Source organism: Moschus berezovskii, chromosome 2, assembly GCF_049115385.1.
Source record: "Moschus berezovskii isolate FMDL1 chromosome 2, NW_MosBer_1.0, whole genome shotgun sequence".
NCBI classification, from domain to species: domain Eukaryota; kingdom Metazoa; phylum Chordata; class Mammalia; order Artiodactyla; family Moschidae; genus Moschus; species Moschus berezovskii.
The window spans coordinates 67,637,959-67,709,730 of NC_142461.1; the positions used below are offsets into that span (position 1 = coordinate 67,637,959).

Below are 71,772 nucleotides of genomic sequence, written 5' to 3' on the forward strand. Positions count from 1 at the left end.
GCAGTCATGAAATTAAAAGACGCTTACTCCTTGGAAGGAAAGTTATGACCAACCTAGATAGCATGTTAAAAAGCAGAGACATTACTTTGCCAACCAAGGTCCGTCTAGTCAAGGCTATGGTTTTTCCCGTGGTCATGTATGGATGTGAGAGTTGGACTGTGAAGAAAGCTGATTGCCGAAGAATTGATGCTTTTGAACTGTGGTGTTGGAGAAGACTCTTGAGAGTCCCTTGGACTGCAAGGAGATCCAACCAGTCCATTCTAGAGGAGATCAATCCTTGGTGTTCATTGGAAGGACTGATGCTAAAGCTGAAACTCCAATACTTTGGCCACCTCATGCGAAGAGTTGACTCACTGGAAAAGACTCTGATGCTGGGAGGAATTGGGGGCGGGAGGAGACAAGGACGACAGAGAATGAGATGGCTGGATGGCATCACTGACTCGATGGACATGAGTTCGAGTGACCTCCGGGAGTTGGTGATGGACAGGGAGGCCTGGCGTCCGGTGGTTCATGGGGTCGCGGAGAGTCGGACACGACTGAGCGACTGAACTGAACTGAACTGAGGCAAAGGAACTTGTTTCCCTAGGGCTATACTCCTATGGGGAAATGCATACAAACATGTAACACACACATTGTGTCACATGTTGCTTCAATGTGCTGACTTGCTGACTCAGCAAAGACACAGATCAGGACTGTCCAGCATGGTGGTGATGGCAGCAATTTTATAATGAGTAGTCAGAGAATACAACTTTACATTCTTAACTGAAAACTGCCCTGGTTTATCTTCTGAAGATTTTACCAGAGGGCCAGGTGATTTGTCACCTATTAGAGACACTACACTTCTATCCGCCCCATCAGTGATTCTGAGTCTGTTTTCATCTAGGCTAGCAGTAGACATTGCTGTAGCATTCTGCTTTGTACAGTGTCTCCTGTCCCTAACTGCCTTTCACTTTTTAGAAACTGATTGTCTCTGAATTCTGTAAACTGTTTACTTATACTTGCTTTCTTTTTATTTTTGTCACATATAAGCCAGATACGTTTTTACGGTTTAAATGCTACGAGTACTATTTTTTGCATGATTTTAAAATTGCTCTCAAAGTTGATATTTAGGTGTTGTCAGGTTAATTCAGGGCTTCCCTGGTGGCTCAGTTGGTAAAGAAGCAGCCTGCAATGCAGGAGACCCAGGTTCAATCCTTGGGTCAAGTAGATCCCCTGGAGAAGGGAATGGCTACCCACTCCAGTATTCTTGACTGCAGAATTCCATGGACAGATGAGCCTGGTGAGCTGTACAGTCAATGGGGTCTCAAAGAGTCAGACATGACTGAGTAACTAACACTTTCACTTTAGGTTAATTCAGGTAAGAGAGAAAAAGTATTTTGCATTTTTCTAGATTTGTGTGCTTTTCTGTTTTAGAGGTTTGATTCATGAGTGTTTTCATTATGAAAATCCTATTTAGAAAAAATTACTGTTTCTTAATTGTCTGCCCATTCTTTAGGATATCTACGTTCTTAGCACTAAATAAATATTAATAAGCAGAACCTCACTACTAGTGAAGGAATAAGTCACCAGGTAGATACCCGTGCGAGGAGAGCTCTGGGCACAGAGAGGAGCAGGTATCGAGGTGTAGGTAGGAGCATGCACAGCAGGTGAGCCTGGGGAGCGGGAAGGGGACCTGTGTGCGGAACTAGGGGAGGGTTTTGACAACATTTCAGTGAAGATGCCTCTGGTGGTATGCTGACTACAGACTGCAGGGGAGGCAGGGCAGAAGCAGGAGCCCAGCTAAGCAATGACTGATCATCTATATGAAGCACACCTGGGACAGTTTTAAGAGACAATGCATACCCTTTCCATACTACAGTCTAATGTTTTTCCTGTTCTACTTAATTTTTAAAAAATGCTAACCACTGTATTGGATTCTTCACTCCCCAGAGCAGACACCCTTGTCAAGGCGCCCTGGCAGGTGGAATGTGCTTCCTCACCCCTTGACTTCGGGATTGGCCTGGTCTTGGGTTGTTAGCAGCCTTGACAGGAGCAAACGTTTGAGAACATGCTGTGTATTGGACTTGCCCTCTTGCAGCTTCTCTGGAGAAGAACTTACCCTGCTGGCCAGAGGAGGTTCAGACACACATGGAGTAGACAGGGACCAACCTGCAGCTTGAAGCTGAGCCCAGAAGAGCCCAGCCTGAACCAGTGAAATCCCAGCGACTCACAGACACCTCAGCAGAGAAGGAGGCTTGTTGCTATACACCGCTCAGATTCTGCAGTGATTGTGTGCAGATGTTGAGAACACAGAGCTGACTGAGATGATCACCAGCTAATTTCATGGCAACTTGACCTGGAGTTTAAAAGACACTCCTCTGTACCATCCAGCTTCAGTGTGGAGGGAGCAGGTCAGGGGCCAAAGAGAAGACTTCTTGGGTGGTACCCACCCATGGAAGAGATGCTCACAGAGGACAGCAGTTGTGAGCAGAATCCAGAGTCCCCTCAGACATGCCTGAAGAAACACGGAGGCCATGATAAAGGGGAGAAAAAGAGCATACTTTATGCAGGACAAAATTTATAAAATGAAACTGCTAGGTTAGCCACATCCACCCTACAGGCCTGGAACTTCGTGGAACTGGATTTAGACATGAAGACCCTTTAGTGATAACTTAATAAGCAAATAAATCCTGACGAGGTTAATTCTAGTTACAGCCTCCTGGCCTTGTCTCCCTCATGTCCTACAGGCAGAGAGATTTAAGGCAGAACAGAGACTAGGCTTAAGGAAGTTCCTGCAATACTTACTGTAAATCTGATATGTTGTCAATAGATTTCTATTTCTGATACTCTGTATTAAAAGGAATTACATATGGATACATGGAGATGTATGGCTGAGTCCCTTCACTGTTTCAGTTCAGTTCAGTTCAGTTCAGTCGTGTCCAACTCTCCGCGACCCCATGAATCACAGCATGCCAGGCCTTCCTGTCCATCACCAACTCCCAGAGTTCACTCAAACTCATGTCCACAGAGTCGGTGATGCCATCCAGCCATCTCATTCTTGGTCGTCCCCTTCTCCTCCCGCCCCCAACCTTTCCCAGCATCAGAGTCTTTTCCAGTGAGTCAACTCTTCGCATGAGGTGGCCAAAGTATTGGAGTTTCAGCTTTAGCATCAGTCCTTCCAATGAACACCCAGGATTGATCTCCTCTAGAATGGACTGGTTGGATCTCCTTGCAGTCCAAGGGACTCTCAAGAGTCTTCTCCAGCACCACAGTTCAAAAGCATCAATTCTTCGGCAATCAGCTTTCTTCACAGTCCAACTCTCACATCCATACATGACCACGGGAAAAACCACAGCCTTGACTAGACAGACCTTTGTTGGCAAAGTAATGTCTCTGCTTTTTAATATACTATCAAGGTTGGTCATAACTTTCCTTCCAAGGAGCAAGCGTCTTTTAATTTCATGGCTGCAATCAGCATCTGCAGTGATTTTGGAGCCCAAAAAAATAAAGTCTGACACTGTTTCCACTGTTTTTCCATCCATTTCCCATGAAGTGATGGGACCAGATGCCATGATCTTTGTTTTCTGAATGTTGAGCTTCAAGCCAACCTTTTCACTCTCCTCTTTCACTTTCATCAAGAGGCTTTTGAGTTCCTCTTCACTTTCTGCCATAAGGGTAGTGTCATCTGCATATCTGAGGTTATTGATATTTCTCCCAGCAATCTTGATTCCAGCTTGTGCTTCTTCCAGCCCAGCATTCCTCATGATGTACTCTGCGTATAAGTTAAATAAGCAAGGTTAATCTGAGGTTATTGATGTTTCTCCCAGCAGTCTTGATTACAGCTTGTGCTTCTTCCAGCCCAGAGTTCCTCATGATGTACTCTGCGTATAAGTTAAATAAGCAAGGTTCAGTTCAGTTCAGTTCAGTTGCTCAGTCGTGTCCGACTCTCCGCGATCCCATGAATCACAGCACGCCAGGCCTCCCTGTCCATCACCAAATCCCGGAGTTCACTCAAACTCATGTCCACAGAGTCGGTGATGCCATCCAGCCATCTCACTCTCGGTCGTCCCCTTCTCCTCCCGCCCCCAACCTTTCCCAGCATCAGAGTCTTTTCCAGTGAGTCAACTCGTCGCATGAGGTGGCCAAAGTATTGCAGCTTCAGCTTTAGCATCAGTCCCTCCAATGAACACCCAGGATTGATCTCCCTTAGAATGGACTGGTTGGATCTCCTGGCGGTACAAGGGACTCTCAAGAGTCTTCTCCAACACCACAGTTCAAAAGGTTACCTGACGCTAAATCAAAACATTGATCATTTTTGAACTGTTTTTAATTAGGGTCTAGTCGTATACCCCAATACAAAATAAAAAGTTCAAAAATAAAAGGAATTACAAGTACATCCTTACATAAAGTTAATCATCAGCTGATCTGTCTCAATAACCTCAGATATCAGATGACACCACCCTTATGGCAGAAGAACTAAAGAGCCTCTTGATGAAAGTGAAAGAGGAGAGTGAAAAAGTTGGCTTAAAGCTCAACATTCATAAAACTAAGATCATGGCATCTGGTCCCATCACTTCATGGCAAATAGATGGGGCAACAGTGGAAACAGTGGTTGACTCTTTTGGGGGCTCCAAAATCACTGCAGATGGTGACTGCAGCCATGAAATTAAAAGACACTCCTTGGAAGGAAAGTTATGACCCACCTAGACAGCATATTAAAAAGCAGAGACATTTGTCAACAAAGGTCCATCTAGTCAAGGCTATGGTTTTTCTATTAGTCATGTATGGATGTGAGAGTTGGTCTATGAAGAAAGCTGAGCACCGAAGAATTGATGCTTTTGAACTGTGGTGCTAGAGAAGACTCTTGAGAGTCTGTTGGACTGCAGGGAGATTCAACCAGTCCATCCTAAAGGAGATCAGTCTGGGTGTTCATTGGAAGGACTGATGTTGAAGCTGAAACTCCAATACTTTGGCCACCTGATGCAAAGAGCTGACTCATTTGAAAAGACCCTGATGCTGGGAAAGATTGAGGGCAGGAGGAAAAGGGGACGACAGAGGATGAGATGGTTGGATGGCATCACCGACTCAATGGACATGGGTTTGGGTAGACTCCAGCCATTGGTGATGGACAGGGAGGCCTGGTGTGCTGCGGTTCCTGGGGTCGCAAAGAGTTGGACATTACTGAGCGACTGAACTGAACTGATCTGTCTGAGAAATTGAGCATTTTGTAATTATAGTGAGTAGTCAGGGAAGGCCTCAGTAAAGAAAAAGTTCAAGTCTGAAAGGACCAACAGAAGTTGCCATAAAATTAGTCAGCAAACAACTTGCTTTTAAGAAGTACTCAATGTAAATCATTCCCTCTGCCTGGAATGCTTGATCTTACATTAAGTCAAGGCCCAGGCCAAATGAACACAATGATAAAGCATCCTATCCAACAGTGACAGTAAGCCTAAAAATATCACTGCTCCCTCCCCCAAACCATACCTAGACTCTTCCTCTAAGGCCCCTTGATGGAATCCAAGTAGAAAAGTACAAGTGGAACCACTACACCATGTGTGGTTCTCATGGTACAAAACACAAGCCAACATTGAAATATGGAGGCCAGTCAGATTTCGGTTGTGTTCCCTTCATTTTCCCATGTTAAGATTCAGGCAGACTTGAGTCCAGGTACCCGTTCTGCCACCAAACAGGTCGCTGGGCCCTGTGCTCAGAATATGGTAATGAGATAAAGGAAGAGCAAATCAGTTTCCACTCTTGTATGCTGCGTGCTCAGTCGTTGCAGTCATGTCCGTCTCCTTGAAAACCTATGAACTGTAGCCTGCCAGGCTCTTCTGTCCATGGGACTCTCCAGGCAAGAATACCAGAGTGGGTTGTCATGCCTTCCTCCAGGGGATCTTCCCAACGCAGGGATTGAACCCATGTCTATTACATCTCCTGCATTGTCAGGCAGCTTCTTTACCACTAGCGCCACCTGGGATGCCACTCTTGTATGAATTCTGGCCAATTAGCAATAACTGCCGAATGCACTGTCCAGAAAGGATTCTGAGGCTGAGTTCCAGCTCAGTGGGAAGATATGCTGAGATCGATTAGCAATGTCTGCATTACTTGGTGAGAGGGCATAGCTGGACACTTGCCACCTACTTGCTGTCTTTCTGGAGGGCCTTTGGCATCGCTGCTCCTGTAGTCCAGGCCCAAGTGGTATGGTTCCCAAATGTCATTAATACTCAGCGGTGGGATGGCTCTGGCCCAGATCACAAATGAAGGGGAGAAATTCCAGTTCCCTCCCCTCTCCAAGCCCTGGGTTTATCTCTGCTTGGTGAAAAGGTTCTTGAAAGCATTGTTGTAGTTCTTATTAAATGCTGTGTAAATCAGGGGATTGAAGAAAGAGTTGGAGTAGCCAAGCCACAGGAACACGCTTTTCCAGATGGGGGGCAGGCTGCAGGCACAGAGCGGGCCGATGAGCTCAGCCAGGAAGAAGGGGATCCAACACAGCACGAACACGCCGATGAGGATGCCCACCATCACGGCCGCCCGCTTCTCCTTCTGCTCCCGCCACGAGGTTCCGCTCGTCTGAAAGGCCACCGTAGGACGGCGGGCCGTGAACACCATCTCAGTCTCCTGAGGGGCCTCCTTTACCTGGGAACAGAGGAAATACATAATTCAAGGATAAAATGTGTAACGCTGGGCAATACAGTGACATACAATACATCCAACCTTGGCCAGCCTCTCCCCTCCAGCTCCATACAAGATGCACTGATGCCATCATCACATGTGTGTGCTCAGTCGTGCAGTACTCTTTGTGACCCTAAGGACTGTAGACTGCCAAGCTCCTCTGTTCATAGAATTTTCCAGGCAAGAATACTGGAGTGGGTTGCCATTTCTTCCCCCCGAGGATCTTCCTGACCCAGGGATCAAATGGGCATCTTCTGTGTCTCCTGCATTGCAGATATATTCTTAATTCCTGAGCCATCAGGGAAGCCCAACTGATGCCATAATCCACCCCCAAATATTAATGCTAGGTGAAAAAGTTCTTGAAACTGTAGGTTAAAATATGTCCTAAAGGTTCTTCAGGGACTGAGAGTGGTGGTGTCAGATATTAGAACAAATAATTCTTTACCATCTGAGCCACCAGGGAATCCCAATCAAATAATAATATCTAAAAAGTGGGGTAGGAGGAGGCACTTAAGAACACACGTCTTGGTGTCAGACCCTGGCTTGAGCTCCAGCCCCACTGGCCAAGCCATTTCCTATCTATGAAGCTGGCTGACCAAGCCCCCTTCCCACCATAAGGCTATCGTGAATGAACACTGGGAATGTGTGTGGATGCCCAGCACAATCCCCTGCCATAGGCACTCACAACTCAGTAACGTGGAGGGGGTTGGGGCTGGGACCCAGGCCCTGAATGGAACAGACCCAGGCCTGCCCCTCATAAAGTTCACAGCCAGAGAGGCAGGCCGCCTGTAAACATCAATATTGCAAGAAATTATGTGATTACTGTGTTAAGTGAATTCACTTTAAATTAGGAGATAATTTTGTATTGCCTAGCTTAAAGTGTAAGTGACTTTTTGGTGATAATTAGCTACCATTTAAGGAAACTCTGGCTGCTCATCATCCTCTCACCCCCGGCCTTTGGTCACTTCCTATCTGCCTCTTGAGTCTCAGCTTAAAGGCCCCCAGCCTCTCAGAGCAGCCCTGTTGCCCCTTTAAACTCAATCACATCTCTGTGTGATCTGGTACCATGTTCTCCTCCTTTGTAGCCATGTGTGTGACCATGGATGTTACACATGGTGCCCCTCTGGCCCAAACTGAACCACAGCAGGCTGGGTTTTCCTTACAGCACCTGCCTGGCAGCAGCACCTGGCACTCGGTCAGTGCCTAGGAAACAGCTGCCACATTGACTGATCATTTCAACCACATGCTCCTCGCCTGCATGTCTCTTCCTTTCCAGAATGCAGCCAGCCATGATGCTGGAGAAAACACAGAGGCAAGGGGCTCCCAGGCAAGGACTGTAGTTTCTCTGCCAGACATAACGGGCAGCAGCCATCAGGAGAGCCACCCGACCTCAAGACACCAAGGGAAGAGCCCGGGTTCCTCTCACCTGGAGCAGGATGGAGCTTCAAAGGCACCCAGGTGGTCTGATCTGTGCAAACCTGGGGCTCCTAACTCTAAGGTCTACCTTCAAATTCTCTGTCTCTGCTACTTCCTCCCAACACTCATCTCTATTTATTTGGAAAATCACTAAGTCATCCTGAAACAGATCATGGTGATATGGACAAAGCTGAGTCCTTTCCTTTCTGAGTGTAAACCCAGCTTCCTCCCGCCTGCCACTCAGAGAGAGAGAAGGAAAAGGCAGGTGACTCCAGGAGAGTCCAACCAGCGCTTCACTCCTCCCCACCCCTCTGCCCCTTCCAAAGTCCTGGCTCCGCAAACACGCATCCTGTGCAGACCAGCGGGCACCCTCTCTTTCATGAGCCATTCCAAGGTTTCTGGTCCCACCGAGGCAGGTGGGAGCTGAAGCTCATCTCTCCCCTTTAGAAGAGGTTCAGTTCAGTTCAGTCGCTCAGTTGTGTCCGACTCTTTGCAACCCCATGAATCACAGCACGCCAGGCCTCCCTGTCCATCACCAACTCTCAGAGTTCACTCAAACTCATGTCCATCAAGTCAGTGATGCCATCCAGCCATCTCATCCTCTGTCATCCCCTTCGCCTCCTGCCCCCAATCCCTCCCAGTATGAGTCACCTCTTCGCATGAGGTGGCCAAAGTATTGCAGTTTCAGCTTCAGCATCAGTCCTTCCAATGAACACCCAGGATTGATCTCCTTTAGAATGGACTGGTTGGATCTCCCTGTAGTCCAAGGGACTCTCAAGAGTCTTCTCCAACACCACAGTTCAAAAGCATCAATTCTTCGGCGATCAGCTTTCTTCACAGTCCAACTCTCACATCCATACATGACCACGGGAAAAACCATAGCCTTGACTAGACGGACCTTTGTTATCAAAGTAATGTCTCTGCTTTTTAATATGCTGTCTAGGTTGGTCATAACTTTCCTTCCAAGGAGTAAGCGTCTTTTAATTTCATGACTGCAATCACCATCTGCAATGATTTTGGAGCCCCCAAAAATAAAGTCTGACACTGTTTCCACTGTTTCCCCATCTATTTGCCATGAAGTGATGGGACCAGAGGCCATGATCTTAGTTTTCTGAATGTTGAGCGTCAAGCCAAACTTTTCACTCTCCTCTTTCACTTTCATCAAGAGGCTTTGTAGTTCTTCTTCACTTTCTGCCATAAGGGTGGTGACACTGACCAATTCTCACACGATGGATGACCATCATCCACTAATGGAAGTCTGAGGGAGAAAACGTGACATCCTAACATCACCTGTGAATGTTAGCAGTCCATTGTCCACAGGAAACAGTATTATCAGGGCGTGAGAGGCAGTGGCAGGTGGTTGGTTTGTCTTCCTCCCACTCAGCTAATTAATGGGCACTTTTTTTTTTCAAAGCAAAGTAAGGTTTTATTCATCTACTTGGTTGTGGAAAGATTAAAAGCAGAATGTTTATTTGCACAATATATTTTAAATTCACCCACAGTTTTTAATTTATTATTTTTTGCATCAATATCATAATATTTTTAGTAAATTATTTACAATTTACTTTTTTTTTTATTGGAGGCTAATTACTTTACAATATTATATTGGTTGGTTTTGCCATACATTGACATGAATCCGCCCTGGGTGTACATGTGTTCCCCTTCTTGAACACCCCTCCCACCTCCCTCCTCCCCATATCCTCCCTCTGGGTCATCCCCGTGCACCAGCCTCGAGCATCCTGTATCTTGAAAAGATTTCTCTGCTGACCTCAATGACCTGCCAGGCACTTGAATTCCTTCCTCGCTTAACACAATTCCAAATCCTTGTCATGCTACAAAATAAACACATGGGGTCAATTCAGTTCAAAGGGATCCTGAGGGAAGAGAAACAGAAAAGGCAAATCCACTAATTAACTAGGTTCAAAACACCTCAGCCTCCACCACTGCAACATTTAGCAGAGTCCCCCTTTGTTCTACCAAAGTGGAGCCTGTGTTCACAGCTTGTCACCTGAGGCTACTGCACCCTGTGCAGAGGGACAGGACAGACAATGGAATCTTTCCAGAACAGCCTCAAAGTCAACAAGTCAATGAGGTCAGACCCTGGTTTGCTAGAAGACTGACAAGCATGGCTTTTTTCATCTGAAGAAATAGAAAACCAAAAGACACAAAGAACAATCCCAGAAAAGCCACTGTAAAACAGACACTTGTAATGAATAACTCTGATTTGCCCTCATGCCAAACCTTCAGGTGATTATCTCCATTTGACAGTTGAGAAAACACAGAACCTATTTTAGGATCACGTTTATGCTTGTGATGCCTTCAGAATGAATGTCTCTGGCTTCCTGGCAAATGTCTAGGGGCTCCAGCAGTCAGCTCTGGGGCCAGCCCTGAGCTTCTCCATCTTTCCTCTTTGGTTGGATGTCCCCTCAGCCTCTTTGCCCTGACAATGCTCTCTAGCAGTGGTAGTCACTCAGTCATGTCTGACTCTATATGATCCTATGAACTGTAGCCCTGCCAGGCTCCTCTGTCCATGGAATTCTCCAGGCAAGAGTACTGGAGTGGGTTGCGATTTCCTTCTCCAGGGGATCTTCCTGACCTGAGGATTGAACCCCAGATCTCCCGCATTGCAGGCAGATTCTTTACTGTCTGAGCCACCAGGGAAGCCCTGACAATCCTCTCTACACCTGTTGTAAAACTGACCATTCTGGCTTAAGAGATCTCAGACTCTTAGAATCCATTAATCTGAAGGTAAAAATACTGACTGTTGAAGGCACACAACCAGTAGCACCTGCCACCTTCTGTCCTGCTGTGAAAGGACAGGTGCTTTGAGTACACAGAAGTTTGGAGATATCAGATGCTACGAGCAAGGTCACACGAGCAGGGCAAAGCAGAACCAAGGTGCCTGCCCATCTGTCTGGCTCCAGGCCTCTTTGGCTTCTCTCTGCCACTGTGAGACATGACCTAAAAGATGAGTTCACCTAAACATCTCCATAGAATCTGAGGCTTTTCCATCTAAAATTAATTAAGGACCAAATCAGCCAGACAAGATATGCTGACATTTATTAATCATTTACTGGGGCTTCCTTGATGGCTCAGACAGCAGAGAATCTGCATGCAATGCAGGAGACCTGGGTTCAGTCCCTGAGTCAGGAAGATCTGGAGAACAGAATGGCGACCCACTCCAGTATTCTTGCCTGGAGAATCCCATGGACAGGAAAGCCTGGCGGGTTACAGTCCCTGGGTTCACAAAGAGTTGGATGTGACTGAACAATTAACACTAGACGAGACTAGTGCATGTAGGGACTACATACTGGAATTTTCCATGAAGTCCCAATTTCAAATATCCCGTCCCACTATTCTCATAAGCACTCTGACACCAAGGCATGGATTCTGAATCTTCATTCTGATTGTGAATATTGTGTCAAATCAACACTCCATGAGGGCAGGGATATGAGTGTCCTGTCCACTGAAGCAGCCCCAGCACCTAGTGTAATGTACGGTCTATAGTAAAATCTCAACAAACACTAAATAAATAGTTATTTGGGGAGACAATTCTCTTTTAAGTCTCTTGTGTTTCTACACATTTTACCAGAAAAGGCAATGACAGCTCTTATTTCAGACCAGCCTGTCAAGGATGTTTGTATGACAAACAGCCTTGGAAGAGTGAGAGAGTACCTCCCAGTAGAAAAGAAGACAGACTTACTTGCAACCCATTATTAAAGATTCAGGTTTCTGAAAAGCAAAGGGCAGGTTTATATATTGTTTAGTCCTGGACAACACAGACTTGAGTTCCCTAATCTGGGAGTTTTCCTACTATTTGTGATGCAAATCCAGCTGGCCCACTCCATGTCAGTCACATGGGACTTCGAAGGGAAGAGAACAAATGCACACATGAAGTTCATGTTGCCTGTGTAACACGAGTAATAACGTCCTTTGACTCCGATCCAGAAGTCTCGTATCTTTTGTCAGTATCCAGTAAACTAGGGTAGGCTGACTTGCTAGCTTGCCAGCAGGGAAAAATCTCAGACTTTCAGAGTTCTTGACAGTCATCTACTACTTGGCCATGTGGTTCCACACACCACCTTACTCAGTTATAACAGCAGCCAGTAACTAAGGAATAAGGAAACCAAGGCTCAGAGCAAATTGGTGATTAGACAGGATTCCAATCTGAGCTCCCATTGTTACATTTCCAGCGATGAAGATCTTTATCTAGCATATATGATGGACTTCCTGGAGGATGACAGTAATACATGGCAGGACTCAGAAATGTCAACTTTATGTCCCCTTTAAGTAAAAGGAATGTCCCTTCCCTCCCCTCTAATTAAAAAAAAAAATCCACCTGCTGCAGAAAACACCCACAAACATTTGTAAACCACCAGTGTTGTCAGATGAACATCCTAAGAAGAACTAGAAAAGGAAAGCAGAAAAAAGAAAGATGGTTCCTCATCACTTCTGAAACCAACTAGTCTGGATGGTGACACACAGGTCAGGCATCCAGTACAGTGAGGCTCTTCACAAGGCTGGTGGTGGGGACACACTGATCCTGTTGTTTAATCAAGCCCTGAGACCTCTGGGAGAGGACAGAGGACATTGAGAGGCATCCAGTCTTGGTTGAAGGCAATCCGGATTGTAACTGGAATTCCCCATTTCTATCCAGAGCTCAAAGGGTCAGGAGATGGAGTACCCAGGGCACCATTCTCTCTGCCCATGCTGTACGGAAATAATCAGGCTTCAAGTTGTACTTTTCAAAGGCACCTTGAAGAGAAAACTAACCAAAATAGCACCTCAAAGTAAACAGAAGCTGTCTAAAACTTGTCTAACAAACCACAAGAGGAAATTTTCTCAGCAGTTTCCCTTGTGCAAAAGAAACCAGAAAATAAAGATGTTTTCTTGTTAAAAAAAAAAAAACAGATTAATAAAAGCAGAGAACTGCTGGGCTTGAAAAAAAAATTACCTTTCCCTTGAGAGTAATTACATACACCACAAAGAACAGTTATGCTAAACTCGGGTATGATCATAACGTAAAGGACAATTGCTACTGTTATTACACTGGGAAAATATCAATTTGGTGGTGGGGGGTGCTTGATTACCTTGGCATGGCTAAGGATTCACTGGAGTTAATACTGAGAAAGGGAAACTGTAATCAAGTGTGTTACTTAAAATTACACATTTGTTTCTGTTCTAATATCATCTGATCTAGTCATCCTCTCTTACAGGTGGAGGCCAATGGAAGGTCCTCTGTTAGAGTTCTTACCTTGAGGTCCCCAGACTCTCAGGCCAGAGAGTCTTGGCATAGAAGGAGGGTGTAATGGAGAGAGGGAAAATCTTGCCTTTTGCACAGGCATTCTCCAGCCTCAGTGTCCTGACATGGCTGCATAGGGGGCTATGGCTTCCCTGACAACCACCGCCGTGCTGTGGAGAGTCACAGTTTCTACTATACTGTGGGTTCCATTCTTCCGAAGAGTGGGTGGGAAGCAAGACTGAGGATCACCCTCCAAATAGGCTTCAGGCAGTGCCCTAGGCACACTGGGAAAGCAGGCGCCTATAAGACTTTCTGAGCAGCAAGTCCAAAGCCTTCTTTAATTTTCAAGGAATTCTGTGACCCATGAAAGGGTTAATAACCATGGAATTTGAATCTCATTCTCTGCTGGGAAACTCAATGTTCTCCAAGAACTACACGGATTTAAGAAGTAGCTTGTTGCAAGGTCACTGGGGAAGACACCTGATCCCTGCACCATAATTTGTCTACATCCCCCTTCGTCTCCCCTGCATTTTCCCCAACAATCCAACCAGGGAAAAGAGAAATGGAAGCAGAGGTATAGAGAGGCAGAATTAATGTAATGATGGAAGAGAACAAGGAAGAAGTTTACAGAGAGGGGAAAGCCAGGGATATTTCTAAAAGTCTAGAGAAAATGCTCCTTTGTCCACGCAAGTAGTTCTGGAAGCTCTCAGACAATTAGGTATCAGTCTTAAAAGAATCAAATGATAAGCCAGATGTATTGTTACCATATAATTTGATGAATAAACTTTACTTTTCTAAAGTTAAAATAACCTTACAATTTGATGAATAAAATTTACTTTTCTAAAGTTAAAATAGTCTTGCATGCTGGCATGAGACTGGTTTGAGTCATATTTCTTTTAATAGATGGAATCAGAATGAGGGTGGTGATTTTCCACCATCCTCTTCCCAGAGCTTAGCTCTGACTGAACTCTGGTCCCACATGTGGCTAGGTCCACAAGAACAACAGCCCGTTAGTCTTTGGGGTGAAACAAATGACAACTAAACATTGAAGATGTGACAAAAACATCAAGTGTTCTGTATAGTTTTTAGGTAACTTAGGGTTCATATACTGTATGCTTACAACACAAATCTAATGTGGAGGATTAGTTTGGAGAGGCAAATATTTTATAATATGACATTACCTAAAATTCAGATCCAAGTCGTCACAAACCTGATAGTTCAATACTACACATGTATTTCGACCTTTACAGGTTACAAAGTGCTTTCCCAAATACTATCAGTCTTTCAAGACCATTGTACTCTGGACAGAACACCTGTGAGACATTATTGCAGACTTCCCTGGTGACCCAGTGGTTAAGAATCGGCCTGCCAAAGCAGGGGATACAAGTTCAATCCCTGGTCCAGGGAGATCCTACATGCTGTGGGACAACTAAGCCTGTGTGTCACAGTTACTGAGCCCAAGCTCACAACTGCTGAAGCCTGTGTGCCCAAGAGTCTGTGGAAGACTTTATTACATTTATAATTCTGTAATTGTGGTTTACCAACATGAATCCCTGGAGAGCAGAGACCACATCTATGAAACCTCAGAGGCTACCATGTTGCCTGATGCACAGGTCAGTACAAGTCAGACAACCTTGAATACCATCTGCATGGCCTTTTGTGGTGATTTTAAAATACATTCACAGGTTCATTCACTCATCTCCCAAAAGTGGAGCCTAATTTGCCTTCCGTTGAGGGTGGGGTGGAGTTAGTGACTCACTTCTAATGAATAGATTTTAAGGGAAGTGATGAAATGTAGCTTCTGAGACAGATCATAAAAGGCATTGCAATTTCCCCCTTGCCTCGCTCTCAGACTAGGGGAAGCCAGCTACCATATTGGGGATGACACTCAAGCAGCCCTTTAGAGACCTCCCACTAACAGCCATGTGAGCCATAGCTACAACCACAAAAGACCTTGGACCAGACCACCCAGCTAAGCTGTTCCCAATGCCAGACCCACAGAAACAGTTCATACGTCTTTGCCGTTTTAAGACACTAAAGATAGGGGTAATTGTTAAGAAATAAATAACTAATCCACCTATAATGGTGAGTAACAGCAGTAAGAGGTATAAAATAATAACTTATTATTTATAACTTATAAGTTAAGTTAGTATAACTTATAAGAAACATTGCAAAATATAGTAATGAAAATAGTACAGTGGCCATCATTTAGGGTTTACCATTTTAGTTACTCCATATACACTGTTATCTCATCTACTCTTCACAAGAATGTTAAGAGGCAGATAGCAATATTTCTATTTTACCTACAGGAAATGCAGATGGAGCTGAACTCACTTGATGAGAGAGTTAATCAGTGACACAAAAAGAATTGAAATCTAGGTCTCCTTGCTTCCAAATCCCAAGTTCTTAACCAATGTGCACACTGTCTCCCAGCACATGTTTATTGATTGGGTGAATGAAGGAAGGTATCAACCAAGGCTGCATTATAACCTTCTTAAGCCTGAGGCATCCGTGCCTCTGTGGACCCTTCTTCCATTAAAAAATATTAAAAATTATATTTTATGATTATATATTATAAAGACTAATATAATCAAGGCTGAACTCATTATTACATATTCATTACTATTATATTCACTTTCCCTCTAAAAGAAATTAAACAATTTCCATGGGCCCCTAAAAGCATGGCGACTCTCATTGGTGTACCCACTATGCCTAATAATTAAGCATGCCCTGGTATCAGGCACAGCTATCAGACAAACAAAACAAACAAAATGTCTGATGTTGCATTTTAAAAACCAAACAAACAATCTCTATTGACTTTTCTTTATTCCTTTTCTAAGCAGTAAAGAGTATAGGATAGTAAGAAAGAATTATAACCCATGGTGGATGCATTAGGGACAGCAGAATATACTACATCATGGTGTCCCATCTATGTGGTGGGAAAAAGGATGCAGGTGGGAATTAACCCTCACTCCCGAGAGAAGCTTGGTGGTGCCTCTGTATTCACTTGTGTTCAACTCTCCTACAAAGGAGTTCACAGTTTTGAGATCCTGCTCCCTATGGATGGGCTTCTGCAATGGCTCGGCAGGTATAGAATCCACCTGCCAATTCAGGAGACACAGGCTGGGTCCCTGTGTCAGGAAGATCCCCTGGAGAAGGAAATGGCGACCCACTCCAGTATTCTTGCCTATGAACTGAGAACCCTATGAACAGAGGAGCCTGGTAGGCTACAGCCCATAGGGTTGCAATGAGATGACACAATGAGTACCTCAGAGCTATCTGAGAACCTGTCTTCCAGGATGAAGTCTGCCAAAGAAAACATAATCCTCAACTTTTAGGTTGTGTTTTTTTTAAGCTGACATCCCCATGACCCACCGTGACTGGGATATGACTCTCACTCCCATGAAGTTCTAGACGCTTGTGACAGTGCTCAGAAATTACATTCCAGGAGAGAGCACAGCACAATGAAAATGGGATGAAAAGAACAGTGAGTTTATTGAGAGATTCAGGACAGACTTCAGCTCCTCCACCCAGCAACTGTGAGGCCATGGATGAACTCACTTTACGGCACCTGAATTGGATCATCTAAACTATGGTGCTGGAGAAGACTCTTGAGAGTCACTTGGACTACAAGGAGACCAAACCAGTCAATCCTAAAGGAAATCAACCCTGAATATTCACTGGAAGGACTGGTGCTGAAGCTGAAGCTGCAATACTTCGGCCACCTGATGTGAAGATCACTGGAGAAGATCCTGATGCTGGGAAAGATTGAGGGCAGGAGGAGAAGGGGGTGACAGACCCACCCTCTGTCATGGTTGGATGGCATCACCAACTCTATGGACATGAGTTTGAGCAAGCTCTGAGAGACAGTGAAGGACAGGGAAGCCTGGCATGCTACAGTCCCTGGGGTCACAAAGAGCAGGACACAACTTAAAGACTGAACAACAGCAAAAATGAGAGCCGTGAGGCAAAGATGGTTAACGCTCACCAAAGAGCCATAGGTTCCCCTAGTCTTCACAGCCAGTGTCTGGCCAATGCACTGTGAGCAGAAGGGGCTCTTCTGGGTAAGGCAGGTAGAAGCTGCTGTATCTCCAGGTCTCACTTCCTCTTACACTGCAACCTCAGAAACTACATGTTCAAGACAGCACAACTTATAGACGCCAATGGGCCTGGATCCACAAGTTACCGCCTGGAGAAGAGCTGAGCAGGGGGAGGGCCACCAGACCCATACTGAACTTTGAGTGAGACTGCGTTGTCTTAGCTTATCCTGACAAATAGACACCGTATTGCCAATGTGTCTGGAGCCAGAGGATTAAATAAAAGGAAGAAGGTAAAGGGTCACCGTACCTGAAAGAGGGAACTCAGTCAGCATTTCTTTCCATGTCTACTTTCAAAACTTGAGGCATGATTGCAGATCCCTCCCTGATCCTGTTTTAGTGTTGGGAACCTAGTCACAGTATCCTGAAAAAGGTGAAGGGTGGTGTGCACAACCTCATGACCAGAGGCCTTCTGCCTTCCTAAGTGCTCCCATCACCCACAGAAAGCAATAAAGACATTTTGCAGGACCTAAATTCAAGTCTACTCATTTCCCCAGGAATGCAGAGAAAAGCAGGTTATACAGAGTGAAATTAGACAGGAAGAGAAAAACAAATATCACATGTTAATGCATATATATGGAATCTAGAAAATGGTCCTGATGAAACTATTTGCAGGGCAAGAATAGCAACGCAGATGTAGGGGGTGGTCTTGTGGACACAGCGGTGGAAGGAGAGAGAACCCGAGAGAGTGGCATTGACGTGCATGCACTAGCATGTGTGAAACAGCGAGTGAGAAGCGGCTGTGTAACACAGGGAGCCAGGCCAGCCTCTGTGATGACCTCGAAGGGTGGGCTGGAAGGAGAGGGGTGGAAAGGAGGCTCTAGAGAGAGGGGATGTATATATACTTATGGCCGATTCATGTTGCTGTACAGCAGAAACCAACGCAACGTCGTAAAGCAACTATCCTCCAATTAAATTTTTTTTATAAAGCAGGTGGGGGAAGGCACAGAGAGTATTTCTGGCAAGTTAGTTAAAATTTCTGTTTGAGTGTGGTCAACAAGCTTGCAACTGCTGACTCTGCAACATTACCCAGGAGTTTGAGTGATGGCTTGCTGGAGCCTAAAGAAGCAGGATGTTCTGGAACCCATCTCATCTACAACCTCAGCATCATATGATTCAAGACTCTTAGCCATGACTTAGACCAATGCTGTGTCTTAGAGGAGAAAGCTTGCAGCCCAAAATGTGAAAGAAGCTCATTGCTGGCAGGTGGCTAAATCACCAGGCTTCCCTGCCTCCCAGAGAACTTTCTCCCTACCAGTGACCATCCTGATTGTCCAGGTCCCCATCATCCAGGCACATCTGCTGTGTTATCAACTGCTTGAACAGGGTCTGTCAAAAATGAACACTAAACTCAGGCATGGCAAGCCTTTCTGGCATCCATTTCACCATGATTTCTCTGGGTGCACCCTGGATCGATGCAGCTAGTAAAAGTCTGCCCTGCCTTGGCAATCAGATAGAAAAAGGATAATCAACCCAGGCACTTCCGAGGGACCTTTCAAAGGACATCATTAATTCTGAACAAAGCTCTCCCTGAACAACACTTTCCAATTATAGACTTGACATTCCCCGTTTTATCCTACAAAACTCCTCTGCCATTTCATGAAGGGTGTGGGGGGGCGGGAGATGCCTGCTTTTAAAAATACACACATTTGAATAACCTAAGCCTCTGAGTTAACCAACAAAATTAAAACAAAGCTAACAAAAAAACTTACCCTCTTTATTTCCCTCATGTCCCCTTCCCCTGGTCCATTCATTGTATTAGGAAAGAGGCAATAATTCCTATAATTCTCCAGGACTGAGGGCCTGAAGCCCACACTCACCCAAAAGGAAAGTTCGAGGCTTCCAGGGTGGGGAGGGAGCTAGGGTCTATTAGGGTCTGGCCAAAAGGCAGAGGGGCTTCCCAGGTGGCTCAGCGGTAAATAATCTACCTGCCAAGCAGGAGGTGCAAGTTCGATCCCTGGGTGGGGACGATCCCCTGGAGGAGGAAAAGGCAGTCCACTCCAGTATTCTTGCCTGGAGAATCCCATGGACAGAGGAGCCTGGCGGGCTACAGTCCATGGAGTCTCAAGAGACTGACAGGTAGTTACTGACTAAACAACAAACAAACAAAAAGCAGAAAGTCCCCATTCTAAAGACAGTGGAGAGAAGTTCTGCCAAATGCAGGTTCCTCCCTCTCTTGCGTTCATTCGTTTCCGGCGCCCATTGTAGACTGGCGGCAAGGCCCTGGCCCTGAGGATCCCCTCGCTCCAGGCAGCACTGCGACCCCTCCACCCCCGTTTGCCAGGCACTGTGCCAGGTGTCTGCATTCTTTACCTCACCTAAGCCAAGAGCCCTATTACGTAGGAATTAACCAGTCTACAGAGAAGGAAACAACGCCCACAGAGATTAACGTCCTGAGCTTTCCCTCTTTCCAAAGTCACTAAAGGATAGCACTGAGGTTGAGACAGTGAAAGAAAAAGTGATCCTTGGATTCATTTTTATCCTCACTTTCCCCTTGGCAGGAGGCAGGTCAATAGCGTGAATAGTCTCGGGACTGCAGGGGTGAAGGAGGGTGCAGTGGAGACAAAAATACGGGGCGAATGGTCACAAGAGGTTCAACGGCAGGAGGAATTTCCAGCCCCCTGCCGTCACGCTCGGTCTAGCCGGGCTAGGAAATTGGCGGCTGAGGACTCCCACGGACACAATAACTCCAGGGGAAAAGCAACGGAGGGCACAGTGGATCCGCCGCGAGCTCAGCGCTACCGAGCAACACTGCTCCTGCCGCCCCTCTCAGCCGCGTGGTGCCGCGGTGCCCGCTCCAGCTCCAGTCCTAGCGGGCAGGTGCTGGAACTCCTTCCCCCGCCGCGCACCATCCACGCATGAACCCTGCGTGTGCGCGCCAGGCGCGAGTGCTGAGCTCCTCCGCGTGCGCTGCAGCAGAGCAGATGGCAAACTCCGCGTGCGCTCCGGGTGGCCAACCTGAAAAGCTTGCGCCAAGTTTGCACACTTGCACCTCCAGCTCTCCCTTTCTCCAGGCTTCCCGGTCCCTCAGCGACCCCTTTCCCAAATCCCCATTCCCCAACCCGCGCCTCACCTGCACGGTGGAGGGCAAGGGCAGCACAGCCCTGCAGCGGCGCCCGAAGCGAAACTTGGCCGCCTTATATATCTTCCAGTAGACAAACAGCACCACGCCAAGCGGCAGGTAGAAGGCGCCGCAGGTGGAGAAGACGGCGTAGGAGGGTTCCTGGCTCACCTGGCAGCGCTGGAGTCGAGCGTCGTACGCCTCGCCCCAGCCGAAGAGCAGTGGTGCGAGGGCGATGAGAGCGGAGAGCGCCCAGGTGAGCGCGATCATGAGCACCGAGGCGCGGCGGCGGGTGCGCAGCGTGTACTGCAGGTGGCGCGTGATAGTCCAGTAGCGGTCCAGGGCGATGGCCGCCACGTTCCAGATGCTGGCGGTGCAGCACATCACATCGAAGGAGACCCACACGTGGCATAGACTCCGGCCCAGCAGCCACCGTCGCCCCGCCGACAGCTCGCTCACCAGGCTCAGGGGCATTACCAGCGCTGCCACCAGCACGTCCGACACGGCCGTCGAGGCCACCAAGTTATGCGGCACGCGGTGAAAGGCGCGGACCCGCAGGATGGTGACCAGAACCAGCAGGTTCCACAGGAACGTGGCCGCTATCAGCAGCGCCAGCAGCGTCACTGCCAGCACGGAAAAGACGGAGAAAGGCGGTTCTCGGCCCGGCGGGGCCGCACCGCCTGGGGTCGATCCGACGACCCCGCTTGGGTTTGGGCTACTGCTGAAGATTTCGGGTCCCAGGCGAAGGGAGACGCCGGTGGAGGCCACCGAGAGGTTAGCTGCTTCCATAGCGCGCGGCGCGCGGGATCCCGGCTGCCCGGCGGGGACGCAAGCGCGCCCTGGGCTCGGGGTGGACGCGGCGAGTGAGCGTGTGGAAGGGGGCCTTGCGTGATGGGGAGGGCACAGAGGAGTCCAGTTCGCCCTACTCTGGTCCCTCATTGGGCCGCAGCTCCCCACCCCTCTGGCGCCTCGCCTTTGAGTCCTCGTGGGTCTCTTTTGCAGTGGAGAAAAAAGTGGGCCCCTCAGGAGTACAACTCCTCCACCTTAGTCCCTGCGCCAGTCCCTCCTGCCTTTCCTCGCTGTTCCCGGGGCAGCGGGCTGTCATAGGGCTGGGAATCCGAGGGCGTGGCGAGTGTCCGCGCGCACAATGAATGGGTTTGGAGAGTGGCCCGCGACTCCGAGCCCGGCGGCCCCTGAGCAGAGCTGCACCCGGGGTGGGCGTGGGCGGCGTGGTCTGGAGAACCAGCCGACTGGAGCGGGGCCTTCAGGCTGTCCCGTGGGTCTCCCTCTCCCTCTGCGCGGAGAGAACCCTAACGCGGGAGTCCCAGAAGAAAGTTCACAATCGCCTAGGAATTCTGTAGCCGGACCCCTGGGACTCGCCTGGGGTACAGTTTGACATCTGGAAACAGAGGGACCGGCCCTCTCCGGGACAGAGAGATTCTGCTTTCCTCGATCTTCATCCTAAGTATATGTGAACTAGGAGACTCGGGTGTTAGGTATGCCAAACAGGAGGCTCCTCGACCGGGCTCCATCCTGCCTGCGAATTCCCTTACTAAACTTCTGCCCCTCTGAGGATCCGTGCTGCCTTGAGAAGTTCAAAGAAAGAACTCGGCTTCTAAGCTTTTGGGCCGAGGCCCTGATAAGGGCGTGTCCACCACCTCCTCTCCGTCTCTAACCCAACCTTACTCGCTTTCCACCCCGCCCTCCCTTTGTAGTCGCCGAAGTTCTGATCCTAGTGCACGTCTTCCAGTTCTTCATATCCAGGGTGAAGATGGAGTTATATTTTGTTGACCCCTGGACAAAGGTGGAAACCAATGGGAAATGAAATTCCCCTAACCCGCCCCGCCTCCCCCATTTTCAGTCTCTTACACTTTAAAAAATAGTTCAGTCTTAATGCAATCAACTTATACAGCCTGTTCCTGGGAGTAGAATAGAAATGTAAAGAACACAGAGCCCAGACTGCCCCATCTCTTGTGGGCAGCTTGGTTTCTTATTAACCGTCAGCCACTGGTTTCTTATTAACAGCTAGCCTCAGGCTAAGCAGGGTCCACAGAAGGGGCTGTCTGTGGAAAAATGCCCTAAGCTGCAGTGGGTGATGGGGATTCTTCCCTGGTCCTCTGACCATCCCACCCCTGGCATGTGGAGAAATCTTTGGGGATCAAGGACAACAAGAATGTCCTTGCTCTCCCTTCCTTATCCATTCAAAGACTGGGGACCTTTGCTCTGCATCCTGTGTGGAACTGTTCTTGCTGACACACACACACAGACTCACTCCAGGCTAAGGAGTCAGAGTAAAAATGCTTGGACTTTCAGGCATAATGGTCACGTGGTTGATGATAAGTATTGGAAGTTGATGAACTGTTCAGGGATCACAGAGAGGGGGGAAGCTGTGGTGGGAGAAGCCCTTAGGCTTACTGAACTGTTAGGAAGGCATTTCACTGCTGCACAGAGATAAATGGAGGATGGGACCTGGCCAGAGTGTGAGTAGCTGGGGTCAAGCCGCCAGGAGATGGAAAAGAAGGTGTAAATGCCGAGGAGCAGGGTTTGCATGAAACGTGGAAAAAGCTGGCTTTGGGATGGTGTTGAGAAAATTGACATGACAAACACACCATCCTTTAGAAAGAAATGGTGACTACTCTTTGAAACAGTTTCGCAAGAATTTTCTCGCTCTCTTATTGGGCAAACATTCTAACAAGAGCAAAAAATATCAAAAATGTAAAAGTATTCATCTTGCCCCAGTCAGATGCAGGGCATGCTTTTGTTTTCCGTTCTTTGCATCTATCCACATACATTTTTCATGCCTAAAATCAATTTTTTATTTTGCAGATTTTTCTTACTATTTTTCATGTTGCTATATATACTCTCTTCGTAGTTATGTTTTTTATATTGTTCCATGTATTAGGTCAGAGACTTGAGCAACTTAAGCTTTCTGAGACCGTTTTCTCATTTTAAAAATGAGGATAACTATATCTGTCATGAAAGCTATAGTTTAATAGTTTACTAAAATTTCAATAAATGATGACTGCTGCTACTATTTTAAATTTCTATTTCAAAGCTCAAATTCCATTTTCTTGTGACCTTTTGATGCAGATTGTGTTTTTACAGTGGTACTCTCTCAAGTATTTGTAGCCACAAAATACATTCTCACCTTTTATTTCACTTAATCTTACCTACTTGCAGATGGAGAAACAGCAAGAGGTTTGTTGCCTATTAACCGATGGTGGGGACAAGGCTCAGTTCTTCTGATCCCCTCTTACATCTATCCTTGATACCAATCTCCATACATTGGACTGGGGGTTCAGTTTGATGGTTTTTATTGAACTCTTTTATTTATTTAAAAATTATTTAATTGAAGGATAATTACCATATTGTGTTGGTTTCTGCCATACATCAATATGGATCAACCATAGATATACATATGTTCCATCCCTCTTGGGCCTCTTTCCTACCTCCCACCCTATTGAACTCTGTTTTATAAACTGTCTCATGTGAAAAGTCTGTTTGTCATTTTAAAAAGCTATATTGTCCCCATTACAAAACTGTATTGTCTCTTGGGCTTTCCTACTCTCATCTCTGACTACTTTCCCCTGCTCACCACACTCCAGCCACCCTGGCTCTTGTTCCTTGAAGGTGACAAGCACATCCCATTCCCAGTGCTATGGGGTGTGGGTATGCTGGTCCCTGGGATGCTCTTCCATTAGGTAGTCATGTGGTTCATTTGCTTATTTCCTTCTGGTCTCTGATCCAGTGTTACCTTTTCAGACCATCCCTGATCATCGGATCTACAATCTGTCACTCTATCTAAAGGCAACTCTGTCCCACTCTTCTGCTTTATTTGTCTTCACAACATTTCATGGAAATCAGGTTATTTATTTAATTCCTTTTTGATATCTAACTCCCTACTATGTAAGCTCTTTTTGAAAGAAAAGTGAAAGTATTTGTTAGTTGCTCAGTGGTGTCCAGCTCTTTACCACCCCATTGACAGTACCCTACCAGGCTCCTCTGCCCACGGAATTTCCAGGGGGTCTTCCTGACTCAGGGATAGAACCCCGGTCTCCTGCATTGTAGGCAGATTCTTTACTGTTTGAGCCACCAAGGAAGCCCCAGCTCTTCTTAGGCAGGAAATATATTCACCACTATATCCTGAGCATCTACAGTAGACCCTGGAGCTGGGGATTAAGGGTGGTGTGCTGTGGAAAATCTACCTATAACTTTACAATCAGTCCTCCTATCTGCAATTCTACATTCACTTATTCAAGCAACTGCTTGGTTGAATGGTACTGTAAGAGGTATTTATAGGGAAAAAAAAACCTGTGTATAAGTGTACCTGTGCAGTTCACACCCCTGTTGTTCAAGGGTCAACTGTATTTTAGTGCCAGGTACATAGAAGGTGACAATAAATTTAAATGGATATGTTGAATGAGTAAATTGAGGCACAGTTGAGAGAGGTGACCCAGGGCCCTGAGCCCCCTGCACATCCATATAGGGCAGGACAAGGTTACCAGGTGCTGATTCGTTATTATCCAGGCTATCTCTTAAGTTGTATGTGCAGCAAGCCACCTTACAGAGTGAAAGAATCCCTCCCCCTGGGCCAAGGGCAAGCTTGCTTCCATTACTATGACCCTGAGGAGTCCCCCAAGCTAAGTGTTCGTCTCTGTAACCCAGCCCCCTGCCTATGCAGGGTCCAGCCTGGGGCCCTTTCTAGAGCCTCATGGCCTTGGGAAACGTGGAGAGCCAGTTCACATGAACATGGAGCTCCAGCTGCAGCTTCTGCCCAGAGGAATAAAGTCCTCTGCCTTTGGCCTGGGAGTCTTTTGTCTTGTGACAGCATCCATGAAAAAGTTACATGGTGGCTTGTTAGCCTGCAAACAGCGTAAACTCCTAGGCCCTGCCCAGTTCTTGTCAGGCCTTTGGTTTGCTGATTTTCCAATTACAATTAGCAGGGCTTCCCTGGTGGCTCAGTGGTAAAAGAATTCGCCTGCATATGGAGGAGACCTGGGTTCAATCCTTGGTCCGGGAAGATCCCACATGCTGAAGAGCAACTAAGCCCATACACAACTACTGAGCCGCTGCTCTAGAACCTGTGAGCTGCAACAACTGAGCCCACGTGGCACAACTACAGAAGCCTGTGTGCCCTAGAGCCCGAGCGCTGCAACAATAGAAGCCACCACATTGAGACGCCTACATACTGCAACTAGAGTCCACTCCGCACAGCGAGAGAAAAAGCCTGAGCAGCAGCAAAGACCCAGCACAGCCAAAAGTGAATAAACAAATAAAACTGTTTTAAAAAGTTATAATTAGCATAATTCTTTCACCCTTTTGAGATTATTTCCTTGATATATTCCCCCCCAAATTTAGTGCCTGAGTAGAACTGTAGGAATTGTGTGATTGCTCTTGTTACATATTTTCAAAGTGTACCCTAGAGAGATTTAATGGATTCACTGTTGTGTTAGCTCTGGCATTGGAGAAACAAGAGAGAGACCGAGAGTCCTGCCAAAATCAATTTTTTATTAGAAAAAAAGTGTTTAATTGGGGTGTAATGATTTATTTCAATTGTTTTAGTTTGCTTTTCTTCAATGGTTTAAAAAACCCTGATTTTTCCACGTGGTGATTTTTATTAGGTATATATTATTGTGTAGAAACTATTCATCCCCTTTTAACTACTTTGTATCAGAATCTGGACACCGATCTTCTGGCTATTGATCAATTTCAGTGTAATTAAAGAGCAGATTTTCATCCTTGTCGTATGCTTTTTTCTCTGTCATTCCTCTCTTTGCATTTATAATTTTATTACATTTGTTGAGTAAATATTTTTTCTTTTATATGATAGGACCCATTGTTTTTGTCTCCACCGATGTTCTTGATTTACTTTGTAATGATGTTACTTTCCTGCCCTTTATTTCTGTTACTAAAGTTTATGGATAGATTTAGGAATTTAACTTTTTGATTTCTCTGGACTCGCTGTGTGTGTCCCAGCAGGAAATGGTGATCTGCCTTCTCATCCCTGGGCCATGTGTGATTCTGTGCAGCAAAGCCCAGTCCTGACTGTTGGGGGCAAGATATGGGGAGGTTCAGAGGCAGGTGAGATGTTGTTCTGACCCTGAAGACTTTTCATCCAACACAGAACAAAATCTATCTGTGATGGCACTAGAATGCAGCAGAATGTGCCAACAGCTGATTAGAAGTAGAAACAAAGTTATCTGGTTTTGCTGCGGGAGAGGAGTCACCTCCAATGAGAAGGAGCAGATAGGGCAGCAGCTTTTGACCTGGACACTAAAAGACAGGAGGACTTTCCCTGAGGGAGGTGGAAGAGGAGGACAGAGGCATAGCCATCTGAGGAAGAGAGGTGAGCAGAGGCTTGGAGACAAAAGAACAAAAACAAAACAAAGGGACTGGCAGAGAAGGGTCTGCAAGTGCCTGCGGTTCATTCACTTCTGGTTTGTCAGGTTTTGCTTTTAAAGAAAACAGAGGGAGAACATTTCCATCATCTTTAATCATATGATTCTGTGCTTTAGTGCTTCCAGGCATCTCCCGCAAGGACCTTCTTCTGCTTTTATTTAAAAAGCCTTTGTCCTTTTGTATTATTGCCCTTGTGCTCTCCAGATGGTTTTTAACATTATTTTATCAGGCTCTTTTTCTATCCGTTCAGTTCATCAGTTCATCAACTCTCAGACCTAGTTAAGTGTCACCTCCTTTGAGAAACTGGTCCTGGTCCCCACCTCTGCTCAGCCCCAGCCTCAGCAGTGACCTTGTTCTGGCTGGACCCTGAGGCAGTCCTGGGACAGCACGTGTTTCTGCCTCTCACTGGAAGGCAGCAGGGTTCCTGAGGGTATGGCTGGGTTCTCCTTGCCCTTGTTCCCGTGGCTCAGTGAGCATGTATGCAGGCATGAATGAGTGAGCAAGTGAAGGAACGAGAGAGTCAAGAACTAACTCACTGAAGGTGTGAAAGCTGGAAGGGTTCCTTTTGAATTTATGCTGAATCTGCTTCTGTGACTTTGACCCCCATCCTGCCGCTTTTGTAAGCATACATAATGGCCTGCCTCAGGGAGATAACCTGAGCGGCCCACCTGTGAAGGACTGTAAGGAAGTGAAACTAAAACATTCCTTGCCTGAGCTTCGCCATTCTAGGGGACATTTGCAAGGACTGAACAGATATTTTAACTTTTGTTTTCTTCACCTCTTCCTCTCATGCCTGATCCTTGAAAGAACCTGGCAAGCAGGCCTGGAAAAAAATGGTTATCTTGAGGTTCTAGCCTTCCATCTTCTCCATCCATGGGTCAGCTGATTCCTGGATAAAGTCCTTTCCGGACCCCAACACCTCGCTCAGATTCATTGACTTATCTTGCGGGAGCAGAGTGATCTCAGACTTGGTAACGGGTGGAGAGCGGTTGAGGGTGTGGAAGGGTATCAAGGAAGATACCTGGTCATAGATGGTGAGGAGAAGGGATCGATCAAGAAGAAGCCAAGCAAAAGTGAAGAAACAGCCAAAGAGAAGGGAGGAAATATAGAGTTCCAAAAATCTGGGGGGAAAAAAACCAACATAGTTTGTAGTTGGGGAGGAAGTTAGGACTGGGTGACGAAGCACTCCCGTGCCACAGCCTAAACACCACTGCCCTCAAAAGGGTCTCGTGCATGAGTTCTTGAACTTCAACCTGCATCAGAATTACCCACAGAGCTTGTTGAACCCAGATGCTAGGGCCCAGTCCCAGAGTTAGGCCTGAGCTGGGGGCAAGAGTTTGCAATTTTAAATTAAGAAATCATTTTTTAAAAAGTATTTATTTTGACTGTTCTGAGTCTTCATTGCACAGTCACACTGCACATTGCACAGTCTTCAGGGCACAGACTCCTCAAGTTGTGAGAGGGCTCAATAGTTGCTGTATGCGGGATCTTAGTTCCCAGACCAGGGATCGAACCCTGGCCCCTGGCACCAGGAGCATGGTTATCCCCTGGACTACCAGGAAGTTCCAGGAGCTTGCGTTTCTATAAAGCTCCCAGATGTTCTTGCTGATTTATACCACACTTTGGGGGCCACTGATCTAAAGCAGGTTTTCAGCTCTTCTCCACTTTCCTTACACAACTTATAAACCATCACTATGTGCAAGCACTTTTTATCAATCAACACATTTACTTTACTTAACAACCTTCTGTGATACTTTCATTATCTCCATTCTACACATAAAAGAAGAAGCAAGATAATTTAAGCTTCCAAAATCACATAGCTAGTGAAGCTCTAAAGTCTATTTGATGATAAAAATGATTTTAAAAGCTATAAAGACTGGGACTTACTTCAGCAGTGGGACCCTGGACAAGGTACTTACGTCCATAGACCTCAGTGTCTTAATAAATGGGTTATTATAGGAGCACATATTTCACAAGGTTATAGGGAGAATTCAATGAGTTAATTCACAAGAGCTAATAGCATAATTATGATCTGAAACATATATGATTCTTAGGGGTCTCCTCTCCCAACTATAAATTCCACGAGGACAAGAAGTTTGTCCTGTTGGCTTCTGGAACCCCAAAACACATGACAAAACCTGACACACTCTAGATCCTCAACAGACACATTTAATTGTGTTGTTTTATTGCCAGACAACCTTTTCTTTTGGATTATTACAGATTCAGCTTGCATTATATTTGTGTATGAACATCCAAGTGCATTTAGTACCTCCATCTAAGCCAGAGTTCCTCAATCTGAGCACTGTTGACATTTAGGGTTAGATCATTCTTTGCTGTGGGGGGTGGGGTCAGTTGTTACAGGATATTTAGCAGCATCTTTGACCTCCACCCACTAGATATTAGAAGCATCTCCCCAGGTGTGACAACCACAAATGTCTCCAGACGTTCCCTGGGGATCAAAACCACTGCAGCTGAGAACCACTGACTTGGGTAATTTGGACTTGTCTCTCTGGCCAGCATCTCCCATCTCAAACGTGCTGCTCCACCACAGAAGTCTTAGTCCTACTAGTTTCCCTTCCTACATCTTCCCAGAGAAAATTCCTCAACATTGGCATGGTCCCCTGGCTTAGTTCCCCAGGAATCACACAGAAGACAGCACTGAGCATTGGATATGGCTGTTCCGAATCACCCTATTGTAGGTGATCCCTCCAAGTGGGGGCCCACGAAGAGTTTGCACCAGTCTGGAGTTCCAGCCTCAACCCCTCAATCTTCACAGCCCAGCCCATTTTGGGGGTGTCTGGCCCTTAGAATTTCTGCTTCCATCAGAAACAAACCATCCTCATAAGGCCTTTCCTTAGTTTCTGTCCTCACTTAGGCAATATGAAAATCCAAAGAGATACCTTCCTTGGAAGCAGAGTTATTCAATCACAATGACGCTTTGTGTGAAGCTTTATAATGCAACTGTGAAATGAAGACATCTCACTGCTTCCTTCCTGCTACTGTCCCAGCTCCTTTTTGCTCCTAATACAGCTGTTAAATTCTTGAACAAGAATGCTTCTTCAAGAGCATGCGCTCACACACACACACACCCCTCAAGAATAAACAAAATGTAAGGACAGTTCATTCACTCAGTCGTGTCCGACTCTTTGCGACCCCATGAATCACAGCACGCCAGGCCTCCCTGTCCATCACCAAATACCAGAGTTCACTCAAACTCATGTCCATCTAGTCGGTGATGCCATCCAGCCATCTCATTCTCTGTCGTCCCCGTCTCCTCTCACCCAGTCCCTCCTAGCATCAGAGTCTTTTCCAGTGAGTCAACTCGACACATGAGGTGGCCAAAGTATTGGAGTTTCAGCTTTAGCATCAGTCCTTCCAATGAATACCCAGGATTGATCTCGTCCTTCCAATGAACACCCAGGATTGATCTCCTTTAGAATGGACTGGTTGGATCTCCTTGCAGTCCAAGGGACTCTCAAGAGTCTTCTCCAACACCACAGTTGAAAAGATCAATTCTTCGACGATCAGCTTTCTTCACAGTCCAACTCTCACATCCATACATGACCACTGGAAAAACCATAGCCTTGACTAGACGGACCTTAGTTGGCAAAGTAATGTCTCTGCTTTTTAATATACTATCTAGGTTGGTCATAACTTTCCTTCCAAGGAGTAAGCGTCTTTTAATTTCATGACTGCAATCAGCATCTGCAGTGATTTTGGAGCCCCCAAAAATAAAGTCTGACACTGTTTCCACTGTTTCCCCATCTATTTCCCATGAAGTGATGGGACCAGATGCCATGATCTTTGTTTTCTGAATGTTGAGCTTCAATCCAACCTTTTCACTCTCCTCTTTCACTTTCATCAAGAGGCTTTTTAGTTCCTCTTCACTTTCTGCCATAAGGGTGGTGTCATCTGCATATCTGAGGTTATTGATATTTCTCCCGGCAATCTTGATTCCAGCTTGTGCTTCATTCAGCCCAGCGTTTCTCATGATGTACTCTGTGTATAAGTTAAATAAGCACGTACTCCTTTTCCTATTTGGAACCAGTCTGTTGTTCCATGTCCAGTTCTGACTGTTGCTTCCTGACCTGCATACAGGTTCCTCAAGAGGCAGGTCAGGTGGTCTGGTATTCCCATCTCTTTCAGAATTTTTCACAGTTTATTGTGATCCACACAGTCAAAGGCTTTGGCATAGTCAATAAAGCAGAAGTAGATGTTTTTCTGGAACTCTCTTGCTTTCTCCATGATCCAGTGTCAGACTTTATTAAAATCACTGCAGATGGTGATTGCAGCCAGGAAGTTACAAGATGCTTACTCCTTGGAACGAAAGTTATGACCAACCTAGATATCATATTAAAAAGCAGAGACATTACTTTGCCAACCAAGGTCCGCCTAGTCAAGGCTATGGTTTTTCCCGTGGTCATGTATGGATGTGAGAGTTGGACTGTGAAGAAAGCTGATGGCCGAAGAATTGATGCTTACAGGAACCAAGACCATCCCCATGGAAAAGAAATGCAAAAAAGCAAAATGGCTGTCTGAGGAGACCTTACAAACAGCTGTGAAAAGAAGAGAAGCGAAAAGCAAAGGAGAAAAGGAAAGATATAAGCATCTGAATGCAGAGTTCCAAAGAATAGCAAGGAGAGATAAGAAAGACTTCCTCAGCGATCAATGCAAAGAAATAGAGGAAAACAACAGAATAGGAAAAACAAGAGATCTTTTCAAGAAAATTAGAAATATCAAGGGAACATTTCATGCAAAGATGGGATCGATAAAGGACAGAAACTGTATGGACCTAACAGAATGTAAGGACAGTATAGTCTAAATCCATATTTGGAGAATGTTTTTTCCCCTAAAGGGAATGTGACCAGGAGTTCACACACAGTGAACATGCTCTTTTACGGAGCTATGCAGACCAGTTTCCCTCCTTGTGGTTTCTGAAATTCTCTTTTGAACGGATTGTACCCCTGTCCTGGCATAACCAAAATGCTCAGAGGAACTGCCTGCCAGCAAAGGTGAAATTTAGGCCTGCTCCTCCAGAGAAAGCAATAACTGCCTGCAACCTTAAAATACCCATCTCTCATCCTCACACCCACTGCTGGTCTTTATCAGGGTTTTAAAAAGCATGGGGGCTAGTCTCAGCCAGGTACTCCATTATTTCTGTAGTTAGAAATACATCTAGAAACACATCCTCTGTACATTAACATATGCTATAACACCATCTGCCTTTATAGAACTATTTTAAGGCATATTTCATCAATTATATTTACATTGAAATCTAACAATTAAAAGCATATTCCTCTCCTATGCTGTGGATGACTATCACTGGTCCTCAGCCATCCAGAGGTTTGTGTTCTATCTGGAGTTGAAAAAGGTATTTTTTCTCACCTCACACACATGGAGGAGTTAATCTGGGTTTGAGTTGATCCCACTCTCCCCACTGCTCGTGGCTTTGCCTTAGAATAAAAGTGGGTGAAAATGATTTTTCTTATCTGCAACCCACTATCAAAGTAATATTAACGATCAGATAGAGATAGGGAAGAGAAAGCTTGTTCAAGGAACATCCAGGCATAATTGGCGTTTGTTTTTCCACCATGTGGGTGTTGAAGCTAATTTGTTTGCTGGAAAGTGGGAGAAATAGTGCCTTATGGTAATTGTTCCTCCTACAACTCTGAAGAGTTTTAATTAGCAGGTGGGCTCCATTTTCCCCCTAGCTACCTTCTTTTCCACAATAAAGTAATGTTTTGTCCCCATTCAAACCTCAACCCTTGAAAATCCTTCTTTTCTTACTAAAGCAAGGACTTCTAGCAAAGATTCTTGGCCTACAGCTGAAAGTTCTTCAGTGTCAATCATGATAATAAAGACAACCACCAGGACCTTGCACCAATAGGTCATATCCCAGGTTGGCCCCGCTGAACCGAGAGCTCTGCCCTCTGGCTCATGTTCCCACAGGCTACCTCCCAGCATGGGAAGGAGTTAAAGCAGAATAAGGAAAACAAGGGGGAGCATGGAAGAGAGGGGTTGTCTAGGTGGACTTCTACATTTTAAGCAGAAAGACAAAATTGAGAAGGAGGGCTGCAATGAGATCCGGAATTACTCCCATTCCCCCCTGCAGGCTAATTTTTATCCTTCACCCTATCTGAGCTTTAAGGACCAGTTGATTTAACTCTGGATCTTCCCAGGTGGCTCAGTGGTAAAGAATCATCTTGCCAATATAGAAGACGCTGCTGCTGCTGCTGCTAAGTCACTTCAGTCGTGTCCGACTCTGTGTGACTCCATAAACGGAAGCCCACCAGGCTCCCCCGTCCCTGGGATTCTCCAGGCAAGAACACTGGAGTGGGTTGCCATTTCCTTCTCCAATGTGTGAAAGTGAAAAGTGAAAGTGAAGTCGCTCAGTTGTGTCCGACCCTTAGCGACCCCATGGACTGCCGCCTACCAGGCTCCTCCATCCATGGGATTTTCTAGGCAAGAGTACTGGAGTGGCTTGCCATTGCCTTCTCTGATAGAAGATGCAGGAGACGTGAATTCGATCCCCTGGAGGAGGAAATGGCAACCTGCTCCAGAATTCTTGCCTGGAAAAATCCCACCGACAGAAGAACCTGGTGGGCTACAGTCCGTGGGGTTGCAGAGAGTCGGACACAGCTGAGTGACCTGTACCTGAGCCGTCAATCCTAGAATGACCAATGGTTGACATTTCTAACCCCAGAGGAGCCAAAGAAAACTGTGCTTAGAAAACAAAATAAATCAAAGGTCTCTGAGTCTCTTCATTTGGAAAGATGAACTAGGAAACACCCCATGGAGAGAAAAGTACAGGTTAGAAAAATAGATCAAGATCAGATGATATTTGGTAAATTTAACTTATAGCTTTACAGGATGAATACAGAGAGCCATAAAGAAATATCCTACCAGTCTCTAGCTTGCTGTGAATTTTAACTGCAAGGTGTGAGAGAAAAGCATGAAATATTTTGAAAAAGGCATGGATTTAAGTACAGATTCTAGGAAAAATTCCTCACTCACTGTCCTGCCTCACACTCTCGGATGAAAGCCCCAATTCTGCCCAAGATCCTTGAGGGAAGAAGGTATTATGATTTCTAGAAGCCTTGGACTTTAATTCCTTCCCAGTGTGGGGGGAAGCAGGAGAGAGGAGTAGCGTTCTGAGATAAATTCAGATTCTTGAGCTGCAGGAATGGCCTCCGTGGTCCCTATTCCCCTGGTGTGATAACTGACCACTAAATGAGCTTTGGAAGTTGGAAGTGGGAATAATACTTTCAAGTTGCCCAAATCATGCCAGCTGGGCTCACCTCTGCCTCCCACTTCCTCCTCCCTGCCGCTGTCATTTGGATCTTTCTCTTTACTGTGATTTGATCTTTTGCGGGGGCCATGGACTTTCTTTGATGTTTGTAATTTCAGATTTCCAGCATATTCCAGGCACAGTCTTTATATCTCCAAAAGTTTGAATTCTTTTCTGAGCTTTATCAGAAAGCCTGGAATCTGGATATGCTCATTTTAGGCAACGTTTACCTTTCAAAAATGCCTCTATCGTGCACAGAATTATCTTCCTTCTGTGAACTTTTTCTTTCAGTCTCTAAGGATTACAGAGAAAGCAGAGGATTTGCAAAATTGTCTTTCTTGGTTTTGCGCCCACTTTTCCTTCAGCATCTCCAGATACTTTCCAAATGATGACGTTACTGTTACCGGAGGCTCAGTGTGCCAACCAGGAGGATGGTGAAGGGGGACTCAGGCTGAGCCTGACACTTGTGGGCACAAATCCTGGCTCAGCCAGCGACCAGCAGAGCCCCTTAGACAGGACACGTCACCACCCTGCATAGTGATTCTCTCGTTTCCTTGCAGCTCGTCGCCCTAACAAGGGAGTGACTACCTTATTACATCTGGCGCCAAACAAGACCCAAAGTAACCCAATGGACCCCTCCCCTTTGTCCTCTTTTCCATCTGTCTCCCCTTTTCTTTCCTGACTTACTTTTAGCCCTCAGGGTTGACACCCAGTTCCACTTTTAGAACAGAAGGACCCGGTCCCCTGGCTGCTGGGGAAGCTGCTACCAACAGCCCTCTATACCCCCAAGATCCTCTGGAATTGCCTTCAATGAAGGAAGCTCCTGGCTTAGGTTGCAGCCCCTGCCAGGACCCTTCAGCCAAGATCAACGCGCAGTATAAAGTCTCAGCCCACATTTCCCAACCTGAGACTCAGATGGGTCATCTCAGCTTCAGAACCGAGGGGCTTAACTGTGACTTTTTGGAGACTGCGTCTCAGCACAGCTTCTCCCTCAGCCCCAGAAGGTGATGTTTTCCTCTGAGTCACACCCCAATGAACTTCCTGCACATCAGTCTCCATCCTAGCGTCTGTGTCCTAGGGAACCGCACCTGCAATATCTATGATGAGGTAGAATGGTGAAGACACAATTTGATGGATGAAAAAGTGCACATTAAATAGGTTGAGAGCAATACAAGATGATGTCTAACAAAGAGCCATAAGTTATTATTCGAAACACACAGGAGATAACTTCAGGGGGGTGAGAGCAGTGAGGGGGTGCTTCCTGGAGGAGGTGTTGTAAGTATTGGGACTTGTTGATGGGTAGGCTTTGAAAAGAAGAAAAAAAAAAACACAGGACGCTAGGATGGAAACTGCTTTCCACAGTAACTGCACCATTTTACATTCTACCCAGCAAAGTGTGAGAGCTACAATTTCTCCACATCCTCACCAGCACTTGCTTCTAAAACTATACACATCCTAGCAGGTGTGAAGTGGTAACTCATTGTGGTTCATATTTCATTCTTAATTGTAGAAATATGTGTATATTTCCTTTCCCTTTCTTTGCAACAATTTTAATAAACTAGCTCTCTATTGATTTTTCTTGCAAATCTTTTAAAGAAATAGATAAATTGGACTTAAGCTGCCTTAAAGGAGCTCACATTTTGTGTGATAAAGCTTTCCATGCAAATTGCTTTTCACTTCCCTGATGATCTTGTCATGGAGGATTTTATCTGTTTTTCTTTCTCAAGTCTCTTGTGTTATGCCTGTATGGTCCAGTGGAGATTTTTCTGTTTCCTCAGTAATTTGACAGTTGAATTCATCTAGTCAAAGGAGCTGCTAGTCCTTGTTGTCTCTTTTGAGTAACATATATATTCTGTTGGCAAGATATGAAGCTACCAGCGTCATAGTATTCTTTATTGAGGGTGAAATGATACAGGAATGATGAAGTCACTACAACCAGACCCATCCCTTTCCCTGCCATGATTGATTCCATGACAAATTCTGAAAATCGTCAGACTGTTTAAAAACTTCCCCAGCCAAATACTAGCCGTTAGTTTTCTTACTGACTTTAAGAAAGGCTAATGGCAGTCAATCACAATGGAAAATAAAACTTTATTTTTTCCAACCAGTCCATTCTAAAGGAGATCAGTTCTGGGTGTTCACTGGAAGGACTGATGCTAAGGCTGAAACTCCAATACTTTGGCCACCTCATGCAAAGAGTTGACTCACTAGAAAAGACCCTGATGCTGGGAGGGGTTGGGGGCAGGAGGAGAAGGGGATGACAGAGGATGAGATGGCTGGATGGCATCACTGACTCTGTGGACGTGAGTTTGAGTGAACTCTGGGAGTTGGTGATGGACAGGGAGGCCTGGCACGCTGTGATTCATGGGGTCGCAAAGAGTCAGACATGACTGAGCGACTGAACTGAACTGAAACGTGAAATAGAGAATAAATATAGGGTAATCTTTGGGTGTTGTTTCCAAATCTTTAAAAAAATTATGCATGCAGGGGAAAAAAGGCATTTGAGGAATCTATCACCCTTCCAAGATAAAACAATACATAAACTAGGATTAGAAGAGAACTTTGTTAACATAATAAGGATATATATGAGAAACCCATAGCTAACACCACATTCAATGATGAAGTCTAAAAGCTTTCCCCCTAAGATTAGGGACAAAACAAGGATGTCCACTTTCAATAATTCTGTTCACCATAGTTTAAGCCATAGCAATTAGACAAGAAAATATATAAAAGGCATTCAAACCAGAAAGAACGAACTAAGACATGTCACAGATGACATGATGTTGTACGAAGAAAACACTAAAGAATTTACAAAAAACTATGAGAACCAAAAAGCAAATCCATCAGAGTTGCAGGCAATAAGATCAACATGCAAAAACAAATTATATTTCCATACGCAAACAATGAGTAATCCAAAAAGGAAATTTTAAATTTCATTTACAGTAACATTAAAAAGAATAAAATACTTAGGAATAAAATCAATCAAAAAGGTTCAAGACTTGTAAATTGAAACTACAAAATATTGCTGCAAGAAATTTTAAAAGACTTTAATAAATAGGGAGACATCTTATGCCCATGCATTGGAAGACAATATTGTTAAGACAGAAATACTTCCCAGTGTGATCTACAAATTCAATGTAATCCCTATCAAAATCACAATGGCCTTCTCACAGAATAAAAAACCTGATCCTAAAATTTATACAGAATCTTAAGGGACCCCCCAAATAGCCAAAATAATTTTGTAAAAGAAAAGTAGAGTTGTAAGGCCCATAATTCCCAAGTTCAAAAGTTACTATAAAGTCAGAATAATCAAAATAGTGTGGTACTGGCACAAGAAAAGATAAAACAGACCTCTGGAATAGAGAGTCCAAAAATAACCCCATATATTTATGGCCAATTGGCTTTTGACATCGATACCAAGACTGTCCAATGGGGGAAACTACATCCTCTTCAAATAATGGTGCTGGAACAACTGGATATCTACATGTGAAAGAATGATGTTAGATCCTTACTTCACACCATATACAAAAATTAACTAAAATAGATGAAAGACCAAAAGGTAAGAGCTACAACTCTGCAATTTTTAGAAGATAACATGGAGGAAAATCTTTATGACATCATTAGTTAACAAAGAAATAAAAATCAAAACCACAATGAGATCACTGATGGCTATAATCAACAGTTGGATGATAACCAGTGTCGTCAAGGATGTGAAGAAATCAGAAACTTCGTGCAATGCTGTTAAAAATGTAAATGGTGCAGACACTTTGGAAAACAGTCTGGCAGTTACACACAAAAAAATTAATCATGAGTTGCTATTTGACTCAACAATTCTACTCCAAGAGAGATGAAAATTTGTGTCCACATAACTACTTACACTTGTTCATGACAGCATTCTTTATAACATCCTAACACAGAAACAACCCAAATGTCAATCAATGAACAAATGGATAAGTAAAATTTGGTATATTCATACAGTGGATTATTATTTGGCCTGAAAAGGGAGTGTAGTTCATGTGAGGGTGCTCCGTCACTGTCATGTCCAGCTCTTTTTAACGGCACAGACTGTACCCACCAGGTTCCTCTGTCCATGGAATTTTCCAGGCAAGAATACTGGAGTGGGTTGCTATTTCCTCCCCCAGGGGATCTTCCCAACCCAGGGATCAAACCTGGGTCTCTTGCATCTCATGAACTGGCAAGCAGATTCTTTGCTACTGAGCCACCTGGGAAGCCCTGAAAAGTTCGCATGATAACATGGATAAACCTTGAAAACATGCTCAGTGAAAGAAACCAGGCACAAAAGGACTCATATTGTATGATTCCATAAAGAATAGGTACATGTATATTAGTAATTGTCAGTGACCAGAGGCAGGGGGAATGAGGAAACTGCTAATGGGTACAGGTTTGCTTTCTGAGGTAGTGACAATGTTCTAAAATTGATTGTGGTGATAGTTGCACAACTTCTTGAATACATGAAAAATACTTTCGGGGGTGAAATTGTATGGTACTAGAATTCTATAGTAATATACCCCTATGAGTGTGTGCAAAGTTGCTTCAGTTGTGTCTGACTCTGTGACCCTATGGATTCTGGCCCACCAGGCTCCTCTGTCCATAGGGATTCTCCAGGCAAAAATACTGGAGTGGGTTGCCAAGCCCTCCTCCAGGGGATATTCCTGACCCAGGGATCAAATCCAAGTCTCTTACATCTCCTGCATTAGCAGCCAGGTTCTCTACCACTAGCAACACCTGCTGCTGCTGCTAAGTCACTTCAGTCGTGTCCAACTCTGTGTGACCCCATAGATGGCAGCCCACCAGGCTCCCCTGTCCCTGGGATTCTCCAGGCAAGAACACTGGAGTGGGCTAGAAACACCTAGGAAGCCCAATAAACCTGTATATTATATCTCAATAGAGCTATCAGAAAGAGTTCAAAGGGACTAGACTCCTCCAGTCCTTCTGACTTTGCCCTTACTCACGATAGAATGGGAAAACCTCCAGTTTTAGCAGCTGGACTCAAAGTGTCCCCTTGTCGGTTATTTTGGGGGTGCTCCTGTTCTTAGGTCTGTTGGCTACTGCATGATTTCCCATCATTTCCTCCTGCACTTTGCCAATAACAAACAGGTCTGTGGTTGTTGGCTGCTTTGTCCCACCCACTTGTGCTGTGGGATTCAACAGGATTCTCTGTAACCTACTTTTTGTTGTAATTATTGCCTGTGGCTTTTTCCTTTTATTTTTCTATGGATTTTTTTGCTCTCTGGTTGCTCTCTTTTTAAGTGGGTATGCAGAAAGATCCAAAAATTATCCTGGCATGATGACCACCACCTTCCCAGGATTCCCATAGGAGAGCTTTGTCAAGTACCCTTTGTGGATATGAATTTCTAAGATCCCCCCTCTCCTCATTTGTTTTTAGCATTTGAGCTTCGTGGATAGGTGCTTGAAGATGAGGAGGTGGGGATTTGGGGGGTGATTTATAGTTGCCCACACAGCACTTGATTCGAGCTGGGGGCTACAGCTTTTCTGATTGATCACAAGGGAACCCATTGAGCCCCTTGTTTTAATAGCCTTGAGGCTCTGCAGCTTGGCTGGACTTTCTCAGGTTTTATTTCATATTTTCTCCTGTGAGTCTTCAATAGTGCAATTCAGCCCACCTATTGCTCAGAAAATATTGCTATGGTAACCTATTCTGGCATGTAAAGCAGTTACTTAGAGTTGAAGGAAATGGAGGTGGGCTAAAAAACTGAAGACTTCAACCACTGCGCTACCGTTTATTCCCCAAAGGCACTTGAAAGGATTAAGTGAAACAAACACATTCGGGATGTTGCTGTGCTCTGTCCATCACAGATGAAGAAGGTTCAATCCAGCTGGAATTCTCAGAGGACACTTCCTCTGAAGCAGAGAATGCTGGTGAATTTAATTCCTTGCCACACTGGGGTCTGCAGGAGAGTCTGTAATGAGACTGCCAGATGCCTAATTTGAGGTCAAAATATAGCTTGTTTTAAAGCGTCTTAAATTCCTGTGGAGTTCTATTAAGATTTAAACTCCAGTTTCCACAGCTGTGAAACACGTTCCAAGGTTGAACAGAGAAGTCCAGTGTTTAGATTCTGTCTTCTAAATGGTTGCCAAGAATCTTGTGAAATGTGCACACGTGCAAAGAAATCTTTCAACTGGAGATGGGGGAAAGACGCTATGTTAGTTTCCTATGGCTGCTGCAGTAAATCACCGTACACTTAGTGGTAAAAAACAGCACACATTTATCCTAAAGTAATCAGAAGTCCAAAGTGGGCCTCCCTGAACTAAAATCAAAGTGTCAGCAGAGCATTTTGGAGGCTCCAGGGAGGTTTCCAGCATCTGTCTACACTCCTTGGCTAACAGCCCTTCCTCCATCCTCAAAGTCGGCTGGGCAGTACCTTCAAATCTCTCCCCGACTCTCTGATCTCTGCTTTTGTTGTCACCTTCTCTGACCCTCTTGCCTTCCTCTTATAAACACCCCTGTGATGACAGTGGGCCCATCCTGGATAATTCAATATAACATTGCATCTCAAGATCATCACTTAATCACATCCACAAAACTTCTTTTCTCACATAAGGTAATGTAGTCATGGTTTTTGGGAATTAGGATGTGGGTATTATTGGGGGGCATTATTTTGGCTGCCACAGATCCCAACATATCTTAGGTACTCCTGTCCTAACCAGAACCTGGTCTTTTCACCTGGATTCCTATGGAGCAGAAAACCCTCCTGGCCCTAGTGCCAGGGGAGCCAGAATGCCACCTTACAGCTCAAAGCCAAGTATGCTCTGGGATGCTCTTAGGAAACAAACACTTCTTAACTCAGAGTGAGGAAGAAAGACATCCAACAGCAAAGTGTCCTACTTAAATCGGTTGCTCACCTGCCAGCCTTCTCTGCCAAACTTCTTTGTCAACTACCCTCACTTTCTCTTTTCTATCTTCAATCTCTCTCTCCTTTGCCCAAGGATACAGTTAAGCCTTGTCTATCCTAAAAAAGTAAGCAGCACTACCTTTCCAGGACACGACAGCAGCTCTTGACTTAGACAAGGTGGCGGGTCAAGAACTCTTTGATTTAAAAGGAAATCGGGGCTCATTACACAGGATACCATGTGGCTACTATTCAAAACTCTTCACCACCCTCTTTCTGCCCACCCACAAATGCTTCACCCTTTTCCAAATATCTGCTATTCCCCACCACACACCTCACTCCTCACCATCTTTTCATGTAGCTCAGCCAGGTGTTCGCACCATTCTATCTTGGCAAGAGCAATTCCCATTGCCTGGAATATCCTCCAGTTTCTCTCTTCTTCTTCACCCAGAAGATCTCTCCGGGTCCCTCCTGTCTCTGGTCAATGTTCACATTATCCATGAATTCCCAGGCAACATTAGTGGCCCATCCTCAGGGCTCCCACAAGCTCTGCTCCTACTGGATTTACTTCTCTGTGACTCTACCTCCCATGGACCACGAATTCTTTACAAGTAAGGATGGGGTTGCTCACCTTTGATGCCACAGCATCTAGCACAGCACCTCATACAAAGCAGTTACTCAACACCATTCTCATGGGTGGTGGAATGGCTCCATGTGTCCTGCTCCAAATTCTCTTTTGTCTTCTGGCCCCCCATGCCTCTTCCCCTGTGATCCTGCTAAATTCTCAACATTGACTTGCTCCAAATGAAGTCCCTCTTCTTGCCTGTAAATCATAAATTTCCTGATTTCTTTTCTATTTGATCCCTGTTTATTAAGCCCACATTCTGTGCTAGAACCAAGGGGTACAAAGATAAATAAGATCCAGTCATGCCCTCAAGGAGGGTCTAGATCAGGGATTCCCATTCTTGATGCTTCTGACATTTTGGGCTGGATAATTCTCTGTTGTGGAGGCTTGTCCTGTGCACTCTTGGATGTTTAGTGCCATCTCTGGCTCCTGCCCACCAAGTGTTGGCAGCATCCACCTCCCAATAATGAAGACCAAAAATGTCTGCAGACATTGTCAAATGTCTCCTGTGAGACAAACTCACCTTTGTTGAGAACCACTGGTCTAGACGCAGAGACATCAAGAAACAGAAAGAAGAAAATTTCTATATGAGGTAGGTGTAAGCACAAAGTACAAAAATGATCAGTAAGAAAATTGGAGACTTGGAAAATATTTGTATGAATGCTGATGAACTGGCCTAGAAGATAAAACTTTGCCACATGAAATAATTACAAGGCAACACAAGACAGCATTTTCATAATGGGAGACGAGAGGGTTAAAACATGTTCAATCCTTGCTGTGTAGGAAGCTGCTTTGCATTTGTTGATTTATTTCATTCTTACAACGATCCTGCAAGGCAGGGATTGGTTTTCACTAGTCAGAGGAGGACAGTGAGCTAATGAGTTAGGTTCCAGGCACAGGGTGACACGTCGGTGTCTCTGTCTTTGCTAATGGCTCCACCTTTCTCTCTGCTACCCTGGCTTTGTGGTCAGCACATGGTATTTTTCGAGCCACTCTGGTTTCACCCCCGCCTCCATTGGTGTGTGTCTGGAGGACTACAGCATGACAGCATCTCATATCTGTGCTTCTTTCCCTAATTCCCACATTTCCCCACCTCCCGTTTCACCCTGGTCGTCTCCATGCTAAGCCACCCTGGTGGCTTCATGGTAATGAATCCGTCTGTAGTGCAGGAGAGGTGGGTTTGATCCCTGGGTCAGGAAGATCCCCTGCAGGAGGGAATGGCAACCTGCTCCAGTATTCTTGTCTGGAGAAGCCCATGGACAGAGGAGCCTGGTGGGCTACAGTCCAGTGGGTCGGACATGACTGAGCGACTAAGCCACAAGGCAACATCTCCACCCTAAACACCCATTAGCCAGCATGAATCCTAATACACAATTTGATATAGCGCCTGCTTTCTCTCCATTGCAAACCAAATCCAAATCCAAACTTCACAGCTTGGCTTTCCAGCCTCCTTTCTCTGACTTCTGCCCAGGTTCCCTGCCTGGACTCTCACGGTCTCCTAAAGTACATGTTCTGTTCTTCTAATAGCAGTGAACATTTCTGAAAGGCTTATCATATTGGTTCATAGAATCCTTGTGTGTGTGCATGCTAAATCGCTTTAGTGTATGACTCTTTGTGACCCTATGGATCCCAGCCCACAGGGCTCCTCTGTCCATGGAATTCAGGCAAGAATACTGGAGTGGCTTGCCATGCCCTCCTCAGGAGATCTTCCCGACCCAGGGATCTAACCCTCTTGTCTTCTGTCTCCTGCATTGGCAGCCGGGTTCTTTACCACTAGTAGTACCACCTGGGAAGGTCGTCCTAGAATCCTTACAGATGCCCAATAAAGTGGATGGTGCTGTTCTTGTTTTACAAATACCCTAAACTGCCTCCTTTTTGCCTTTGCTTATGTGTTCATATTACCTGGACACCTGGATTCCCCTTTCCTTCATCCCTTTTGCTCTAGGTAAATCTTCATTCAAGACTCAACTCTGACGTCACACCTTCCCAAAGCTGCCCTGGATCACTTCACCCTTGGAGATGGTTATTTTCTCATGTAGTACATTGTCCTGGTATTTATCTCATATCCCTCTCACAGTAAGCTTCTAGAAGGACATCATCATCACCTCTATACTCCTGGAGTTCTGCCCTTAAAAAAGTGAAGTTGCTCAGTCGTGTCTGACTCTTTGCGACCCCACAGGCTCCACGATCTGTGGGATTCTCCAGGCAAAAATACTGAAGTGGGTTGCCATTTCCTTCTCCAGGAGATCTTCCCGACCCAGGGATTGAACCCAAATTGAACCCAGGTCTCCTGCACTGCATGCAGACTCTTTACAGTCTGAGCCACCAGACAAGTCATAAAGTGAAAGTCACTCAGTCGTGTCCAACTCTTTGCAAACCCATGGACTGTAGTCTATGGAATTCTCCAGGCCAGAATACCAGAGTGGTTAGCCTTTGCCTTCTCCAGGATCTTCCCAACCCAGGGATCCAACCCAGGTCTCCCACACTGCATGTGGATTCTTTACCAGCTGAGCCACCAGAGAAGCCCAAGAATACTGGAGTGAGTGGTATAGCCCTTCTCCAGAGGACCTTCCCAATCCAGAATGGAACCAGGGTCTCCTGCATTGCAGGCAGATTCTTTACCAGCTGAGCTATCTGGTCTAGTTATTGCCTATTAGATGCTCAAATATAGGTTATCTGAACAAAGTTGAGACCTCTGCTCGTGTGGTTTTTGATCTTTAAAATTTTTCCTCTATCACCCTGCGTGCTCAATCGCTAAAGTCGCGTTTGACTCCGACTACATGGACTGCGGCCCGCCAGGCTTCTCGGTTCATGGGGATTTTCCAGGCAAGACGGCCCTGGTTAACAACAGGGCTGCGAGCCACACCTCCTATGCCATCGGCCAGAACAGTCCGCTCTGTCGGGGATCAAGGGCGCAGGCTCGCTCCTGCGTCCCATCTGCATCTAGGGACACTTGCGCCTACCCTGAGCAGGATGGAGCCTGGCGAGGGGCTGCCCCCACTCTCCCGCGGGTAGCGGTAGGGACCTCCCTATCGCCCTCTTCTGCCAACAAATTGAGGACGATCAAAACGGTAACCCACTCCAGTATTCTTGCCTGGAGAATCCCATGGACGAAGAAGCCTGGTAGGCTACAGTCCACGGGGTCGCATAGAGTCGGACACGACTGAGCGACGGAACGGAACGGAATCTCGGGATCCTGCGCAGAGGAGTCGACTGGCTGAAGGCGCTCCCTGCTGGCGAGATGCTGACTCGCAGGAATTGTACGACACCTCCCTGGCTTTACTGGCTTGAAGCATCCGAAACCATGACGCGTGCATCGTGGGGGAGGGAGAGGGTGTACGAAAGCAGGGAAGTCCGAGAAGACATTGTTTTCTTTGTTTCTGACCCATCCGATCCCTTTTCTGTTGTTCTCAGTTCAGGGATTGAACCCACGCTCTGTTTCCTGCATTGGCAGATGGGTTCTTGACCACTAGCTGCACTGGGGAAGCCTTCCCGTTTACAGATAAATCATAGACTTTCTGACTACAGGGGAGGCTTTTCTGCTTTCCAATGGGAAGTGATCCTGACAACCCACCAGGACTTACATGGCATGCTCTCTGAACACAGGCAGGAGATCAGATGATGGTCGGCCCCTCACAAATGAAGACACCGGGTCCTAGAGGGGAGAATGGCTCTATGTGCTGTCTCCTGTGTTAACACCAACCAACTGGATCCCAACTGAATGGAGCACTGTCGGGGGATCTTGAGACTCTGCCTGGCTAGGGGAGACATGCAGGCCAAGGCTATTATGCTGCCGTACACTGTGCTTCCCCACATGAGGCATTCAAACAAAGGCACAGCTGTTTCTTACCAGGAAGTACTAGGTGTCTCCTCTGGCCACCCTGCTTTGTGGATAACTAAATACACTAACACCATTTCCTGTCTTGGGCATTTTTACTTTGCAAGATGATAGCATTACAAGGTTTAACAATATCTTGTATGTGTTTGTATTCTAGACTGGATGTTCCCACACCTGGTGTGCTGAGAATCACCGATTCCTCTGCTCTGCTAAATCTCCTGGGCATGGGGCAAGAAAAATCGGAAAATTCTCAGGGTTTCTTGTTCGGTATATTGTGTTGGCATTTGGGAACTCATGTCCCAGAACAAAAGTCTGTCATCCATAGGTGAAGGTTCCAACACCTCTTTTTCAGCTGAAGTCCACCAGAACCCAAGGATGCAGAATTTCCAGGCTTAGAAATAGTTGGGATATCTCTGTGTATCTGCATCTGTCACATGACTTGGAAAACAATGTTACAGTTGCTCATGACAACTTCTCTAGACCTCCAAGGCTCCTAAGAGCTCAGCCATATGCATCTGTGTCCTCCATGGTTTCTAGCACCTAGCAGGATCTTAATTCATACAGATTTATGGTTTATGAAGTCAATGTTCTACCAGAACACCCAGTCTGAAGAGTAGCCTTGAAAACTGCATGAAATCTACCTGATGTTTGTCTTAAGGTATGACAGGATTGGGGCACTTCCCAAAAGCTAGGTCTGATCAGAATTCCAGGGAACCTGGACTGTCAAAAACCCTTGGTCTATTCTCCAAATGGCCCAAGCTGGTTCAGGCTTTTCAGAGTCCATGTACCTACTGCTGTTGGGCAGCAGGCCTTCCGTGTAGGATTCATGTACTGATAAATCATCGAAAAGGCAAGAGAGTTCCAGAAAAACATTTATTTCTGCTTCATTGACTATGCCAAAGCCTTTGACTGTGTGGATCACAATAAACTGTGGAACATTCTGAAAGAGATGGGAATACCAGATGACCTGACCTGCCTTTTGAGAAACCTGTATGCAGGTCAGGAAGCAACAGTTAGAACTGGACATGGAACAACAGATTGGTTCCAAATAGGAAAAGGAGTACGTCAAGGCTGTATATTGTCACCCTGCTTATTTAACTTATATGCAGAGTACATCATGAGAAACGCTGGACTGGAAGCACAAGCTGGAATCAAGATTGCCGGGAGAAATATCAATAACCTCAGATATGCAGATGACAACACCCTTATGGCAGAAAGTGAAGAGGAACTAAAAAGCCTCTTGATGAAAGAGGAGAGTGAAAAAGTTGGCTTAAAGCTCAACATTCAGAAAACAAAGATCATGGCATCTGGTCCCATCACTTCATGGGAAGTAGATGGGGAAACAATGTCAGACTTTATTTTTTTGGGCTCCAAAATCACTGCAGATGGTGATTGCAGCCATGAAATTAAAAGATGCTTACTCCTTGGAAGGAAAGTTATGACCAACCTAGATCGCATATTAAAAAGCAGAGATATTACTTTGCCAACCAAGATCCGTCTAGTCAAGGCTGTGGTTTTTCCCGTGGTCATGTATGGATGTGAGAGTTGGACTGTGAAGAAAGCTGATCGCTGAAGAATTGATGCTTTTTAACTGCGGTGTTGGAGAAGACTCTTGAGAGTCCCTTGGACTGCAGGGAGATCCCAGTCCATCTTAAAGGAGATCAGTCCTGGGTATTCACTGGAAGGACTGATGCTGAAGCTGAAACTCCAGTACTTTAGCCACCTCATGCAGAGTTGACTCATTGGAAAAGACTCTGATGCCAGGAGGGATTGGGGGCAGGAGAAGGGGACGACAGAGGATGAGATGGTTGGATGGCATCACCGACTCGATGCACATGAGTCTGGGTGAACTCTGGGCGTTGGTGATGGACAGGGAGGCCTGGCGTGCTGTGATTCATGGGGTCACAGAGTTGGACATGACTGAGCGACTGAACTGAAAGACAGCCAACAGGTACTGAGTGCTTTATACAGGACACCATCCTAGCACCTTACATGTTACTGCATTCAATTCATACCACCTTACAAAGTAGGTACTGGTACTTTCTTTGTTCTATTCATTTAATAGGCCCAGGAAAGAGACAGAACTGGAATTGGAATCCAGGCATTCTGCTTCCAGACTTGTTTTTAACCACTACGCATTTTTGAATAAACAAGATCCTTTTTCATTTGAATTCAGCTTGCACCTGGGCAGTTAAGACCAAAAGAAATCCAGAAATTGCGATGACAACATCACCTACAGCCCGGAGGACCCAAAGGTTCCTACTGGATATAGTGATCTGCTTGGCTCCCGGCCTGTGCTGCCTGGTCTTGCTGGCTAAGAAGGCCACTCAATCCTATTTGTCAAATTAATAGCCCCACACATGCCACCTGCAGCTGTGCTCTTAGCACAGGGCTACTTAAGCGGTCTTCTCTGTGTGCAAATGGGCCTTGCAGATTCTGGTGATCGGCTCCCTCCCATGTGAATCCTGGCCAGGCAGGTGAGGTCTGGTTGTCTGGTTGTCCCTAGGCTGGACTGGCCTTGTGAGCATAATCTCATATAGGACTCCCAGCAAGTCCTGAGGTTAGCCATTATCAGTTCAGTTCAGTCGCTTAGTCATGTCCTACTCTTTGCGACCCCATGAACTGCAGCACGCCAGGCCTCCCTGTCCATCACCAACTCCTGGAGTCCACCCAAACCGATGTCCATCGAGAGAAATAAGAATCTTTCCACCTTCTGTTTATATGCTTTTCTCACAAATGGCAAGACCAATGGATACCAGACACAATGTAACAAGGAGAGCCAGTCTGGATGGGATAGCCAGGGATCCAGGACTCAAGTCCAGGCTGACCAAGCAAGGTGAAAGTAGTAATAAATGATACAAAGTTGATGTAATTGTTTAATGACACAGGAAAATAATGTTATGAAACAAGATGGTTACAAATACTGGGTAGAGGATCACTTCACTTTTGATAAAAAAATTAAAAAGTATGTATGCAAAACACTGGAAGATTAAGTATCAAAATATCAACAGCATTTACTTCTGTTCCAGTGATTAAATATTCTTCTCTGCTTTTGTGTACTTTTTAAAACATGATTATTTCTGAAACAAAGAAAAGTCACTGTAAAGAGAAAGTTATTAAATGCCAGAAGTCCAGCAATCAAGGTCTGAAGCCTAGCATGTCCAGCGAGGGGGACGGTGGTCAAGCCCAGATGTGGGGCAGTATCATTCTTTTCCTACTGGAATGCTGTTTACCGGACTGTTTCTTCGACATTTAATATTCTTAGCACATTTAATAGGAATCTATGAATATTAACTGGTACAACAGCAAAATGATGCTAGCAACTTTGGTTTTAAATTACTACAAAATGTAATAACCATTTTGCAGTTATAAAAGACACTAGAAATAAAACATCAAACACACCAGAAATCAAAAATAACTAAAACAAAAAACCCAATCTGACTAAACCACTGACTTTGCTGTTAATTCTGCTGTGTGCTCATTTTCAGTTTTCACCATAAATCTATTTTCGTTTCATGGATCTGGAAGAGGCAGTTTTTCTCAAAAGATGCTTTTGCCTTCTAAATATTGTTGGAAGTATTTCGAGTTGGAAGGACTCACCAAAATTGAAACCACTTCAAAGAAACAAATTTGACTGAGGAGTGCCACCATTCTTTGTGCCTTAGTCTGCTAAGTTACCAAATGGAGAACAGCAGAGACTACACTTGTAAATGAAGCTCAGAAATCTGGGATTTTCCCCAACCTACCCTCAATGTCAGGACTGCTAGGGGCACTTTATTCAAATAACAATGACATCCCATATTTCTTACTCCTGAAAAAGTAAAATGGAGAAAGGCTCACTGTTTTAAAGTCTGGCATATAAAAGCCCAGTGCTCCTTTAACTGAAGGTGCTTATTAGGGATTTCCCAAAGCTCTCTGCCCTTTCACACAGCAACATTTTCAGAAGGGGTCAAAAAACTACTGTTAAGGTCCAAGAAAAAACTAAAACCAAAAAAAAAAAAAAAATTGAGACAATTTTCTGCACCACCACCACCTGTCCAGTGTCTGGTCACCTGCTCTTTCTGGCAGGCTGACACAGCAATCCAAGTCACAAAAGGCCTCAGACACTAGGAAGGCAAGGTACCAAAAGAATTACACTAAAACAGCAATGTAATGGGGGAAAAAAAAGATTTACACTTAGACATATCCTATCATCACAAAGACTAAAAAGATGGCTTGCTTTGCTCTTGGGCAATCAAGACATCGCGACCTGTTTTATATCCCCAAAAAGGAGACTCACTGGAAACCTCAGTGCTGGCGACCCAAGTCAATTCATACTTGTTAGATGAGTCCAAATCCTAAAGTAACACAAATTCCTTTCTTACAGCAAGAAAAAGAAAATCCATTTCAGGACAAATGTATGTCTTCAGTGAGAGAACTGCCTGCTGTCAGATGGTTTCTTGCTTATGTGTTTGAAGATCTTGGACTTCTCGACTTTCTTGGCTTTCTGGTAGCCAAATCCACCGCCACCGCCTCGCTTTCTAACTTTGCCGTCATTGCTGTTCACATCTAAAGGGGGCATTAAGGAAATCCAGCAACACAAAGACAGCCAACTCCAAACCACCACCTAGGGGAGAACCAGCCAGCTGCATACCAGGGGCCCTACCACCCCGCCCTGAGCCACCACAATGTGAACACTCCAATCAGGAGTGGCCACATGACTGGGGGCTAAAACTAGCAGGTAGGACTTTTAAACCCAGTTAATAGTTAACATGGGCTTCCCTGGTGGCTCAGAGGTTAAAGCATCTGCCTTCAATGCGGGAGACCCGGGTTCGATCCCTGGGTCGGGAATATCCCCTGGAGAAGAAAACGGTAACCCACTCCAGTATTCTTGCCTGGAGAATCCCATGGACAGAGAAGCCTGGTAGGCTACAGTCCGGGGTCGCAAAGAGTCGGACACGACTGAGCGACGGAACGGAGGAACAGTTAACATACTACAACTTCCCTGGCTCTCTCTGCCACTCAAATTCCACTGTCCTTTTTTAAAGCCATAAACTGTCTCGTCTCTGTCGTCTCCACCCTGACTACCCCACGTGAGCACTGACGCGAGGTCAGTGACTGAGATGACCACCTGGGCCCCAGGCCTCGGCCAGAGCACAAGTCAACCTGAGTGCTAAGCCCCAAGGCCCCTGGTCAAGCTTCTGCCCATAGTTCCTGGACAAATTCATAACTACAGAGAAAAGGATACTCAAATCAACAAAAGGAGGCACCTTGAAGCCAAATGACAGAGCAACCTGAGGCAAATTTAAGTTATTAACATTGAAGATCTGTTTCAGGGAATGGGAATCATAGGCTCGAATATATGACTTATATGCTTCCTGGGCTGACTTATGAAGGAAGTAGTTCTTTTCAATCAGTTTTTCAAGCTGAAACAGAAAGAAATATTGGCTTTAATACAAGAGGGCATAATTCATCTATAACATTTGTTCCAAAACACTTGCTCCAAGCTTTGTAATATCTGCAAAATAAGGGTGTAGTAAGAATAATGACAAAATTCATGTAAGGTACAGACTGAAACCAGGTAGGCAGTACAGGAATGTGCTCACCAGCACCGCAGGACACAGCAATGATCACTCAAGTCCAGACTTCCCACTTTATGGAAAGGGAGGCTTGGAGGAGAGTGACTGTCAGTGAGACACTACAGAGGCAGGGCTGGGATGACCCCCGCCTCCACCCTTCCCACATACCTGAGACTGAATGTCAGAAATTTTGGACCAGGAAAACTCAAATTCACTTAACGGAACCTAGAAAACAAAAGCATGCAGGTTAGTAAACCGGGTTGGTCTGATGCAGCTCATCAGGCACTGATGAGACGGAAGGGAACAGGCTTGTGGAATTTCAGTTTCACGGGCCGGACGCCTGTTTCCCTGTCTCCCAGCGCCAATGGGAGAGGTGCACCTTCCCTCTCCTAATGCACACTGAATGGAACCCTCCCCAAAGGACAGGTGTGAAACCGACTGGGGCAATGATGCACTGAAGCCCTCTTCTCTAAAGAAACATCTCTGCAGATGCGGTGTGATGAAGCGGCTTTCAGCTTCTAGTTTACAGAACCACTAGCTCTTCTCAGTGTTGGGAAAGCTGCCCTGACACCACACTGCCCTGTGACTGGGGTTTGTGACACCAGGGTTTCTGAAACTGGGCTTTGTGACCACCAACTCCGACGGGAGGGATTTCTTACCAGTCATCTCTTATGAGACAACTGGAAAAGTGCTCAGGCTGGTGCTGGGGATAAAGAACAGCCACCCGAGTCCCAGGCCCTGCAGCCCTGGAGGGAGACAGGTGAGTGGGCAGACAACCCAATAAGCACCTGTGTTGGGGGCACATGAAGGACGGATAAGATCAGCGACGCCCTCCCAGAGGAACCAGGAACCAGGTAGCTAGAGAAAAACTGCAAAGGCCGGATGGCAATTTCTAGGAACTGCTTCTAGTTGGGCGGTGGGGGGAAAATCCACCAGGCAACACTGCCAACGAGGAGGCAAACGTCGGGAAAGACAAAGCCGGACAAGCATTCATAAGACTCGGCAACAGACGGGCCAAAGTCAGATGAGGGCGGACCGAGGACAGAGTCAGAGGAGGTAAAGCAGAACCCACTTCTCTTTTTTTTTTTATTTTTATTTTCATTATTTTATTGATTTAACATTTTAATTGGAGACTAATTACAATATAGTATTGGTTTTGCCATACATTGACATGAACCTGCCCTAGGTGGACATGAGTTCCCCATCTTGAACCCTCCTCCCACCTTCCTCCCCATCAGGCCCCACTTTTCAAAACAGCAGACTGAGGAAAGGTAGTATGCAGCAGCCATGCTGGAGCTCGTGACGGAAGAGTGGATTCAGGGCTGAAGTTATCTTTTTGGTCAGAGATTACAGACAGTAAAGAGCTAACTGCCAGGCAAGGACTGGGGCCCGGAAGAGGAAGGGGTAGGAGGGAATGGGCTCCCTGCAGCTTTGGGTGAGGTGAAGACAGGAGGGGAGCAGGAGCAGAGAAGGATTCCAACAGGGCTGTGGGGAGACTGGGGACGGGGATGCCACCCGAATGACACAGGCCTCAAGCGCAGTGCTTTGTGGGTAGTTTTGGGCTCATATTTCCTGGATGAGACCCACAGAAACCTCATTTGCTAAACTGCTGCACCAACTGTCCTAACAGAATGGTGACAACTCGGAACCCCTTGGACACACCTAGAAATGGTGCTTGAGGCCATGTGCACTGGCCAACAATTCCTCTGGAGAGGAACCTGTCCCCAGTGTAAGGTTTTCCAAGTGAAGATCTTTACCTTGGATTGCTTCAGGTAGCGAAGGAAACCCAATTCTTCAGGGCGCAAAATGAGCAAGGCGTGCCCTCTTCCATTCAGGCCTCTGGCTGTTCTGCCCACACGATGAATGTACTCCTTTAGTGGAAAGAGAAAACCTGAGGTAATACACTGGCTTGCACAGCAACCTTGGTGGTTGCCACATAGCCTATCACCATGCTCCTCAAAGCTAGTGGTCCCCCATCCCTTCTACAGGCACCATCCCCACAGAGACAGTACCGAGGCCAAGGAGAGCTGGACAGGACATTCACATTAATTCTATGATCCAGTCAAATGACTAGTGAGTGTGCTTCAACTTCATAAGGGCTTTTGGAAACATTCAAATGGCCGACAACTTATATAACTACCTTTTGTTGAAAATACCTAAAAAAACTTATTTTACTACATATACTGAAGAATGGCTTCTATTTCCATAAGCACACTTTATTCTTCTGACATCTACTGCACTTATTAGGCTGCCCCAAGCAGGCAACATTCCTGAGTTAAGGCCCACTGATGCCTCTCAAATTTCCTTGCACACACCCTCTCTGGGTTCTGTGAAAGCCTGAAACACTGTGAGCATCACCGAGATACTGCAGAGTTGCTGTACGGCTGTACGCTGAAGTGTGACTGGAACAACTGGAGGAATAATCTGTGGGATGGGGTACTTCTCAGGGAACCTGGGGAGATAACTAGAGGATGCCAGTTACCTTGGGGTCATCTGGAGGGTCATACTGAACAATCCAGTCCACTTCAGGAATATCCAGTCCTCTAGCTGCAACATCTGTACACAACAAAATCCCTGAATCTGCATTGCAGAACTGGAAGAACGTGGTCGTACGCTTATTTTGTTTCTGCCTTCCCTAGAACCAAAACAAAACATCTATTGGAAGAAGAAATTTGAGACCATTTGTGGGAGGTCTTGATGTAGAACCCATAAACTGTGGAACTGTTATACTACTCAGAACTATGTTTGGAGGCAAGAACAATACTTTAATCCCCACAACCTACATAACTTGGTAAATGTAAGCTGTTTTTAACAAACTTATCATAACCACTTACATGAATGGCCAGGACAGGCAAATCGATGTAGTTCAGCAACTCATAGTGGTATTTCACGGACTTACAGGATGAAAAGAACACCATTAGTTTCTTCTTCCGGTTCTTCTTAAGGAATGTAAAGAGCAGGAGGAATCTCTTTTCAGAAGGACAGACAACATATCCCTACAAGAGGTTCAAGTGAACAGACACAAAATAATCGAATGGACACTTTCAACTTCATGAACCAACATAATTTGATGGAGAGAACAGATTAACATGGCATGTACACTGTTAAGCCTCACCTATAACAAAATTACTACCTTATAATAATGCCGTCCTAAAATAAGACTGATTTTAAATCTTTTGATTCCTTTTATTGGCTACAATCACTGGATACTATTTTCCATATTTCTGAGACTATTGGTTATCAACTTCTTGTAATCCTAGTATACCGATACCTCTATTAACTGGAAACTTCAAAATGTATCAATGATTCATTTTTAGAAGGTCCTTAACAGCAAGATCCTAAATAACCACAGCTGAAGTGTACTATCCTAAACAACATCACAAAGCTAGGTGAACTAAACAACCAATGAAAGGTTTTTAAGCTAAATTGTTACAGGAAAGAAAAAAGACTGAATCTTAAAAGTTCTATTTTTAATCAACTGTTTTGGCTCTTTGTCACCTCATTTCCACAGTTATGTGCTTGAAACCAGCCTCTCCACCTTCTAACTCACTTCACATCTTAGCGCAAGTAAAATAAAATTCATTTTACTCATATAAAATTGGTGGTACTATTATTAAGTTCATTAACCCATTTGCTTTTTAGAGGATCTTCCAAACACTTGCAAGGAAACACCAAAGGAGATCCTTAAAATGGAAGGTATTGACAAAAAGTACCTGCTCAAGACCGTCTACAGTTGCATTAGCTTTATCATCATCAACACCAACATACAAAGGCTCCTTTTTCAGAGAAATCCTCGCCAGGTCTTCGACTTTTCGAGTTTGCGTGGCAGAGAAGAGCATGGTTTGTCTGCGGGCTGAAACACATCCATATAAAAATAACCCAAATCTTTCAGGGAATTTTTAGAACTGCTTCACAACTAAAAATGTTCTAAGCAGAACTTTCAGAAATGAGAAACATAGTATAACTATAGACAATAAGAAAGTAACAGCAAGGACAACTTTATGTCTGTAGATTTGATAACTAAGTTGAAATGGACAATTTCCGCTAAAGTTCACTTAAGACAGCTTACTCTCCAACTCATCTTTAACAAAATTTTAGCAAAGTGAATTCAGAAATACAAGCATCTATCAGAATTTAACATTTATTTCTGATTTAAGAAACAGCAGACCAGGAACGAAAGGGATCGTCCTCAGTCTCATACAGGGCATCTGACGCGCAGCATCTACATCACGCTCAGTACTGAGAGACTGAACGCGTTCCCACCTAAGACCAGGAGTGAGACAAAGATGTGTTCTCTCGCCAGTTCCACTCACGAGCACACTGGAGGGGCTGGCCAGTGCAGTCAGGCGTGAGAACAATAAAGGGAAGATTTTACCTCACGTAAGGTATGAAACAACCTGTACAGTGAAAGCTCTGAAACACTTCTGAGAGAAATCAGGAAGCTGATAAATGGAGATCTACCTCACTCATGTGCTGAAGGACCCAACTTTATCTTCCACCAATGATCGATATTCAATACAATCCCAAGATCCCAGAGACTGACAAACATTCTACCATTCATAGAAATGCAAATGATGAGAACAGACAAAACAAATTAACAAAGTTGGAGGATTCAGTTCAGTTCAGTTCAGTCCCTCAGTCGTGTCCGACTCTCCGCGACCCCATTAACACTACCTAATTTCAAGACTAACAGGAGGGACTGGACTTCCACACTCTGCTGATGGGGATGTATAATGATACAAATTAAACATACACCCGTCGCTCCATTCCTAGATAATCAGAGGACAGAAAAGAAGATGCTGCTGCTGCTAAGTCACTTCAGTCGTGTCCGACTCTGTGTGACCCCATAGACAGAAGCCCACCAGGCTCCCCTGTCCCTGGGATTCTCCAGGCAAGAACACTGGAGTGGGTTGCCATTTCCTTCTCCAATGTGTTAAAGTGGAAAGTGAAAAGTGAAAGTGAAGTCGCTCAGTTGTGTCCGACCCTTAGCGACCCCACGGACTGCAGCCTACCAGGCTCCTCCATCCATGGGATTTTCTAGGCAATAGTACTGGAGTGGCTTGCCATTGCCTTCTCCGAGAAAAGAGGATATACACCCATAAAAAGAGTTTTAGGTGGATGTTCATAGCAACACCAGTCATCCATCAACAGTTAAATGGATAAACAAGTTGTGGCATATTTATACAATAGAATGCCAGGGAGGAACAAAGCAAAGAAACTATTGAAAATGTAATGGCACAGACAAATCACAGAACTTGTTGAGCACAAAAACAGACAAAAAGACAGTAATAACATATGATTCCATTCATACAAATCCCTGAAAAATGCAAACTGATCTACACTGACAGAAAGCAGACCAACAGCCACCTGTGAGAAAGGAGACCTGTGAGCAGTTGTTGTAAGTGGGCAGCTACTGAGGGAGAGAGGGAGGGATCACAAAGGTGCATAAAGGAAGCTTTGAGAGTTATGAGAATATTCACTGTACTGATTGTGGTGATGGCTTCAAGGTGTAAACAGGACAAAATGGATCAAATCATATACTGAAAACATAATAATCTTTACATGTTTCTACATGTAAAGATGATTATGTTAATTATACCAGTAAGAAACACATCATATAAGGCACTGAACCACAGTGTTATTAGAGATAGAAGCAGTTTATAAATGTTTCAAGTACTATAACTAAGGTACATACAACTTAAACATAACACAGAAGGCAAGTCAATGACTACTGGAAGATGAGAGATGGGGTGGCAGGGAAGGATAGGAATGAGACACACGTTAAAACTGTTTAACTTGCACTGTAAGCTCTCAAATGGCAAAACTATTAAGTTACCAGTAAGATAGAGACATTACTTTGCCAACAAAGGTCCGTCTAGTCAAGGCTATGGTTTTTCCCGTGGTCATGTATGGATGTGAGAGTTGGACTGTGAAGAAAGCTGATCGCCGAAGAATTGATGCTTTTGAACTGTAGTGCTGGAGAAGACTCTTGAGAGTCCCTTGGACTGCAAGGAGATCCAACCAGTCCATTCTAAAGGAGATCAATCCTTGGTGTTCATTGGAAGGACTGATGCTAAAGCTGAAACTCCAATACTTTGGCCACCTCATGTGACGAGTTGACTCACTGGAAAAGACTCTGATGCTGGGAGGGATTGGGGGTGGGAGGAGACGGGGACGACAGAGAATGAGATTGCTGGATGGCATCACCGACTCGATGGACATGAGTTTGAGTGAACTCCGGGAGTTGGTGATGGACAGGGAGGCCTGGCGTGCTGTGATTCATGGGGTCACAAAGAGTCGGACATGACTGAGCGACTGAACTGAAGATCGATGTATATATTACTACCTCTGAGGCTGACTGACACAATGACTTCACTTGTTAAATTAAAATGCTGACATTAATAGTTTTCATACAGGAAAAATTCTCAGCTACTTCCAATAGCAGATCTGCAAACCATATGAAGATGCAACCTACTTACTTGGCAGAAGTTTAATGATTTGCTTTAATTCCTCTTCAAACCCAACATCCAAGATACGATCAGCCTCATCAATAACCAGACACTGTAGGTTTTTATACATAAACCCCGGGGTATTCTGACAAGACAAAGAAAGGAAAAAAACTGTCAGCAGCCAAGTGTTATGTTTCACACAGAGAAGATGGGGCGTCACAACAGTGTCCTCTTACCTGCATGTGGTCCAGGAGACGGCCTGGCGTGGCCACAACGATATTGATCCCATTAGCAAGCTTCTGAGCTTCAGCAGACCTGTTACTGCCACCCATTATTAACCCATACGTGTGAACATGGTGTGTCATCAGCTCCTTAAGGACACCAAAAGTCTGCATGGCCAGTTCCCTAGTAGGTGAGAGAATAAGGACTCCTGTTCCTAAAAAGCAAAGCAGGATATATGATGAAAGTTAAACTGTAGTTACTATATAGTGAAAGTTAAACTGTAGTTACCACCAGAAGTCCATCCACAGTCATGACAGACTTCTAGTGAGATTCTAACGGAGACAGTGGGCTCACAGGCTTACCATTCCTAGGCATGAACTTTAACTTAACAATGAGTTCAACTGCAGGGATGAGAAATGCCAGGGTTTTGCCACTGCCTGTTTTTGCAGCTGCTAGAAGATCCCTAAAAAATAAAAAGGAGAAACATATTTCCTCTACTCATTCAACAAGTATTTACTGAATACTTACCATGGACTATCATACATGTTTCAGGCACTGAGGCTAGATCATAACAAGAATAGTCCCCACCTTCTCTATCACCGAAATCAATCATGTAGGTTAAACACTTAACTCAGAAATAACAATTGTGCTAAAAACAGAAGTGAACAATTTTCTCCAAACAGCAATAAATACCCTAAAGCCTTTAACGAAGGTTAGATACATTATCCAACACAATGTGAGATCAACAGGCCACACTGGTATTTTTTTCCAAACTACTGGCACTAAAAACAGACATACCGTGTGTGTGTGTGTGCGCGCTCACTCATGTCTACCTCTCTGCGACCCCATGGGCTGCAGCCCACCAGGCTCCTCTGTCCATGGGATTTCCCAGGCAAGAAAAGAGTTGGGTTGCCATTTCCTTCTCCAGGGGATCTTCCCCACCCACGGATCAAACCCGCATCTCTTCCATCTCCTGCACTGGCAGGTGAATTCCTTGCCACTAGCACCACTTGGGAAGCCCAGTACTAATGCCCAAACCTCAGTGTTAACCATACCTGCCTTCCAGAAGTGGTCTGATACTTTTATGTTGAATTTCAGTCATGTTTGTAAAGCCCATTTCTTTTATTGCCTTCAGAGTGTTCTCATTGACAAGATTAGTTAGAGAATCAAATGAAGTATCCTCAAAAGCTCCTAAACAGAGGACAGTTTATCATCAGCAAATTTACCTTTTTTGAATAGTTAATATTGCTAGTTTCCTAAATTAGTTTTGCTGATTGAAAACATTACTGGGTTGGTGTCAAGCTTAGAAGAGCTTCTTCCAATAAGAAAAGACTAAACACCAACCATTCCTATATAACAAGAAAAAGACCTTATACTTGTTGCAAGTTTCTCCGTGGCTAATGGCTGTGTAATCTAAAGCCTATACTGTAACAAAATAACAAAGAGTTGGAGAGGTGGTACAATTAAGCGACTTATGTAAAATAAAAATGCCACCTCCACTGGAGGAGAGGTGGTGGTATGAGGTTTGCAGCAGAAAATTCAGAGAGAAATGAAATGTTTAAGAGAGAAAACACTCAGTATAAAAACAGTATGAAGTCAATCAAAATAGTAACTCTCACTTCAAAAAGACCTGACAAGAGTCAGATATGGCCTCACATCGTGAGACTGTACCTATATATCAGGTGTGCGGTGGTTCTCCAGCAGGGGAAGGCATCAGACCACTTGGGAGCTCCCTGCTCAACACACACCCCAGCCATAACCCAGGCGTTGGCAACCTTGGCACCACTGACATCTTGGGATGAACAATTCTTTGCCATGAGAGGCTGTCCTATGCATTAGAGGAGGTCCTGCAGCATCTCTGACCTCTACCCACTGGACACTTGTCACCTGCTCCCATGGTTTACCTCGGACAGAGGAGGTTTTAAGGGGTGCAGGACTTTGAATGGGAAAACTGGGATGGATCCCCCTACCTAGGAGGTAAAATTACCCTGCTTGAGAACCACTGCCATAATAACCTTTGCAATTCTGATTATACAGGTTGGGTTGTGGGCTTCACTATTTTAATAAACAAAAACTTCAAATCAAACAACTCAAGTAACTGCTAGATGTTTCTGCTGCTGCTAAGTCGCTTCAGTTGTATCTGACTCTGTGCAACCCCATAGACCGCAGCCCACCAGGCTCCTCCATCCCTGGGATTCTCCAGGCAAGAACACTGGAGTGGGTTGCCATTTCCTTCTCCAATAGACGTTTCTAGTTAGGAGCAATTGATTCTAAACTCTTGACTTTACAGAAAAAGAAATGGAGGTCAGAGGAGGTGACCCTGGCACAAGCCCCTCAATAATGTTAATTTCATCCTCCTCTGTTAGTAATGGAGCCAGCATTAAACGTCTGGGCTCCAGACTTCCATGCCAATGACTTTCCTACTGTAACATGGAAAGTGACAAACCAAAGAAAGAGAGGACCCTAAGAGCGATTTGTGTGCATGTCCAAATATTTAATGTTAGGAATAAAGACAAAGGAAAAACAGAGAAAGAAATAACAACCAAAGCACCCAATGTGGAAGATAAAAAGCAGCAATCAGATATAAAACCACTTCTTGTCAATACTTTAAAATTTTTTTTCCCAGCTAAATTAAATGCTACAACTGAACCTTTAAATCCTATAATCCAGGGAGGTGTGACATTTTAGAAATCTACCTGGAAACACACTTTGATAATTACCTGTCAGTCCCAGGGGCAGGTTGGGCACTTCGCTGTCCTCATCCTCGTCACTGGGCTTCTCCACACTGTTTTCTGTTTCTTCAGGAGCCTGGGGACCGTCTTCGGCGTCTCCTATGTCTTCAGCTTTTGCTTTTTTGGAATCTTTGGTTTAAAGGACAAATACCCCCCCCCCCCAATTTTTTTAAAACAAGAATACCAAATGAGATCATAAAATAACAGATGTGTGATGCAAGAAAACAAAAAAGCATATTTTCAAAAGCTTAACACATTTTCAGTTTTAATTTGCTAAGAACCTCTTTTTCCTGATTAAAACCTGGCTGTATTAAAAAACTCAGCAGGACATGCAGATCTGCTATCAAAGTTTATTTTTTAGGCTTCTTAGTGTATATATAGATACATATATACTATATATATAGTATATGTATTTATTAAAGTATAGTTGATTTACAATATTGTGTTGGTTTCAGGTAAACAGCAAACTGATTCAGTTATGCATACATATATAGGTATATACATTACTGATATTAAAAAAATTCCTTTATTATACTGAATGGTTCCCTGTGCTACACAGTAAATCCTTATCACCTGTTTTATAGATGGTAGTAACACCTGTTAATCCCATACTCCCAACTTATTCATCCCCCCTTCCCCTTTGGTAACTATACATTTGTTTTCTATGTTTCTGAGTCTCTTTCTGTTTTGTAAATTCACTTGTACTATTTTTTCAGATTCCACATACAAGTGATATAATACTTCCTTCTCTGACTTACTACTTATTATACTGCCTTAAGTAAGAAATTTTTTATAAGCTGAACTAAACAATTTAAGTATACCAATCACTCCCAATTCTATAAAATTCATTAAGGAAACAAGGGCAAGTGATCAACTTAAAAAAAAAAACCATAACAAGCACTTTTTCCTCTTATAACACAAATTTTCTATAAAAGCTAATTTTGTCTTAAAGCGGAACAGAAACACAAAAGGCTCTTTATACTACTTGAGATAAGATTACAAAGCAAGAGCTACAACTTACTTAGCTGGGTGACAGAAACTGGCTGGTGGGTTCATTGAATGTAAATGGTAAGAGGAGAGGGAAGGTTTCCTAGCTCTTCATTCTTAGCATACATTCACAACTTTCAAAACACAGTCCCCTAAACTACCTTCCCAGTCCTACCTTCCATTGTGGTCTTAAATGTTCTACTTTGGGCCAAATAGGTTAACTTCATGCTGTGCTTTTAAAAATTCTCGGCAGTTAGTGATGCTAGTTAGAACAGAATTGGCCTAAACCAGAACTCAGGACTCTGTAACCCAGGACTGTCTCTTCCTTGGACCTTATGACCACCTTTCTGGGAAATGGTCAACTCTGTAGGACCCACAGGTTCAAAGGCCACGAATACTATCAGCTGGACTTCAAGGCTTATGACTTCTCTTTTTGTTAAAACAGTTCTTAAAGGTTGTCAATAGGATTTAAATTTCCAGTCCTGTGATTCAGTGCTTCAGAGTAGATATATCACTTCCTCCAGCATACTCAGAATAAGCATCCTAAAGACACTAACAATTTTAGAACAGGATTACAATCATTTTAAATCAAAATTGTAATGTCTAATCCTCATGCTTTAGTCCGTCTTGTTTCACGTTTTGTTTAAGCAGTTTCTCATAATTTACAAATGCATTATTGTCTGTAGGCAGTAAAAAGACAGCCAGGCATGTTTGAAAAATCCAAAGCATCTTTCTAGATGAAAACTTTATTTCAGACAAAAGGTGAATAGGACATGCTAACACAGGGGTCGGCAAAAGTTATATATAAAGAACCAGATCTGTAAACACTAGGTTTTGCAGGCTGTATGGTCTCTGTCATCACAAAGGTCAAGTAAGCGAACGGGTATCACAGGGTTCCAGTTAAAATGGGTATCACAGGGTTCCACTTTAGGTTTTGCAGGGTTCTGCAAATAGGCAGAAGGCTGAACAGTTTGCAGATACCTGTTCGACACTCCCTTGAAATCTCACAGGTCAATTAAAATGCCTGTTCTTTCACCTAAACTTATTCAGTCCAATAATCTTCTAAATGAAAATACCCCTCTTCCCCCATCCTGGCCATGCTACTCACTAGGGAATTAATGTTCCATTTATTCAGAAGTTTCCCAACTGCTATTTTTGCACATTCAAGTTATCATTATGCTGCTTTTCATAGATAGGAATTTATTGTGGGGAAAAAGGAACCAGGGAAAAAAAAGAGGTAAGTGAAAGAATCATTAATGTAAAGTCTCTGATTCATAAAGACCCAAGAAGATAGACTCTAAACCAGCCCAGATTTCTTTAGTGTCAGTAATTCCACAATTCTCTTTGGAAATAGGTAAATCTAAAATATTATGTCACAGTACATTTTGTTTATCATAAAAAGCTCAGACAGTTAACTGCCAAAGAAGAGCAGTATTTTGAGAAAAGTTAAACTGCCCCTTCCTCTGATGTTTCCTCGAGCTGCCAGGCTAGTCTCTTGTATGCCAGTAAGGATGGGGGTGGGGGTGGGGGGAGCCTTGCATGTCATGTGGACATTACAGTAAAAAGAGAGGAAAGGTAGAATGATAACTTGAAAAACTTAATGGCTTAAGTTAAAAAAAAAAATAAAAGTACATACCAGGCCCAGCATCATCCACTACTTTTCTCTTTTTCTTCTTCTTCTTTTTTGATTCTGAATTGGGAGATTGCATTGCTGCTTCTCCACTGGTCAATGTGGTAGACTTCTTGGAGGCATTTTTAACTTTCACATTTTCCCCTGTTTCTTTAGATACATCTCCATTTGGGGCTTCTGACATGCCTGCATTTACAGACTCTTTCATGGATTTTTTAACTTTGACATTTTCCATGGCTTCCTTAGGTAGGACTCCACTGTTGGCTTCCGAAAAGCTTGCATTCATAGATTGTTTTCGGGACTTTTTCACTTTTCCACCTACTCCTGCTTCTTCAGATATGTCTCCATTTTGGGCTTCTGCCAACCCAGCACTCATAGGTTGTTTTAGGGACTTTTTAACTTTTCTGCTTCCTACTGTTTCTTTAGCTATATCTCCATTTGGGGCTTCTGACAAGCCCACACTCACAGACTGTTTTAAGGACTTTTTAATTTTTCCATCTCCCACTGTTTCTTCAGACACATCTCCATTCTGAGTTTCTGACAGGCTCACAGCTGAGGCACCTGTTTAAAAATGGAACACACATTGTCACAAAGGAGAGGCTTGCTTAGAAACCCTGGAATCCCTAATGAAATGCCATGGCTTCCAGTACTGAAATGATTTAGCTTTTAATTCCCTGTTATGTACATTAAAATGAGTTCCAATTTTATAGTATTACCCTGCAGCACAAGTAAATTAAAAACAGGGAGAGAATGCTGCATTGATTTTTTAACTTCAAAAAAAACCACCTCTCTGTTCATAAGGAGTCAAAAGTCTGAAACAAGAAAACTTCAATGAGGTTAAATACTTAGACAGATGTGGCCAAACAATGGTACTTACAAAACATACATATTAGGTATTTGACAAATCTACTTTCTCAGCCGTCAGTGAATTGAAAATTTTGTTGATGAAACTACTTATTTGCCTTGATACTTATTGTATATAAATGCCTAACGATGTTTTACAAGTTTCTGTTTATACATTGACAAAGTACTACCTTTTGTTACCTTAAACTACCAAGACGCAGTCAGCAATGAATGCTTTGTTATTCCATCAGTTCTGTTCAGATAGGAAATGTAAAAATTAGGGAACTTCAAAAACATTACTCCTGAAATTCACACACTTGTTCCCTCCTCCAGGATTTCCTTCAATCAACTGATCTCTGTAGAAAACCAACTAGTGTACGGCAGCATGGCTCCAACATTGCCTTAGGGGGTCTTAAGTCTAACAGGACAGAGGTCCCCAACCTCTGGTATCTAACGCCTGATGATCTGAGGAGGGAGCTGATATAATAACAGAAATAAAGCGCAAAATAAATGTAACTCGGGTTTGAATCATCTGGAACTGCCCCCGCCCCACTCCTCACCGTGAAAAACTGTCTTTCATGAAACCAGTCCCTGGTGCCAAAAAGGTTAGGGATTGCTGTTATACAGGACCTAAAAAGGCTAACATAACTAACTTCAGGATGTCTGCTCCACTATAAGGAAGTTAGGACTGCGACCGAGGTAGGTAAAGAAACGTGACATTCAGGTAAAACGCTTTTCAATGGTCTTTGTTATGGACACAAATACGCAGAAACTCCTAAGAAATGTGTAGATTACAGTGAGGATTGGCGGGAAGACAGGGCAGAAGCATATGCATCATGCCTATGACCGTGCATGAGGCCCTTTAGGAGATGAAGTTCTGCAGGAGTCGAGACAGTGCAGACAGATAGGCGAAAGCAAGGGTACCAGGTATGTCCGTGAAATGAGGGACACCAGCTTGGTCTGAAACGATACACACACGAAACAGGTGATGTGAAAGGAAGATGCGTGGGGATGAGAAAGTCCCACGTTTCTGCTGGGAAATGGGGGTTGGGGACGAGGTGGACCCGAGAGGTCGTGAAGGAATCGGAATAGGGAGCGTGGAAGTAAGGCAGCCTGGTTCAGCTGGAAGCACAGCTGGAAAGAAAATCAACCGGGGTCCTGTCCGCGTTCTGAAAGGAGAAACTGATGTTGAAAGGGCAGGGGCAGATCTGCGGCAACGCGGCGTCGGCACCTGCGCTGGGCCGGAATGGAGGCTGCCTCGGGCTGCCTCTCCCCGCTCCCCAAGCACGCGTGCTCTGGGCGAAGCTGCCACAGCTGCCGGCGCCACACCGGGGCCGCAGTCACCAGCGCCGCCCGGTAGCGTAGCGCGCCACGGCCCACGTGCCGGCTCCCTCCGCAACCCGGGCCGCCGAGAGGCTCAGCGCATCTCACCCTGGAGCTTTAGGTTTCGTTGTCGCAATTTGAGGTTCCGTTTCTCGATCTTTTTGCGTAAAAGTTTCATCGGTAAATGAGACATGTTGTCGATGAAGCGCCTTCACCACCGAGCCACAGCGCAGCTTTTCGGCTCTCCCAAGTGACGTTATTTCCTCTCGAGTCACACGTGCGCAGTGCAGTCAGCCGGAAATGCGTCACGGGAGCAACTCCCCCCCGCGTCCCGGTGCGTAGAGGAAATGGGTTCGGGGTGGAAATGCTTCCGAGCGCGCGCGCCGTCCTACCCTTGGAGAAAGGATTCTGTGCAGCGCCCTCTCGGGGAAAGGAGGCGCGGCCCGGCATGGGGTTCCTATTGTATCGGAGCGAGTAGCTCGCACCCCGGCTACTTGGTTTTGTTTGAGCTTCCCTGGGGGAAGAGTGAAGAATTCAGGCCATAGGCAGTCTACGTTCTGCGTTCTGTTCCTATTCTTTTCGGATTCTGGACGATTTGAGTAATATCTAAGTCTCACACGTATGTGTTTCCAGACTTGTTGACCACTTTCCTTAGAGAGAAATACACTAACTTTCTATGTCGCTTGCTACCCAGCAGTGTAAATATAACATTTCTCAAAGCAATCTAACTCGTTTCACTCTTATGTTTTTCCTTTGATACTATTCATCCCATCCTAAATTCTAAGTCTGTTAAATATTCTGATTCAGTTCAGTTCAGTCGCTCAGTTGTGTCCTACTGTTTCCGACCCCATGAATCACAGCACGCCAGGCCTCCCTGCCCATCACCAACTCCCGGAGTCCACTCATACTCACGTCCATCAAGTCGGTGATGCCATCCAGCCATCTCATTCTCTGTCGTCCCCTTCTCCTCCTGCTCCCAATCCCTCCTAGCATCAGAGTCTTTTCCAGTGAGTCAACTCTTCGCATGAGGTGGCCAAAGTATTGCAGTTTCAACTTTAGCATCAGTCCTTCCAGTGAACACCCAGGACTGATCTCCTTTAGAATGGACTGGTTGGATCTCCTTGCACTCCAAGGGACTCTCAAGAGTCTTCTCCAACACCACAGTTCAAAAGGATCAATTCTTCAGTGATCAGCTTTCTTCAGAGTCCAACTCTCACATCCATACATGACCACTGGAAAAACCATAACCTTGACTAGACGGATCATTGTTGGCAAAGTAACGTCTCTGCTTTTTAATATGCTATCTAGGTTGGTTATAACGTTCCTTCTAAGGAATAAGCGTCTTTTAATTTCATGGCTGCCATCAGCATCCACAGTGATTTTGGATTTCCACATATGTGCCTCTATAGATCATGGCATCTGGTCCCATCACTTCGTGGGAAATAGATGGAAAAACAGTGGAAACAGTGTCAAACTTTATTTTTTGGGGCTCCAAAATCACTGTGGATGCTGACTGCAGCCATGAAATTAAAAGACGCTTACTCCTTGGAAGGAAAGTTATGACCAACCTTGATAGTATATTAAAAAGCAGAGTCGTTACCTTGCCAACCAAGGTCCGTCTAGTCAAGGCTGTGGTTTTTCCCGTGGTCATGTATGGATGTGAGAGTTGGATTGTGAAGAAAGCTGATCACCAGAGAATTGATGCTTTTGAACTGTGGTGCTGGAGAAGACTCTTGAGAGTCCCTTGTACTGCAAAGAGATCCAACCAGTCCATTTTAAAGGAGATCAATCCTGGGTGTTCATTGGAGGGACTGATGCTAAAGCTGAAACTGCAATACTTTGGCCACCTCATGCGAAGAGTTGACTCACTGGAAAAGACTCTGATGCTGGGAAAGGTTAGGGGCAGGAGGAGAAGGGGACGATAGAGAATGAGATGGGTGGATGGCATCACCGACTTGATGGACGTGAGTATGAGTGGACTCCAGGAGTTGGTGATGGACAGTGAGGCCTGGCATGCTGTGATTCATGGGGTCGCAGAGAGTCTGACACGACTGAGCAACTGAACTGAACTGAACTGACACTTACTCTTTTCTTGGGTTAGTGCAGCCGCTCACTAAACTGACTGCTGCCCCTTCTGGCCTCATTAAAGGTGATTTGTTCCTATAAAGTGCCGTTTTTTGAACCTCACCTTCTCTGACTCCCTTACCCTACATTTTTTGGTGCTGAAACCCGGGCGGGCGGTTGAGGTTCCTTCTCATTCTCCATAGCCAGCTCTTCGGAGCATGGAAGCCTGCCGAGCTCACTTTCCTGCCCAGGCTTTCAAGACCTCCTTGAGAGGTCTTGCCCTGTGCCTTTGTGAGTGGTACAAGTCCTGTGTAGGGCTTTATTGGTTTTCCACGTAACCCGAAGAATACTGGCCTCTCTTTCTCTCTTCCTCTTCTCTACACTTTCTTTTCCATGAGACCAAAAAACAGCAGGACAGAGGCCTTTTGCCATTCGACCTCCCTTCATCCACTGGGAATTCTCACCTGACCCAGTAGCCCAGGCAAGCTTGGATGCTACTCTAGGGTGCCATAGCCTATCGTCCTGCCAAAAGGCCCTCTAGGGAGGTTTGTGGGGGATGTCTCTCCCTCCTTCAGAGTCTCTCTCTCTCTCTTTGTCCAGTCAAAAGATTAGGTGTAGATCTTTTCTCTCCACTGGACAGTCACTAGCCATTTGCTATGGAATCAAGCCAATCTGTCCCATGGGACTCTCCCTTGGCCCGCGTAAAATGAAACCTCAAACCTCAACTCTTGACCGATCTCAAAGTTCATAAACTCGAGTCACTTTGCACTCAAATTTGGCCTCGATACAAACTGGATAACCAAAACCTCTGGCCTGAGTTCAGGACTTTCAATATTTTATCAGATCTCACTAACTTCCTCAAACAGAATGGCAGATGGTTGGAGGTCCCCTATATTCAAGCCTTCTGGGATCTTAGAAGCTGTCCTTCTCTCTGCAAGGACTCTTCTACCTATGAAATCCTGCTCTTCCCTCTCTCCCACTTCATTACAAAAGAATCCAAGTCTAAGCCCCTAAAAGGCCCCCTAAACCCCCAGCCCCCAATTTTGACCTGGCAGATGAGCCTCCTCCATACCACCTTTGAGAAAGAGCTTCCAGAGATGAGACCCCGTCCTCTAGCCCTTCCTCTTCTAAAACAGGAAGTGATGACTCTGAAACCCCAAAGAGATTTCCAGCCCCCTCCATCGTCCAGAAGCAAACACATGCTCCCTCTAAGAGACGAAGCGCGACCGGAGGGCCCTACACGGTTCATGTACCTTTCTCAATGTTTGATAGGAGCCAAACTGAAGAAAAATTGGGATCATTTTCAGAAAATCCTACTAGGTATATAAAAGAATTCCTCTGCCTCATACAAACATATCATTTAACCTGGAATGATCTTTCAGTTCAGTTCAGTTGCTCAGTCGTGTCCGACTCTTTGCAACCCCATGAATCACAGCATGCCAGGCCTCCTTGTCCATCACCAACCCCCAGAGTTCACTCAAACTCATGTCCATAGAGTCGGTGATGCCATCCAGCCATCTCATTCTCTGTCCTCCCCTTCTGCTCCTTCCCTCAATCCCTCCCAGCATCAGACTCTTTTCCAGTGAGTCAACTCATCATATGAGGTGGCCAATGTATTGGAGTTTCAGCTTTAGCATCAGTCCTTCCAATGAACACCCAGGATTGATATCCCTTAGAATGGACTGGTTGGATCTCCTTGCAGTCCAAGGGACTCTCAAGAGTCTTCTCCAGCACCACAGTTCAAAAGCATCAATTCTTCGGCAATCAGCTTTCTTCACAGTCCGACTCTCACATCCATACATGACCACTGGAAAAACCATAGCCTTGACTAGACAGACCTTTGTTGGCAAAGTAATGTCTCTGCTTTTTAATATACTGTCTAGGTTGGTCATAAATTTCCTTCCAAGGAGTAAGCATCTTTTAATTTCATGGCTGCAATCAGCATCTGCAGTTATTTTGGAGCCCCCAAAAATAAAGTCTGACACTGTTTCCACTGTTTCCCCATCTATTTCCCATGAAGTGATGGAACCAGATGCCATGATCTTTGTTTTCTGAATGTTGAGCTTCAAGCCAACCTTTTCACTCTCCTCTTTCACTTTCATCAAGAGGCCTTTGAGTTCCTCTTCACTTTCTGCCATAAGGGTGGTGTCATCTGCATATCTGAGGTTATTGATCTTTCTCCCGGCAATCTTGATTCCAGCTTGTGCTTCTTCCAGCCCAGCGTTCCTCATGATATACTCTGCATATAAGTTAAATAAGCAGGGTGACAATATACAACCTTGATGTACTCCTTTTCCTCTTTGGAACCAGTCTGTTGTTCCATGTTTAGTTCTAACTGTTGCTTCTTGACCTGCATACAGGTTTCTCAAGAGGCAGGTCAGGTGGTCTGGTATTCCCATCTCTTTCAGAAATTTCCACAGTTTATTGTGATCCACACAGTCAAAGGCTTTGGCATAGTCAATGAAGCAGAAATAGATGTTTTTCTGGAACTCTCTTGCTTTCTCCATGATCAAGCAGATGTTGGCAATTTGATCTCTGGTGCCTCTGCCTTTTCTAAAACCTGGTGAACATCTGGAAGTTCGCGGTTCACATATTGCTGAAGCCTTACTTGGAGAATTTTTTTTTTTTTACAGTTAAAAGTATTTTTATTAAAAAAGCACAAATGCAAAGAAATGAACAGAGGAAAATTTATGCGTCAAACCTGGACTGGTCACTTATGATAATATACATGCTACAATTCCATTCTCCCCAATCATTCCACCTTCACCCTCTCCCACAGAGTCCCAAAGACTGTTCTAAATGCCTATGTCTCTTTTGCAGTCTCTTATACAGGGTTCAGGTTACCATTTTTCTAAATTCCATATATATGCGTTAATATACAGTATTGATGTTCTTCTTTCTGGCTTACTTCACTCTGCATAATTGGCTCCAATTTCATCCACCTCATTAAAACTGATTCAAATGCATTCTTTTTGATGGCTGAGAAATACTCCATTGTATATATGTACCAAAGCTTTCTTATCCATTCATCTGCAGATGGACATCTAGGTTGCTTCCATGTCCTGGCTATTATAAACAGTGCTGCAATGAACATTGGAGTACATGTGTCTCTTTCAATTCTGGTTTCCTCGGTGTGTATGCCCAGGAGTGCGATCGCTGGATCATAGGGCAGTTCTATTTCCAGTTTTCTGAGGAATCTCCACACTGTTTTACTTGGAGAATTTTGAGCATGACTTTACTAGAGTATGAGATGAGTGCAATTGTACGATAGTTTGAGCATTCTTTGGCATTGCCTTTTTTTGGGATTGGAATGAAGACTGACCTTTTCCAGTCCTGTGGCCACTGCTGAGTTTTCAAAATTTGCTGGCATATTGAGTTCAGCACTTTCACAGCATCATCTTTCAGGATTTGAAATAGCTCAACTGGAATTCCATCACCTCCACTAGCTTTGTTTGTAGTGATGCTTTGTAAGGCCCACTTGACTTCACATTCCAAGATGTCTGGCTCTAGGTGAGCGATCACACCATTGTGATTATCTTGGTCATGAAGATCTTTTTTGTACAGTTCTTCTGTGTATTCTTGCCACCTCTTCTTAATATCTTCTGCTTCTGTTCGGTCCATACCATTTCTGTCCTTTATCGAGCCCATCTTTGCATGAAATGTTCCCTTGGTATCTCTAATTTTCTTGAAGAGATCTCTATACTTCCCTATTCTACTGTTTTCCTCTATTTCTTTGCATTGATCTCTGAGGAAGGCTTTCTTATCTCTCCTTGCTATTCTTTGGAACTCTGCATTCAGATGCTTATATCTTTCCTTTTCTCCTTTGCTTTCCGCTTCTCTTTTCACAGTTATTTGTAAGGCCTCCTCCGACAGCCATTTTGCTGTTTTGCATTTCTTTTCCATGGGGATGGTCTTGGTCCCTTTACTACATCCTAAATGCCACTTTAACCCCTGATGAAAAGGAACAGATATGGCAGGTGGCCCGGACGCATGCTGATCAACTCCATAACCAAGGTAAGACTACTCCGGTGGCTGATGATGCAATCCGTTTAACTGAGCCAAGGTGGACATATCAAGCAGGCAATGCCAGCATCCGGTACCTGCATCTTATGATTACCTGTTTATTAGAAGGAATGCTAAAAAACTCTCACATTCATGTTAACTACAATTTGATTAGGGAATTGACTCAAGAAAAATATGAAAATCCTGCCCTTTTTCTTTCACGACTTACTGAGGCCGTCCAAAAATACACTAATCTAGATATTTCCACCGCTGCCGGACTTCTGTACCTACACATCCAGTTCATAAGCCAGTCAGCCCCTAATATTCACCAAAAACTATGCAAGTTAGAGAAGGGCCCCGAAACCCTTCAGTGAGCTCTCCTAGAAATAGCCTTTAAAGGGAGAAAGAAGCGAAAAAAGAAAAAGAAAGAAAGGCCAAATATGCTTTATTCGCTGCAGCTATCCAAGAAAAAA

The 71,772-nt window shown here is 44.9% G+C and overlaps 2 protein-coding genes across 3 annotated transcripts; both read right to left on the reverse strand.

Moving 5' to 3' along the window:
* Positions 1-3,657: 3,657 nt before the first annotated feature.
* On the reverse strand, positions 3,658-21,264 carry LOC129538489 (5-hydroxytryptamine receptor 5B). Of its 2 annotated transcripts, XR_016038778.1 has the most exons (3): positions 20,480-21,264; positions 5,464-6,615; positions 3,658-3,751 (listed from the first exon to the last, which is right to left on the reverse strand). XR_016038778.1 is itself a non-coding variant. In XM_055398712.2 (2 exons), the coding sequence occupies exons 1-2, from the start codon at positions 21,254-21,256 to the stop codon at positions 6,283-6,285; spliced, it is 1,110 nt and encodes a 369-aa protein (XP_055254687.2). In that variant the 5' UTR covers positions 21,257-21,264; the 3' UTR covers positions 4,576-6,282. The 2 variants fall into 2 exon arrangements, 1 of the variants encoding a protein (XP_055254687.2); XM_055398712.2 differs by lacking the exon at positions 3,658-3,751 and having other exon boundaries at positions 4,576-6,615.
* A 27,088-nt stretch (positions 21,265-48,352) lies between these two features.
* Positions 48,353-65,496, reverse strand: DDX18 (DEAD-box helicase 18). Its single transcript, XM_055398022.2, has 14 exons — positions 65,342-65,496; positions 63,074-63,628; positions 60,439-60,579; positions 58,774-58,909; positions 58,081-58,181; positions 57,733-57,932; positions 57,527-57,641; positions 54,761-54,900; positions 53,882-54,043; positions 53,530-53,682; positions 52,805-52,918; positions 51,216-51,272; positions 50,717-50,894; positions 48,353-50,037 (listed from the first exon to the last, which is right to left on the reverse strand). The coding sequence occupies exons 1-14, from the start codon at positions 65,424-65,426 to the stop codon at positions 49,895-49,897; spliced, it is 2,280 nt and encodes a 759-aa protein (XP_055253997.2). The 5' UTR covers positions 65,427-65,496; the 3' UTR covers positions 48,353-49,894.
* Positions 65,497-71,772: the final 6,276 nt, after the last annotated feature.

Excerpts from the sequence above, each read along its gene's own strand:
- LOC129538489 (XM_055398712.2), bottom strand. The coding sequence starts at position 21,256 with ATGGAAGCAGCTAACCTCTCGGTGGCCTCCACCGGCGTCTCCCTTCGC. Across the intron at positions 6,616-20,479 it reads CCTTGCCCTCCACCGTGCAG|GTAAAGGAGGCCCCTCAGGA; the intron begins GTGAGGCGCGGG and ends CTCTGTTCCCAG.
- DDX18 (XM_055398022.2), bottom strand. The coding sequence starts at position 65,426 with ATGTCTCATTTACCGATGAAACTTTTACGCAAAAAGATCGAGAAACGG. Across the intron at positions 54,901-57,526 it reads AATCATTAAACTTCTGCCAA|CCCGCAGACAAACCATGCTC; the intron begins GTAAGTAGGTTG and ends GATGTGTTTCAG. Across the intron at positions 50,038-50,716 it reads GCCTCCTTTTGTTGATTTGA|ATGTGAACAGCAATGACGGC; the intron begins GTATCCTTTTCT and ends TGCCCCCTTTAG.